The sequence below is a fragment of the Vigna umbellata genome, chromosome 2 (genome assembly GCF_029865625.1).
Source record: "Vigna umbellata cultivar VRB3 chromosome 2, Vumbellata_1.0, whole genome shotgun sequence".
Lineage (NCBI taxonomy): Eukaryota > Viridiplantae > Streptophyta > Magnoliopsida > Fabales > Fabaceae > Vigna > Vigna umbellata.
The window spans coordinates 20,049,467-20,121,555 of record NC_142166.1 but is presented as its reverse complement, the minus strand read 5'-3'; the positions used below and the strand labels follow the sequence as shown (position 1 = coordinate 20,121,555).

General features: G+C 36.6%; 4 protein-coding genes across 9 annotated transcripts; 3 read left to right on the top strand and 1 right to left on the bottom strand.

Annotated features, from left to right (window-relative positions):
- Positions 1–13,637: 13,637 nt before the first annotated feature.
- On the top strand, positions 13,638–33,629 carry LOC124848038 (protein PSK SIMULATOR 1-like). Of its 2 annotated transcripts, XM_088106389.1 has the most exons (12): positions 13,640–14,291; positions 14,775–15,112; positions 15,199–15,291; positions 15,400–15,490; positions 16,281–16,359; positions 21,684–21,781; positions 22,049–22,118; positions 22,284–22,387; positions 28,152–28,265; positions 32,369–32,445; positions 32,580–32,624; positions 32,723–33,629. In XM_088106389.1, the coding sequence occupies exons 1-12, from the start codon at positions 13,992–13,994 to the stop codon at positions 33,213–33,215; spliced, it is 1,902 nt and encodes a 633-aa protein (XP_087962515.1). In that variant the 5' UTR covers positions 13,640–13,991; the 3' UTR covers positions 33,216–33,629. The 2 variants fall into 2 exon arrangements, with proteins under 2 accessions (XP_087962516.1, XP_087962515.1); XM_088106390.1 differs by lacking the exon at positions 28,152–28,265 and having other exon boundaries at positions 13,638–14,291.
- On the top strand, positions 28,275–32,019 carry LOC124832597 (kinetochore protein NDC80 homolog). Its single transcript, XM_088106391.1, has one exon. The coding sequence runs from the start codon at positions 29,243–29,245 to the stop codon at positions 29,972–29,974; it is 732 nt and encodes a 243-aa protein (XP_087962517.1). The 5' UTR covers positions 28,275–29,242; the 3' UTR covers positions 29,975–32,019.
- Positions 33,630–34,975: 1,346 nt separating the features above from the next.
- Positions 34,976–36,176, bottom strand: LOC148203573 (uncharacterized). Its single transcript, XM_088107660.1, has 3 exons — positions 35,941–36,176; positions 35,787–35,860; positions 34,976–35,700 (listed from the first exon to the last, which is right to left on the bottom strand). The coding sequence occupies exons 1-3, from the start codon at positions 36,174–36,176 to the stop codon at positions 34,976–34,978; spliced, it is 1,035 nt and encodes a 344-aa protein (XP_087963786.1).
- Positions 36,177–47,066: 10,890 nt separating this feature from the next.
- On the top strand, positions 47,067–59,872 carry LOC124834211 (protein PSK SIMULATOR 1-like). Of its 5 annotated transcripts, none has more exons than XM_088106384.1 (13): positions 47,067–47,218; positions 47,321–47,524; positions 47,809–48,125; positions 48,508–48,600; positions 48,704–48,794; positions 49,247–49,304; positions 49,586–49,689; positions 49,914–49,983; positions 56,977–57,080; positions 58,181–58,297; positions 59,199–59,275; positions 59,423–59,467; positions 59,583–59,872. In XM_088106384.1, the coding sequence occupies exons 2-13, from the start codon at positions 47,321–47,323 to the stop codon at positions 59,701–59,703; spliced, it is 1,401 nt and encodes a 466-aa protein (XP_087962510.1). In that variant the 5' UTR covers positions 47,067–47,218; the 3' UTR covers positions 59,704–59,872. The 5 variants fall into 5 exon arrangements, with proteins under 5 accessions (XP_087962510.1, XP_087962511.1, XP_087962512.1 ...); XM_088106385.1 differs by having other exon boundaries at positions 47,081–47,218; positions 47,318–47,524; XM_088106386.1 differs by having other exon boundaries at positions 47,101–47,218; positions 47,306–47,524.
- Positions 59,873–72,089: the final 12,217 nt, after the last annotated feature.

The following is a 72,089-nucleotide window of genomic DNA, read 5'->3' as shown; positions in this document are numbered from 1 at the left end:
ACTATTTGACTTTTGAGCACTTCTTTTTCTCGAACTTCGTTTTTCATTCATCTCATTTATCACCACTTTGTGATTTTTCCTTTTGTTTTTTTTTTTACCATTTTGAAGGATTCCCCTCATTTGATCATTGAGAGCTCATCATCTGCATCCCGAGTTGACTCTTACTGATGATAACCCTTGCTTGGGAGTAATTATAAAAAAGAATTTATTTTTGGCTCAAACGGGGTGACAATGGATATTTTTTTTGTTTTTTTGGATAAAAAAAAGGAGGCCACACATCATTTCGAAATTTGATTGCCTTATTTTCAAAAGAATAACTATATGACTAGATGACCTCAACATAAGTCATTTTTTTTTTTTGCTTTTTCCTTGCTAGCCTGCCCTTTCAGGTTTTCAATCGAGTGGACTTATTCTTCTCTCTTTTTTTTGTTTTGTCTTTCTTTTTCTTGGTCCCAATGGATTTAGGGATCACCCTACTAGCGCAAGCGAGAAAACTTTTGGCCAGACCAATCTGCCCCAGTTTAAAGGTTTACTTTGTTACTGAGGGTAGTGATAGTGTTTGTTGGGAAAGATCCTTTATTTTAGAAAAGTGAAGGGTGAAGGTTTTCAAGCAAAAGGCGCACAAACGTCTCGGGAGAAAGTGTCAAGTTGTTACTTTTGGTTAAACATTTGACCTTAGAAAAGTCTGACATCACAATTTCCCTTTTGATTATTCATCATTTTTTTTCTTTTCTTTTTTTTTATTTTCGAAAAACAAGAGTTTGACGATTCACAAGAAAGACAAGAGACTCAAGATTTCCTTCATTTTTTGTTTTTCAATTTCGTTTCCCTTTTTTCCGCAATACCCTTTCAAGACTCGATTTCCAGCACTACTTGGAGAAACCCTATAGCGAATGTTCGCATTGCAAGTCATGGATGAAAGTGCGATATCAATGCGCATACTTCCCCGGTAGCAAGACACTTCACAACATCAAATTCACTTGTATAATGACTTATGCTTTCTTCATGGTGTCTGCGAAGACATTCTCAAGCCTTGTCTTAGTGTTTGGTTGAGTTTCTTCAAACTTTAACCATCCTGAATCAATCAAATTTTGCCTTTGTTTGAACACCCATTACTTTTTGGTGGAATGACCAATAACCCCTTCATGATAATCACCTTTTGTATATGATGCATCATGAGTCTTGAGGTATTGAGGCTTTAAAGGCTTTATGTAACAAGTAGAGAACAAGCTTTTTATGCAGGAGACTTGGAAGAAACGTTGCATAACTTAGAAGGTTAGGAGTGAAACTCATAAGCCCTTTGTCTTGATCAGCATGTTTGCCTAACAGTTTGGTGGGGAGTTGAGTTTAGGTCGGATCTCTAATTTCTTCTTAGAACTATTTCAGATGAAGGGTAGGCCAATGGCATTTGAGCGGTGGGAAATGGTTAAACTCTTGCTTCTATTCCCTCCCTAGGCTTAAACCCGAACTCGTTAACATTTACCGTCATGGTAGGATCGTGCAGGATTTTTCCTCACATTAATTTCAATTCTTTCTCCAAGTATCCTCAAGTCTGCAAAGTTTGAGGAAACACTACTCACCATATGCTCATAGAAGGGTGATTGTAGAGTTTTTAAGAACATGACAACCATCTCCTTGTCACTCATAGGATACCCTACTTGAGCAGCAATCTCTTTCCACCTTTGGGCATACTCTTTGAACGATTTGAACTCTCTAACCACGCTCTGCAATTGCAATCTATCCGGTGCTACATCCAGGTTGTACTTGTACTACCTCAAGAAAGCATCCACCAAATCCTCCCAAGACCGGATGCACGAAGATTCAAGATGAGTGCCCCAGTTTGGTGCCATGCCAACCAAACTATCTTGGAGAAAATGAATTAGCAACTTTTCATCACATGCATGAACAAACATTTTCTTCCCATATGACATAAGATGAGTCTTAAGACAAGTGGTCTCTCCTTGTTATCTATACTTTGGGAGGTATCACCACATTTGGGACTAAGCATAGCCCTACGACATTTTCAAAGTTAAGGCTTCCTCCAACTTCTATGACTCTTGCCCTTTTTCAGCATTTCCAATTTACGTCTGTCAGCCTCAACATCCATTGGCATAATGACATGAGGAGAAGATTTCAACTCGGGTTGCTTTGTCATTGTCTTGCTCACTACACTGGGCTGAATCATTTTTGTAGGGACCATGAAAGTGGTTGCCCTAAGCTTGTTTCCTCCTTCACTGTATTATTTTTGGCCTTTTGAATGCAAAGTTGTCCCGAGTCCACTCCCAAGGGTGTAATGTAATTCTAGGGGAGACCATAAGGAGGCAAAGTTTGTGCTCCTGGAACTCTTTGTTGCGCTCGTGATGCGCGCGAATCTACAAGGCTTTGTAAGACATTCAGAAGCTCTAGGATTCAGCTCATTTGTTCTTTCAATTGTTGGATATCAACTTTCATCCCTTCTTGAACTTCTCCTTGGTTCTCCAAGATTCTGTAACTGGTTCAAGTCCTTTAGGGTATCTTGGATGTTTAGCCGTATTTTGAAGTTTTTTTTTATTAGATGAAACAAATTAAGAAAAAGAAAATGAAAATGAAAAGAAAAAGAAGAGACAATCTAGTTCAAATACTCTTGTCGGAAATTATAAAGTTGTGAAAACATTGCCCCGGTATAGTTTGGAAATTAACACGAAACAGAGTCAATAGGGTGGCTCATCATTCAGAAGTTCCGAAAAAGTGAGTAATAGGAAGTCTTGGTCAATTGACTCGGGCCTTATCCATCAGATTCTTCATTTCTCCGATCTGTTTCTTGCAACAATTGAGGAAAGTTTCAATCCCCTTAGGTGGGTTAAAGATCGGCATTGCAGACTCAACATCAACTAATAACTTTAGAACACCTTGAATGGCTTCATTGGCGAGGGAAGCTAGTTATGAGAGACTTCTCTTTCAATTCCCCCTTGCTCAACAATATGCTTCTTCATCTGAATTATCAATTCTTTATGTCTCCTTTTTAGCTTGATGTCAACATTCTTTATTCAGTTTTGTCACTGCTGCTTTTATCCACTGCTCGTCATTTTGAAATTATTTTTCACAATTTGGGTAGGCGAAATTAATGTGAATTACAACTTGATTATTTTAACCCTTTCTATGTTTCATTTCCTAAGGGAAACTTTCATTAATAATCCATAATCTTGAGCCTCCCTCCGAACATTGCCCCAAGCGTCTCTAACTTGATGAAGCAATTCAGCAAAGGTTCCTTCCTCTTAAGATCTGCGATATGGCAAGAGATGTAGGTGTGGGCGTTACCCAGATTGCTTTTGTGCTAACACAGTATTGTTATTAGTACAACATCGAATACCCATGAGGGGTACATTAGGGTACTTCCCGCAATGATATATGATATGCGGTCTTCGCTGCCAAGAAAACACATCACTTAAACCTTTCCTCCTCCGAGGCTGCACAGAGTTGCGCTCATTCATTTGCCTCTTTCATCTTCGGTTTACGTCGCAACAACTCCTCCACGGGACATGTGGCATTCAAAATGGCCTTACTCATGCGAGAGATCTTCTTTCTACATGGCTCATAACCTTGACTTAGGGTCTTGGAAACTTCAGTTAGGATAATACTGACTGGATTCTTTAGAGCGAACTTTGTATCCCACAAATACATTCATGACGACGTAGCCGAAAAAATCCATGATATTAGAAAAGAGCATGACATCATAGAGGATAAGAGCTAGTACATTCGTAATTGTTTTCCACCTTTCCTCCTTAGTCGAACGATACAGGTACCACTCTAGGTAACCCTGAGGAAGGCTCCTCGCTTTACCCTTAAGCATGAACTCTCTCTCTCTCCAACTTCACATGGTGTACTTTTATAATTCTCGTTAGCTGCAAGACATGGGTAAACTACCCAAGGTAATTGTATGGAGCTTTGCCCTCGAGAAGTAATTCTAAGATTTGCTAAAATTCTTCCATCGTAAGCACCAATTGGAAATCCCGAAAAGTGAAACATCTCAATGGTCGATCATAAGACTGGGCTAAAACAGTAATGGCCGATGTTTGAACTTCCACCTCTAACAGGCTCAACAAATTCCCCTACTCCTTCCTGAATGCATCCTTTTAGGTTGTCTTCATTTTCTTCAGTCGTTCTCTCAGGCCATCCATATTACCCTCCTTTACTTCAATGGCTAAAATTTCCTTTAAAATGTCTGAACTTGAACCCCCCTTGACTTCAGATCTCATGTTAATTTCCATTTTATCTCAAAGGCTTAGTCACAAATTTATAATTTCCTGACTAGAACCAGTGACAAGACCATAAAAATGCATGAGAAAAAGAAAGAAAAGAAAGAAAAAAAAATGTATCAAAAGATATAGTGATATGTACAAGGTGTTGGATTTTATTAAGCAAAAATGAGGGTTATAAGACTACACACATCTCCCTTTGTGCCCTAATGAAGGTTGAACACTTAAGACCCAAGGTAAAGTATATGGAATCTCACAAGGATGATTACCTGAACCTAAAGATCAACGGCCACTAGAGCTATGGCCACCTTCATAGCATCTGCAGAACAATCGAGTAATCAACTAGGTGTGAAGACACATATGAAGAGAACAAACTCTAGTTGGGGTTCTCACGATAGCCAAACAGGAAGTATGTCCCAAGTGGAACCGTTACACAACCCCTCTAATTATAAGTTACACTCATACCCGAGTATAGGGTCTCACTCATGATATCCATAATGTGCGTGTGTGAAGGGAGAATGCAATGCATACCCAAACCCTCACCTGCAAAACAACCAGAAAAATTCCCAAGCAGATATAAACATGTTTTCTACCCTAGGATAGAAGATATTAAGTACTAGGTTGATGCGGACAATCGCACGAGTACTTATACCATTATTTAATTTTTTTAAGATTGAAATATTAAGTACTAGGCTGATGTGGATGATCGTACGAGTACTTATACCATTATTTAATTTTTAGATCAAGAGTATTAAGTACTAGGCTGATGCGGACGATCGCACGAGTACTCATACCATTATTTAATTTCTTATTTTTTCATCATTTTTTACTTATTGTCTTTCATTTTTTTCGTAAATTTTATAAGATTAAAATAATGTTTTCATGCATATTTAAAATAAAGTCTAAAAATACGTAACACAAAATGATATTTACTTAGCTATTTAAAATAAGTCTAAAAATAATAATCACTTAGCTATATACGTAACACAAAATGGTATTTACTTAACTATTTAAAATAAAAAAAACAGTAAAATTATTTACACAAGTGTTTTGGAGAAAGGAGGCAGCCTCCCTTTCCTCCAAACCGGCAAGCTACAACTGGTCGGCGCTTCCATCATTTCCTCTGACCATATTTGCAATCAGTTCAAAACCTTTAATAGGATCTTCTGCAAAATACCACTCACTCCAAGAACAATCATCATCCTACTGCATCCTATCGGACATTTCAACATTAACATTTTCTTCAAATTTTCTAACTTTGACAGCTTTCATATTGTCGTCATCGTAGGAAATGTTGTGAATGTCAATGTCATTGCAAATCGGACTGAATACCGACTCAATCTGTTTCGAATCTTCTTCTCTCGTGCTTGAATGACAATGGCTTCTGGACATGGACAATCAAAGGCGGCGCCTGAAGATGCTTCACCAAAGCAGGAATCGTGCCTCCTTTAATAAAAGTCAGGATCTGCCTAGTGTTGTTCCTCGTCGTGCTTCTGCTTGGGGGTGTAGTCGTTGTTGTTGACAGCGTCGACGGCGAGGGGCGCGAGAAGCGTGGCGTACTGGCTCACGACTTTGCCGTTGAGAGAGGTGCTGACGGACTTCACAAGCGAGTCGCGGTCTGAGAGCTCCACAGGGACAGCCATGGCAGAGACCCTGGCGTTGCGACTTCTTCTGGTGAGAACGACACCATTGGATTGACGGCGAGAACTAGGGAAAGGGAAGGAGGAGAACTTGTGTGAGTTTTTTAGGGGGTCTCTAAGGGTGAGAGTGAGTTGAGGTGGTGGTTGGTCGGGAAGTGGTGGTTGTCGTCGGAGTAAGTAAAATCCAGAGAAGAGCTCGGTTGAGAGAAGAAAACCTAAACAGCGACGCGGCGCGGTGGTGTAATCGGAGAGAGTGAGACGTGAGAGGAGGAGAGAAATGGATTGGTTGGGGTTGTTTAGTAGGTGTTGGTGAGAGAATGGACGAGTGATCTTTTTTGGCTTAAGGGACAAAGAAAAATAAGTGAATGTGTGATGTTTGTTAGGGCGGTTACGAGTGAGTGAGTGAGTGAGTGATGGTGGTGCGTTCACAGCGACGGAGGGAGTGAGGCGGCTGGAGAGCCAAAATGGAGTGTATGTCCGTGTACCTGAATCATGATGGTGCTCCCCAAAACCAATTCCCTCTAACGGTTTTTTCTCGCACTGCTACCCTTCCAAAACGTGTCCTCCTCAATGAACAAACTTCTTTTTCTTTCATTTTCCTTTCTTTTTTTTCAAAAAGACTAATATAGGAAGTCAAATTAAATAAAATAATAAAAACAAAGTAAAATAATAGTAAAAAAAATTGGAATTAAAATGAAAAAAAAAGACATCAAATAAAATAAAGTAAAACAAAAATAGAAATAAGACCTACTATTTAATTAATCCGGACGAAATTGGGTGTTGACACTTTTTTATCTTTTTATCTTTTTATCTTTTTATCTTTTTTTCTTTTTATTTTTTTATCTTTTTATCTTTTTATCTTTTTATCTTTTTAATCTTTAATTTTTATGTTTTTTTATTTTTTTAATCTTTTCCATCTGTTAGTGCTAATTAGGTGCTCTAGTGTTTTGTTCTCTAGTGTATGCAGGGTAAAATCCGGACTAAAAGCACAAAATGAATCCCTTTTTGCAGGGCTTGATAATAGTAGTAGAAAAAGAAGAAACAGGACGTCCAAAGAACTTTTCCCTTCTCCTGAGACTCTTTTACAACCTTCACCTCAAAGATCTGACCAGGAAACATAAAATATGGCTGAAGAGCAAAATGGTAGACGTACCCTAACAGATTATGCAACAATCACTGGCCCTCATCATTTTAATAGCATTGCAAGGCCGAGGGTTAATGCCGCAAATATGGAGATGAAGCATGCTTTGATTCAATTGGTGAAGAACAACCAATTTAATGGATTTTCACATGAAAATCCATATGAGCATCTGACCACATTCATTGAAATATGCAATACTATGAAGATCAATGGTGTGCCAGATGAAGCTATTAGACTTTGCTTGTTTCCTTTCTCTTTAGGAGGCAATGCTAAGATGTGGTTGAACTCTTTTCCAGAAAACGATTTTACTGAGTGGGAAGATGTGGTTGGAAAGTTTCTGAACAAATACTTCCCACAGTCAAAGGTGAACAAAGGTAAGCAGGAAATTTCTTCTTTCAAGCAGGGCATGGATGAAACATTAGGTCTAGCATGGGACCGATTTAAAGGCTTGTTGAGAAAGATGCCTACTCGTGGTTTTGATGAACCTACAGTAGTCATTCTATTCCTTGGAAGTCTAAGCTCACAAACTAAATTGATGTTATAGATGTCTCAGATGGAGGTAATATCAAGTGCAAGACTGCAGAGGAAGCCTATTATTTGATTGAAAATATGGCTACAAATGATAATGAGATGCATAGTGAAAGAACTCAACTTCAACAAAAAAGAGTTCTACAACTACTATCTCAAGATGCTCTACTGGCATAGAATAAGATTATGACTCAACAACTTGAGACTCTAATGAAGAAAATCTCTCAATTTCCAAAGGAATTGCAGAATGTTTCTCAAGCTCAACATCAACTTTGTGAGTTGTGTTGTGGAGATCATATCAATGGACAATGCGCCATGCAAGCTATTACCCAAGAAGAAGTCAATTTTATGGGTAATCAAGGCCGCCAAGGTAACTACAACCAAGGGTGGAAACCTCACCCAAGCATGGGTCAAGGGCAAGTTGGACAATTCAATAGACCACCACAACAACAATGACAACCACAACCCTCCTTATTTGACAAGACTACAAAGCTAGAGGAGACACTTCAACAATTCATGCAAGTGTCAATCTCCAATCACAAAAGCACTGAAGCTGCCATTAGAAATTTGGAGATACGGGTTGGTCAATTAGTTAAGAAGTTGGAGGAGATGCCTAACAGGGGTTTTGGGGCTAATACTAAAGTTAACTCTAAGGAGGAGTGCAATGCCATTATGACTAAAAGTGGCACAATGTTAGATGAGAGAAAAGTTGAGAGAAAAGAAAAAGCTAAGTTCAGTGAAAAAGAAGAGATGAATAAAGAGAGAAAAGAAGAGGTTGAGAGGAAAGAAGTTGAGAAAGATGAGAGGAAAAATAAAGGAGAAGAGGATGAGAGAAAAAAAGAGAAAATAATTGAGAAGCCCCTTCCTTATCCAAAAAGCTTTTCAAAGACTGAAAAAGAGAAATAATTTGGGCGTTTCATGGAGATCTTCAAGCAATTGGAGATTACTATGCCTTTGACTGAAGCACTACAGAAAATTCCTGCTTATTCTAAGCAAATGAAGCAATTCCTCAATAAGAAGAAGAAATATCTAGAAGAGGAAACAATTGAAGTGCAGGGCAATTGCAGTGCTATTATGTAGAAGACATTCCCTCCAAAATTTAAAGATTCAGGGAGTTTTCACCATTCCTTGTACCATTGGAAACCATGATATAGGAAAGGCTCTTATTGATTTAGGGGCTAGCATCAACCTGATGCCCCTATCTATGCTTAAAAATATTGGTGGTCTTGAAATCAAGCCAACAAGAATGATGCTTCAGTTGGCAGATAGGTCCGTCAAATACCCTTATGGTGTGGTAGAAGATGTGGTGGTGAAGATTGATAAACTCCAATTCCCAGTGGACTTTGTAGTGATGGAGATGAAGGAAAATGCAGAGGTACCACTCATCCTTGGACGACCATTCATGAAGACAGCTAAGGTTGTCATTCATGTGGATGATGGAGTCTTAACAATGAAGGACCAAGAAAGAGAGGTAACTTTTAATGTTTTTGAAGCTGGGCAGCCAATTCAAGAAAAGCATACTAGTCTTAAAACAACAGATGAAGTTCTATCAGCAACTAGTCCACCTGATAAAGTTGCCAAGTTGGTCAAAATGGGCTTTAGCCGTTTCTCTATAAAAGTGGAAGGAGAGGACGAAGAGAAGGAAGAAAGACTGGTTCACCAACACCGTGATGTGAAAAGTGGTGAACCCAAACCTGACACACTAGTGAAATTCAAGAACAGGTTATGGGTTATCAAGGATATTAAAGTAAAGAGATTTTTTGGAGATTGAGGATCCTTACTCTAGGAGAGTCAAGTTGGTGACTAGGAATTTGCTGAGATTTTGTTGGTGTCATGAAAGAAAGAAGAATGCCAACATCAAAGATCCAGATTGAGCTTAATGGTGTTAGGCTCGTGACGTTAAACAAGCGCTTATTGGGAGGCAACCCAATTTCTTACTTTTTCTTTTTAATTTGTGTGGTTTGGATTTGATTATGCATTGTAGGAATGACAACATCTACTGATGGATGCTGGACAACAACTATTGAGGGATGCTACGAGGACTCAAATGATAGCATCTACTGATAAATGTTAGGATGAGTCAGATGAGAGCATCTACTGATGGATGCTACTGACGACATCTATTGAGGGACGTTGATAAAGATGAGAAAGATCAGCATCTACTGATGGATACTGATGAGAAGGATTCACATCTACTGATGGATGCTGAAAGATTCAGATGAAAGCATCTCCTGATGGATGCTGCTCGATCAGGATTTTTTTTATTTAAATTGAGTTTATTTTGTTGTTATGTACTTGGTTTAATGAATTATGTTGCAATGGTTTAGTAGATGTGATAAACTGTTGTTTGTGATGAGTAATATTCTTGTGTTTGCTATATTGTTCTATGATGCATGTTGAGTTAATGATTGGTGAGGCTTTTAAGCATAGACAGGTGGTTGCTTATGATTTTAGAAACTGATGCATGATGTCAATTGTGATTAATTTGCTGGGTAGGATGTTATTAAATTATGGAACTTGATTTAGCCTGTGAGAGATTGGGCTCTAGAGTTCTTGATTGGTTGAATGTTATTGCTTTGGAAGCATGATTGATTTTGCCTAATTTTCTATGATTGAATCACTTGTTTGCTTGTTACATATTATCAAGGCCATGTTTTCTTTTCCCTAAGAGCCAATGCCAATAGGTGAACCCAACAAAGAACAATGTTTCTCTTTAACCTTTGAACCTTGAGCCTAAATTTGAATTTTGAATGAAACCCTTTTGAAATCCTTACCTTGAGTTGAGTAGAGTATGTTTATATGGTAATGGAGAATGGTTCAAGTTTAGGGTTGTGAGAAACCGGAAAGAACTTTGTGAAAGTCATTAAAAAGCATTGAGTTAAAACAAAAAGCAAAAGAAAAGAAAAGAAAGAAAAGAAAAGGTTAAGCTCAATGCAAGTAAAGTTGGGAATAAGTTCAAAAATTGGTTTCTCACATAAAAGAAGAAAGAGAGTTGATTGTTAATGAGAATAAATGAATTATGAACTCTCTTAACTCAAGGATTTTGTTGTCTAGAAAAACTAATTTGGTTCTTAGCCCAACCTCAATACAAGCCTTGAAAAGCCCTTGTGATGATAACTAGCTTGTAAGTGTGTTTGATATGTGGTTAAATGAAAGGCAAAATTGATTCATGTAACATTGTGATGGTAAAGTGTGAGAGTGTCACCTCACTATACACCTTTGAGTTTGAGTGAAACACTTTTGAGTCCTTGAGTGAAACATTTTTGATGGCTTGAGTGAAACACTGTCTTTGGTGAGGAATTTTTCCATGCACTGTATGATAACAATCTTGCTTGGTTGTTGATTATTCATGAGGTTTGCATCTGTTGTGTATGTCTTGATTATGTGAGCACCATAATTGAAGCTTGATTGGCTAAAGCATCATTACATCATGACTAATCTTTCTATGATGAGCATTCATGAGTGATTTACTTGTCTAAAAAGAAAATGCTTTTTGGTGTGCTAGACCATTGTAGTATGATTATTTTGTTTAAGCCAGGTTTTGTTTTGCTTGAGGACAAGCAAAGTTTCAAGTTTGGGGTTGTGATAACGGTTGAATATACCGTTATCTGTGATGCAATTTTGATACTAAATCAACCTTTTTGACTTAGAAGCTTGCTTGAACTCATGTTTTTAGTTTAGTTTTGTGAATAAGTGAGTAGAGGATATACTTACTGATTTTATCACTAAATTCCCTTTATTTTGTAGCTAATAATGTGCCTGGAAGAATGTCCAACAATGTATAGAGCTGAATCAACCATAAAAGCAAGCAAAACAACAAAAAAAGTGAGTTTTGGAATGCTACCGCCAGGGTTGAGCGCCAGTTTTTTTCCCGCACCATGCCTGGGCGCCCTTCCAGGGGCGCTGAGCGCCAAGTTTCTCGTAGTTTCGCCCGGGCACCCCACTTAGGGCGCTGAGCGCCAATGTGGTGGACTTGGACCTATTTTCTGTTATTTTTCTGTTCTATTTAAGGACTTAGACGTCCTAGGGATTGTATCTTTTGATGGCTTGAGCACAAAAACACATTTTTCACCTCTTGGAGGCAGATTTGGGGATAAGGAAGCTCTCCTCTTCAGTTTCTAGGGTTTTTCTATCTCTTCCATTCCATTGTTCATCTAGTTTCTTCTTGATAATGGAGAACTAAACCTTATTTGTTGTTGGGGAAGATGTAACCCTAAACTCTCATGTATTTGAATTGATTCCAATTTATTTATGCTTCTTTCATTAATTGTTAAGGTTATTCTTCTTTGCTCTATGCTTGTTATGTTTAACTCATTCATGACATGATTATTGGTTTTCGTGATATGGACACATACAAGGAAACCTAGATCTGTAGACTTTTCTCCCAAAAGCAGTATTTCCTAGACATAAGGATATGAGTTTTGGTCATCTTAAGCTTCTAATCGTAATGCAAAATTAATTACTAGTGATACAAGACATTGTGATCTAGTAATTAAGGATAAACTTTCTTTGCCAAGACATCGGGTTTTAAGTAATTTAGAAAGTGATGTTAACAATTGAATGAAGAAGACGAATTCATATATGCATAAGAGTAAACTAGGTGAAATCTAAACCCCAACAACATACTCATCTCATATTTTCAACTTTATCCATTCAATCTAGTGTTTAGCCTCAATTGACCAATTTGCATTTATATTTACTTTTTTGTTTTGCATTCAAAAACCCTAAAATTGTTCTTCAAAGTCTTAATTAGTTAAGTAATTACATGACTGTCTAGTGCCGTAAGTCTCTTGGGATATGATATTTGGTCTTACCATTTATTTTTACTTGATACGATTCCGTACACTTGCCGATATCTTAACATCTATAATAATTCAATTATAGAAAGAGTGAATTTATAAGAATCTGACCAATTAATTTATCTCTTAATGATCATTAATTCAAACTTTAACCACTCATCAGTAGTTGTTGTAACATTCTCGATCCTTTCCATCCAGTTTGCAGCGTATCCGATCGATCAACTCATAAGCTCATAGTAACATTTTGAATTTTGTAAAGACTTGTGACGCTGTGGATTGGGGGTGTTACAAATGTTTATCTTTTTCGAGTGATAGGAATTGCTTGAAGGTTGAAGTGTGCTCTATGCTGTGGTGGTGAGAGATGTGGTGTAGGAGATGTAGAGGAAGAACACTTCTTTGAAGGTGGGTGGGTGGTGCGCCGATAGATTAGGAGAAAGGAGAAAGTGTGAAAATAAAAATGGGTGGGTGAAATAAATATAAGGAGAGAGAATTTTTTTTTATCTTAATCGGAAAGACAGATGAAACATTTATAAAAGTTTTGAAATACAAGAAGAAGAAGAAGAGAACTTGGAACAGAAAGAAAGTCTTTGAATCTAAGTTGTAACTTTTGGTGTTAGATCTTAGTTGGGCTAGGGTTCTTGGCATAAGAGTTTAAACTAGGTGGAATGCTTAGAAAACCAGTTACTAGATCTTTCAGATGGTCTATTATCAAACGGCGTATTAATTTGGTTATGGAAAAATCCACACGACAAGTAGGTAATGCCAATAACTTTAGGGTGAATGAATTGTTGTAAAAAACATTAAATTAATCCCATAATATTTCTGTTCGCATTTTTTTTTATAAGAAGAAATTTAAATGACTAACCACATATTTTTCTAATAATTTAACTTTCTAAAATTTAAATTATTGAACAATGTTCTTAAATGTAATGAAAAGAAAAAAAAGCCTATTTACTTACACCTTTTATTTATAATTACTATATTTTATTATTAAAAATAAAAATTTAAACTCCGTCCATAGGAAGGTATAAGCCCCTATATTGAAAAATTAATTTAACATTTGAAGAATGAGTTTTAAATTTGAGAGACTAAAATAAATTTATCTATCTGATACTCGTTGTAATGATTAGATTATTTCCACACTGAATCTGCAACTCTATAATAAATTAAATTTACTTGAGTTTAGCGTGAAGGTAAGAGCGAAAGCGATTGGTTGAGCAAGACGAGAGTTGAAGTTTCGAACGGAAAAAGGGGAACCATAAACGAAAATTAAGGGTATATGTCTGTAACGTTTTTTAAAGCCTAGCCTAAACGGTAGGGTGCGTGGTGAGTGACAGTGAGTCACAGCGGTTGGACCGAATGGGTGATAGTCAACTGGACTAGTTTTGAATTTCACATCGTTGGCACCCAATGGGAGGGGTGGACTTTTAGGGCACTACCCCACACGTGATAACTGATCACCCAGTCTCTTCTCTTTCTGTCTTCTTCTTACCTTTTGGATTTCCTTTATTAGTTTACTCACACACCTTGTGCTACATTTTGTTTTTCTTTCTCTTTAATTTTTTTTCTCCGTTACTATTCATTACTGCTACCAACTAATGCAATGACCAAAAATCAATGAGCCTTGCGATCTTAGGGGAACAACTACATGGCAGGGGCTTCGAATTCCAAGATCGAATTCTTGGTGTGGTTGTCGCAAGTCATGGGAGGACTCTGTTCGCGCTCCGCGGCCGACGACCGAGTTTTTGTCAACGCCGATTCTGCTGCTCAGAGTAAACCTGCCGCTGATGACGCCGTAGTTTTCTCAGCCGCGCCTCAGAGGATGGAGAGGAATCTTCCTGAACCTTCTAGAACTAACGGCGGAGCTTCTTCCGCTGTCGATGAAGAGTTCTACGATGGAATCCCGCGCTTCCCTAAGGACTCCTTGCCTCAGAAGCCTAGGTCAAAGGTTAAACAAAACAAACCGTTTCTCTGTTGTGAATAAATTTGTGCTGAACTGGAGTGATGTATAGCGTGTTTGAGTCGTTGTTGATGGTTTAGTCGCATGTAGGGCTGGTAGTTCACAGACGCAAGGAAATAAATTAATGAGTTTAATGAGGACGCGATTGGAATTAGAGAATACTAGTGACTATTTTGGTGACTTGTATAATTCGGAAGTAAGGTTTGTGGTTGGGATTAGGGTTTGTTTTTTGTTAGTAATTATGAGTTTTAGGATTGTATCGTTTATATTGTTTATGGTTGTATTTAAGTACTTGAGGCTTGACAATATGTTTTATGTGCTGGAAAGGGAAATTATTCAAGGGCTTTTGATATCAGTAGGCATTATTTCTGATATAGGCAAGGGAGCATGTATAAAATCCTTATTTTGCTCCTGCTTAAATTGAATAATACTGAAAAAAAAAAAATATCTACTGAGCTCTTTCTGTTTCAGGTCTCAGAGGTGAGTTCACGCTTGGGCAAAGCTGGTACTACTGGAATTGCAATTGGAATTGAGAAAGCAGTAGAGGTTTTGGATACTCTTGGGAGCAGCATGACAAATTTAAATGCTAGCAGTGGGTTTGTTTCCGGAGCTGCAATTAAGGGGAATGAAATTGCTATCTTGGCTTTTGAGGTTGCAAACACAATCGTCAAAGGTTTTAATCTTCTGGAATCTCTTTCACCTAAAAGTATTAGGCATTTAAAAGAAGAGGTGCTTCTTTCACATCCCGTGCAAGATTTAGTGTCAAAGGATATGGATGAACTTCTTGGGATTGTTGCAGCAGACAAGAGGTAAATATGGATTTTATTTTATTTTTCATTACCTTGACTGTAAAATTAAAATATCAACTGTATATGATTTTGGATTATGTTGTCAGGCAGGAGCTGAAGGTTTTTTCTGATGAGGTGATTCGTTTTGGAAATCGTTCGAAGAATCCTCAATGGCACAACTTAGATCGTTACTTTGAGAAGTAATATAAATTGTACTCACTCAATTCTATTAGCCTTTCATTCATTTTCAAATAAACATTTGCCTTTCTTGTATTTATTCTAAGCTGTGATTTCATCCTAAATTTTAGGGTTAGCGGAGAATTGAATGCTCAAAGACCCTCAAGAGACGAGGCAGGATCAATAATGAAAGAATTGATGACTTTGGTTCAGTTAACAGCCGTGAGTGTATTCTTTGTGTCGCTAAAGAAGACGCTTAATGTTGCTCGAGGACTTATAGTAACTCCTGAAGCTGAAAAGATAAGAAAATAAATAAAAAAGTTCTTGCTAAAAGTATTTATAATTTAAGAACAATTAACTCAAGGGTTAATCAAGTTTATAATTGATTACTCATTAAACCACTCTTTCAATGTCGTTAAGCAGTTTAGTTAGTGATTGTCCCTAAATAGTAAATACTTTATCCTATAATTCTGTTTTGCAATTTCCTGGAAATGTATTATGGGGGTTTTTTTTTAAGGATTTTGATCGACTATATCTTCTATGTATTACATTTGTTCAGAGATTTCTTTCTTTCCATCCCTTACTCTGTTTCTTACCCAATACCTTCAATCATGATTTTTACTCAAAGATTTAGAGGAGAATTTGAGTTCATCTGCAATAGCTCTGTAGTACTAGTAACCTGCAGGTACATTTAAAAATTCATTCCGATTCTGATTTCTATTATCACAAATGTAAAGTGGACATTATCTGCCATATTTAGAAAAGACATGTATGTTTTTCTGGATGTATTTTTTTTTAAAGACATTATCTTCCTGAAGTATGCATCTTATTTATTGCACCTTTTGTTGCATTTGCTCATTTTCTCCCATTTTGCAGTCACTTTATCTCCAAGATTTTCTATTATCTTGCCATTGCTGAAACTTTTGCTCCATGCATTTGCTTTTTATTCATTGTAGTCATTCATTTATATGAGTTTTTAAGAAATTGGAAAATCAATTTTCTTTGGCTGCAGGAATTGTACCATGAATTACATGCTTTGGATAGATTTGAACAAGATATTCAGCGCAAGTGTGAGGATGATGATGAAAGAGGTAACTATGGCATGTTACCCTTGAGCTATGAGTACTATGCATTGTTTGGTAGGGGTCATTTACAGTTGAAAATAGGACTGATTTTATTATTCAGAATCATAAAAATACATTCTCATATCCTCTATCTGTAACAATCTAATTCTCCTAAAAAGGGAAATAGAGAAATTAGGTAAACAAAATAAAATATAATATTATATATCTATTTTCTCTAGTTAGGAAGATTCTAAAGATATCTTCTCTAATTACACCACTCCCCTTCAAGTTGGTAAATGAATGTCAATCATTCCCAACTTGCCTACAAGAGCTTGAAATCTACCGGAGGAAGCCCTTTTGTAAAAATTTCTACTATTTGAAGTTCTGTAGGAACATGAGTTGTAATCACAAAGCCTCTGTCAAGATTATCTTTGATGAAATGTCTGTCAATCTCAATGTGTTTGGTTCTGTCATGCTGTATTGGATTATGGGCTATGATCATGGCAGACTTATTGTCACAGTGTAGTTGCTCCGGGTTCTCCACTTTGACTTTAAGATCATCCAAAATGATTTTCATCCAGAGTCTTCACACATTCCTTGAGCAAGAGCTCGAAATTCAGCTTCTGCACTAGAACGAGATACTCTATCTTGCATCTCCATGTTACTAGACTATCCCCAAGAAACACACAATACCCAGAAGTAGATTTTCTGTCAGTAATAGAACCTGCATAGTCAGCATCAATATATATCTTCATAGTCAATATGTCTTTCCTTTTGAATAATAGCCCCTTTTCTGGACTTGACTTCAAGTATTGGAGAATTTTGTCAACTTCTCTCTCTTGGATCATGCATAAATTGGCTTACAACACTAACTGCATAAGCAATGTCTGGTCTTGTGTGTGATAGATAAATCAATTTTCCTACCAATCTATGATATTGGGTCTTCCCTTGCAGGAGCACTTTCTTCACTTCCAATTCTAAGATTCTGTTCTATAGGAATTGTTGAGGTTCTACATCCCAGTTTTCCTGTTTCTTTGAGGAGATCAAGTACATATTTCCTTTGAGAGATGGAAATTTTGATCTTGGAGTAGGCAACCTCTATTCCAAGAAAATATTTGAGTTTTCTTAGGTCTTTCATTTCAAATTGAGCTGCCAATTTATCTTTTAATGCCAATTTTTCTGTTTCATCATCTCCTGCAATACTCATATCATCCACATAGACAAGCAATATAGTGAGTTTACTTGTAGAAGAGTGCTTTATGAATAGAGTGTGATCTCTTTGGCTTTTTTTGTATTCCAAGGAAACCATTGCTTTTGTAAATCTTCCAAACCATGCTCTAGGGGATTGCTTAAGCCCATACAATGCTTTCTTCAGGAGGCATACCTTGTTTCTTTCATTTTTCACTTCAAAGCCTGAGGGAATCTCCATATATACTTCCTCTTCTAGATTTCCGTGAAGAAAGACAATCTTCACATCCAGCTGGTGTAAGTCCCATCCAAAATGAGCAGCCAAAGCGAGAATAATTCGAACTGTATTCATCTTTGCCACTGGGACAAATGTCTCCTCATAGTCAATCCCATATCTTTGGGTATATCCTTTTGCCACCAATCTAGCTTTATATCTTTCTATTGTCCCATCTGCCTTATGTTTAATTGTGAATATCCATCTACACCCTACTGCTGCCTTCTTGTCTCTTGGCTTATCAACAATCTTCTAAGTTGAATTTTTTTCTAGTGCATTCATCTCTTCTTTCATGGCTCGATTCCAATGTTCAAGTTTCATGGCCTCCTAGATTGAGGTAGGAATTTCTGTGGCATCAATGGCAGCAATAAAACTTTTATGCTTATCACAGAGATTGTTAGTGCAAACATACCGAGAAATAAGATATTTAGGACATGATCTTCTTTTCTTTCTCAATGCAATGGGTAAATCCTCAGTAATACTTACCTCCTTCTCATTGATATCTTCAAGGATCCTCACCTCCAGATTAGACAATTCTTCTTGCTCAAGAGTCGAAGTGGGTTGTTTTCTTCTTTCATACTTTTTTCCAAAAAAATTGTCTTCTTCCTCTTCTTCCTCACTATGGACTATGGTAGCTTCATTGCTCAGGTCTTAGGCATCTTGCAAAGACAAACATGGTAATGACAAGAAGGAGAGTTCATCTACTTCAAATGCTTTCTCCCCCTGAAGTGGTGGACTGACATAAAAGGACTGTGTTTCATGAAAGGTGACATCCATGGTGATAAAGACGTAACGACTCGGAGGATGATAACATTTGTACCCTTTTTTATTAGAAGGATACCCAATAAAGACACATTTAAGAGCTCTGGGATCTAATTTACCACAGTTAGGATGATGAGAGTGAACAAAAACAAAACATCCAAAGACTCCACTAGGTAGACTCGTTAGTAGGGAAGAAGGAACAAAAGACAATAGAGACTTTATAGGACTAATGCCATTTAAGATACGAGTGGGTAACCTGTTGATGAGATATGTGACAGTTAACACAACTTCTCCCTAGTAATTTTTTGGAACAAACATTTGAAAAAGAAGAGCTCTAGTTACTTCAAGAAGATGACGATTCTTTCTTTCTGCAACCCCATTTTGTTGACGGGTGTTAACACAGGTTAGTTCATGAACAATACCATTATGAGACAAAAAATTGAGAAATTCATGATTCACATATTCAGTACCATTATCAGACCTAATTCTTTTGATACTTTTTCCAAATTGATTTTGGACAAGATGGAAACAATTAGGAAAAATTTGAAAAACTTCAGATTTATTTTTCATAAGGTATGTGCACGTGACATGGGTACAATCGTCAATAAAGGTAACAAACCATTTGGCTCCATAAATATAATCTATGACAAGACCCCAAACATCAGAGTGAATTAAATCAAATGGAGAAATACTCTTTTTATGACTAATAAGATAATATGCACGATGATGTTTTGAAAATTGACAAATATCACAATTAAAAGACTCAACAGACTCTTTGGTAAACAAGTGGGGAAATAAGGACTTGATAAGACTAAATGAAGGATGCCCAAGCCTTTGATGATGTAACCATATTTGGGATTTTGCCCACGTCTCAGATGTTGCTTGTTGACTCAAGATTTTCGTGTTGCTTTGGTCATCAAACTTTAAAAAATACAACCCACTTTGCTCCTTAGCAGTTAAAATTGTCTTCCCCGTGGCAAGGTCTTGAAAAACACAATAAGTTGGAAAATATGTTACTAAACAATTTAAATCTTTTGTGAGCTTTTGCATAGAGATAAAACTATTAGCTAATTGAGGAACATGCTAAACATCCTTCAATACAATAGATGAGTCCAAAATTATATTCCCAGAGCCGCATATAGGTATACCCTGACCATTTGCCACTGTAATAAGTTGTTCTTTATTTCTTTTACCATATGAGTCGAAGGACACACTAAAAGGTATCATATGATCAGTTGCACCCGAATCAAGGATCCAAATACCTTTAGACATATGACCAATAGTATTGAGACAAATCTTACCTTTTATGGATAGAGTACATGATCTAGAGGGCTTACTCATTGATTCAACCATTGATTTCAAGTGCTCAAGATCCTTTTTTAATGAAGGCACAAAGGAATATATTTTGCTTCAGACATCCTGTAGATCGCAACTAGGAGTATCCGGTGACCTTTTTCGAGACGACGACTCTGTGTGGGTCACACCAAGAAAAGAGGAGCAGAACTTAAAAGCTCAGATCTACTCAAATATAGGCCAAATGAGTCGTCACCAACCCTAGGAACAGACTCAGGAGGCTCCGACGACTCTATCTGTGGCGGCGACGGCGAGTGGGTCACATCGAGAAAAAGGAGGAGAACTTAAAACTCAGATCTACTCAAATATAGGCCAAATGGGTCGTCACCGACCCAGGAACAAACTCAGGAGGCTCCGACAACTCTGTCTGTGGCTACGGCGGCGAGTAGGTCTTGTTGGAGGTGGGTGCGTGGGCTACATGCGCCAGCGACAATGGCGGCTTCTCTCATGGAGCGACATCCGGCGTTGTGGTCGCCGGTGTTGGGCGCACCTTTCTGCCCTATCAACGACCCCAACCGGGGACGGCGACAACGACAATGGTCAGATAGCGGCGGCGGCGGCGGCGCGATTATGCATCGGAACAGAGCCCCAAGATCGGAGCTCTGACACCAAGTTGAAAATAGGATTGATTTTATTATTTAGAATCATAAAAAATACATTCTCATATCTTGTATTTGTAACAATCTAATTCTCCTAAAAAGGGAAATAGGGAAACTAGGTAAACAAAATAAAATAGAAGATTATATATCTATTTTCTCTAATTAGGAAGATTCTAAAGATATCTTCTCTAATTACAACATTTACTATTTGTGGGGATTGATTTGTGAGGGATAGTGTGTATTTAGGTGATTTGTGGGGAAAGTTTTGAAAGAAAAAATGCAGTGAGATGAGGAGAAAATGATGGATTTGTGTAGATTGTTTGTTGAATTACTAATTTACTCTTATGTCCATCATTTTTCAAAATAATTCTATTTATTGGATTTTTCTATAATATTTTTATAATTATTATTGGAATTTAATAAATAATATTTTTTAAGAAATAATTTATTTTCATTTTCTCAACTAATATTTATTTAGCATAAAATGTTTGTATTTTAAAAGTACACCTAAGGGCGTTTTTAACATTAGACTAAAAAATAACCTACCAATCAAATCAATCATATATATCAAGAAACTGTCTACTCAATTCTACTGTCTTTCTATTAAACCAAACCACCTCACTTTTCATTTAATTTCTCTTCAAAGCACTCCAAATTTGTCCTCCACTTTCCACACCTCCAACCAAATGAAGTGTATATCTGAATCTATTGAAGAGTTTTAGTTTAACATTGGGATGATTTTGGTATGATTATTAGTATTTTCTTCAACATTCAGATGGTGATAAATATGTGGAGTTAACAATGATCATGTAGTTGGTTTTGAGATGTTTAAAAAGATATACGCCAGCATCAACAACAGTTTGATCAATGACTCTGAAATGAATCTAAGTTGAATTCTAGCTATTTATATTGCTTTAGCTGTATACTTCTTTTTCTATGGTTTTGCTATTCTGTTATGAATGTCTTCACCTGCCATTTCGTCTCATTGAAAATCATCCTGTTAAATTGTAGCAGTTTCAATACCTTTACTTTTTTTTTTCCACAATCATCCCTTCATATTGTTGTCGACGATGTAATTCTGATTCTGAAGTTTGACCTTTCAGTATATAGAGCAGTATTTGTTTATGTAGTCTCTTATAGATATACTTTTGAACTTTAGTATATCTCTTGTGTAGGTGATGGCATTGCATTCTTGAGGGCGGAAATTAAAAATCAAAAGAAGCAAGTTAGACAATTAAAGAAAAAATCACTCTGGGCTAGAAGTCTGGAGGAGGTAACATCAGATTGCTTCTCTTCACAATATGTTTTCTTGTCCCTTGGTATCCTCGTCTTGGTTTGTTTTATCCTCATTTAGATTGTCATTGTATCGGATCCATGTGTAATGCCAAATATAACACTTGAACTATGTAAAGAAATAAAGAAGGAAACACCAATAGCGTAGAGATATCATTTTTATTTATAGACGTGGTTTTATCTTGTGCATATCACAAATGCAGAACTGATGAAGGTTGAATATAATCCATAATCTAATGGATTGCAGGTTATGGAGAAGCTTGTAGATATTGTCCATTTTTTGCTTTTGGAGATAAGTAATGTCTTTCGTAATATAGGTTTGTACCCACTAAATGCCATTATATTATGTTTGTTTCATTTGATTTGTAAATGTTGTTCTGAGCCACTTAATGTACAAGTATTAAATATCAGTCTGTCTTCTTATCAAATTGCTGTTGAAATCAGTCATATTTGTAATGTTGTTTATCGACGGGCACCTGCAGATAGCCACAAACCATTAACTGGACACAGAAGCAATCACCAAAGACTGGGCCCTGCAGGCCTTGCTTTGCATTATGCTAATATAGTGCTTCAAATTGATACTATTGTGAGTTAAACTTCATTGTATTTACTTCATCATTCCATGTCTGTTTATTTTATTCCTTAACTTGGATCAGGTCAAAATTAATTGAGTTCTGGAGTTTCTCCTTTTGTTGCGTATTGAATTTCACTTGACTCTTAAAACATTTATCTTTCTGTGTGTATTAATACACACACTAATCTCCCTTTGGCTAAGAATGACTTACCCTATTATATGTAGGATATTTACTATGATTTCTACTGTTCTACTTCTTTGCTACGTCCTTCTATTAACTTAAGATATATGTAATTGGATGCTTGTATCAGAATGCAACTTTTTATCATTAATATTAGGAGGGAAACTCAACCACGGACTAGTAGTATACTAAGCATTTACTATAAATTTGGCCGTCATTGACATAAGACAATTTAGATAGATAATTCCATGGGATGAAGTTTCTATTACTAATTGCCTCAGATTGTTACACAATCTTTGTCCAGGCATTGAAAGTTAATGATCCTAATTGTTAGAATGAAAATTGGATGACCCTCTTAAATTTAAATCTTTGTAACAATTTCTAATGGCGTAATAATTCTATGATATGTGGGTTCTAAGTTGTGATAGTGAACTCAATACCAAGAGGTCAATGTCTTAGGTTGATCATGTTTGTGATTTATGTTGAATATAGTAAAACTAGGTATACGATTAATCTCCTTTATGTAGAAAATACATATAGGGTAATGTATTTATAATAATGAGAATCTGGGCTAAGCCCAAATACAAATAAATATGTAAAAATAACATAATTAATATAGGAATTATGTTTTCCTAATTAACAGAAAAACGTAATATATCTAACACTCTCCTTAAAGCCAGTGTTATATAGTTTGTATGTACTAAGTTTGTTATAAATATAATCAATTAAGACTTAATGAAAATATCTGCTAACTAATCATTTGAATTGACGAACTCAGTTTTGATGTCTCTAGACACAATCTTCTCTCGAATTAAATGATAATCAATCTCAATGTGTTTGGTCCTTTCATGAAAGAGAAGATTAAAAAACTATATGAAGAGCAACATGATTGCCACATATAAGTGTCATTTGAGTGATATCTCCTATAAGGAAATATTAGGACGAGTAACTATAAGGTAATTTAATTTCCCAACCAATCTTCTATATTGCTCAGGATTTGAAATATGCCTCCCTTGATTTTGTAGGAGTTTGGTATTAGGATTCATGGGCGTGTCAACAAATTTTGAATTCACCAACCTAGTTTCCTCTAAAATATCCAATGCATCCTTTCTTTGAGATATAACAATATCATCGTTGGATTGTGCTACCTTAATACCTAAGAAATATCTGAGACTGCCAAGATTGTTGGTCTAAAAATGGTGGCAAATGTGTTGTTTCATCTAGGAGATACCATAATGGTCACTACCTATAACAACAATGTCATCAAAATAGTCACATCCAATACTTGAATGATGGTAAAAGACTGAATGATTTGTCTCACTTCAAGTCATACTAAATTGTTGAACAATGCTACTAAATATTCTTAGATATGTAAAAGGGAACCCAGGACAGGGATTGTTGTGTGCGGACAAGGGAAACACTCGAGTTGAAGGATATTGTGATGCAGATTGGGTTGATTGTCCAATTTACAGAAGATCTACCACAGGATATTGTGTTTTACTTGGAGGGAACCTTGTATCTTGGAAAAGTAAGAAACAAAGTATTGTTGCTCGATCTAGTGTTGAAGCTGAGTATCGATTTATGGCTCTAACTACATATGAGCTTGTGTGGATTAGACAACTCCTTCAAGAGTTGAAATTTTGTGAAAATGAGCAGATGAAGTTGTACTGTGACAATCAAGCCGCCCTTCACATTGCCTCCAACCCAGTGTTTCATGAAAGAACAAACACATAGAGATTGATTGTCATTTTATTGAAGAGAAGTTGTTGTCAAAGGATCTTGTTACTGAGTTTGTCAACTCTATTGAACAACTCAAAGACATTTTGACCAAATCTCTAAGGGGGCCTATAATTCAATTTATACGTTCCAAACATGGTGCATATGATCTATATGCTCCAGCTTGAGGGGAGTGTTGAAATATAATGTCTTTATTATTATTAATATTTATGTTAGGTTTTGTTAGGGGCTTCCCACCTTTTTACTCTTTAGAACTATTGTCTCCAATAAATACAATAGTAAGTTGTATCAGATTTATTAAGTGAAAAAATAAGACTTTTTAGCTTCTCTAACTCTTCAAGTAGAACATGGTAAATAGGGTAACCCTAGACATAATATAATTATGTTAAATAGGGTAACCCTTTACACAATATAATATGATAAATATGGTAGATATCCTAACAAATTCTTTATAAACCTCCTATAGTAGCTGGTGAGGCTCAGGAAGCCCTTTTGAGCTTTTATTGATCTAGGAATTGGCCATTCCAGAACTACATCGATTTATTCTAGAACAATATCCTAACAAGTATTTGATTTGTCTTTGCCCAAACTCACACTTCTTTCTGTTGGCAAAAAATTGTTGTTGCCATAATGTGTGCATCACTTGCTAGAGGTGTTCTCGATGTTGCAGATACATTTGCTAGGCCAAAAGGCATGACCAAGAACTCATAGTGTCCTTGGTGAGTGCAAAATGCTGTTTTGTGGATGTCTTCTTCCTTCATCCCTATTTGATGGTATTCTGCCCGTAGATCCACCTTTGAAAAAAAACTGGCCTCTTGAAATTCATCCAACAATTCTTCAATAACCGGAATAGGGAACTTCTCTGGGATGGTGGCCTTGTTCAAAGTTCTGTAGTCTATGTAGAACCTCCAGCTGTTATCTTTTTTTTTACGAAGATCACTGGGATAGAGTAGGAGCTGTTGTTGGGTCTAATTATACTCGTACCTAGCATCTCATCTATCTGTTATTCTAATTTCAATTTCAAGAGGTGAGGATATCCATAAGGCCTCACGTTGATAGTGTCCACTCCGGCTTTAATAGGGATCCTATGATCCTGGTCTCTTCTGGGTGGTAGCTCTGCATGTTCCCTGAAAATCTCCTCGTACTTCCCTAAAATCTTCTCCAGTTCTGGGGACTGTGTTGGTGTTAATTGATCCACCCTTCCCTCTTTTTCTTCCAACTCTATTTTTTCTAGACTCCAAACTAAGGTCACAGCCTCAACTTCTGTTTCCTTTAATAAAGCCTCCGGAGTCACCATTTTCCTGGCCAAAGTAGGATCCCCTCTACTCATCACCCCCCTTTCTCCTTGGGCAAAACTCATAGTTAATTTTCTCCAACTGATCTTGACTTCCCCTAATGAGGCCAGCCATGATACTCCCAATATCAGATCCACTTCTCCAAGTTCAAACAGATAAAATTTCTCCTTCACCTATACTCCTTCCAGGGCCACCAAAATGTCATGGCAACATCCACTAGTAGTCTTCTTGTGGCCATCCCCCGAGCATACTTTGTAGGATGGGGTTTCTTCCACCTCCAGGCCTAATTCAACCACCAATTTTGCTGAAATAAAATTGTGGCTGGTGCCTCTATCAATTAACACCAACACCCTTATTTCTTTCACCCATCACTGTAATTTCATAGTGTTTGTCTGAGTCAGTCCTCCTACCGAGAAGGCTGACAGCTCTATACACTCCTGCCCCATTTCCCCCTCCTTCTCACCTTCACCTTCTTCCTCATCTCCGGCCATAATCAAAATCCTGATACTCCTTTCAGGGCACCTATGGCCTGGACTATAGGGACCTCCATAGTGAAAACACCTTTCCTCTTCCCTTCTTTTGATGTATTCTGGATAAGGCAGGTTCCGTATCCCTCTGCTACAGTTATCCCTTGTCATATCCCTGCCACTCTTGGATATTCCCGCAGTACTGGCCCCCTCTTTCCTTGCTGTACTCATCTCACTGGTGTTACCCTGTCCACTCTTGGTCCTTTTGTATGTCTCAGTTCTGGAAACACTCCCAAAAATCCCCTGATATCTCTCTGTAGATTGATTTCCCCTTGTGACCACCCCCTTGTCCAGTCTAGGATCTGCTGTAACCTCCTCTACATCCCTGGCTATCTCCATAGCCCTTAGTAGTCCTCTGTGGTTGTGGGGTCTAATTTGGCTCCTGATATTCCCCTGCAGTCCTACAAAGAAGTACCCCAGCAGCTGCTCCTCTGCCAATTCAGTGGCTTGTGCCACTAGCCTCTCAAATTCTTGAATATAATCTTCCACAGACCCATTCTGCCTTATCGCAGCCAGTTTCTCAAACACTGTGCACCTATCTTTACCACCAAACCTCCAGATTAATGCCTCTTTCAGCTCCTCCCAAGAAGGGTTCTTGGTTTTCTTTTTCCAGAATTGGAACCTGTGGCTGGCCCCTCCCTCCATGCTGAAGAAGGCCAGTCTTAGTCTTTCCTTTGCTGAAACATTCTGGATCTCAAAAAACTTCTCTGCTCTAGACAACCATCCCACCGGATCCAGCCCTTCAAATGTAGACAAATCCACTCTCTTCATCCAGCCTTTCTGCGTTTCTCCCCTTTCTTCAAATTTCTCATCCTTCTCCCCATTCACAGACCCTTGGCTGTCCTCCGAACTTCTGTCAGGTTTCTTGGAGTTTTTCCTTAGAACTCCCATCATTTCTGAGTTCTTGCTGCCTGTCTCTTAACCCCTCGATAGCCCTCCCATGTTCGCTGACCAACCTTTCAATTGTGCTGTTTCTTCCCTCCATCACTACCCCTTTCTGACATCTGGCAGGTCAGACCATTGTTAGGTTTCTTGAGAGCAAGAAACCTTGGATACTATTCTGGTTTAACTCCAGAAAAGCGAAACACAACAAAGAACAATGGTTTCTTTATTTTAGAAAAACACAACAATGTTCAACTCTTTCAAGGAAGCCTGTCTTCCTCCCTCACAGGATGCACAGATCCTGACGCAAGTACAAAACAATACAAATGTGTCCCCTGGCAGACACTTATTCCCCCTTATATAGCTAACTCCTAAAACAACCTCCTAAAGCAACTGTCTAACCAACTGTCTAACCCTATCAGAATCTGTTTGGTGCAGAGAGTATGCTCACAACTAACAGATTAGAGAGTTGGGCATCTTTATATATTATTTCATGACTCTTATGCTTTGATTTATTTGTGCTTTTATGCTTGACTATATGATAATTGGTATATGATTTCTTCTCTATGGAATAAGTTTAATCATAATGGGTTGGTTCCACTTGACCATATTGAGGTAAAAACACTGGATTGGGTTGGGTTGGTTTCAAAATTGGATTAATTGGAAGTAATTGTGTTTCGTTTGGAAACTTCACACCTGAGCTGACCTAATCATAGCAAAATATACAATATTTATTATGTAATTACCCTTGATCTTCAACCCTATTTGTTTATTGTTTTTCTATATTTACTTGGAATAGATATCTATATCCTTTTTATTTTTTGTTTTCCCCCTTTTGTGCTTTTTCCTTCCATTTTCTTTACAATATCTAACCCAATAGTCCAACTCTGTTACAACCTGGTTGTGTTTGGGTTGGGTTGAGCCACTCACCACTTAACCAAACCATTTTCATTTGGTTTGGCATCAAGATTCTCCCCCAAACCTAACTCAACCCAACCTATGTTTGCTCTTAACTCCTGATTGCCGTTGTCCTTTCCTGGATTGATAAGGTGTACATACATATATTTATTCACGGATGATCAAATTTATGTCTAACGAAGTTAATACATTGATTAATATTGTGTTTGGTCTGGTGCTGCTGTTGGCACTTTCAGGTGGCTAGATCCTCTGTGCCTGCAAATACAAAGGATTCATTATATCAAAGCTTGCCTCCTAATATAAAATTAGCTCTGCGCTCCAAATTACCATCTCTTCGCGTTGTAGAAGAGGTATGATTGCCTGTTGCTACTTTCTATTTTTACCACTTTGTTAAAAGAATCATATAAAGAAATAAGTTGATAGTTTAGAAGAAACAAAAAAAATTCAGGTTGAAACATACTCTGCCTCAAGCCCACAACATATAATATCATTGTAAATCAATTACTCAGTTAGTCTTCTATTTGACTTTCATTAGTCATCCGTCTTACCTTCACACTCAATCCTCATTTAATGCCCTTAATTTTGTTAGCCAATTCTTGCTTTAACTGTAAGATGTGCCTTATGCTCTCCTAGACTGCTAATTCACTGAATAACATCTTGAATTTAGTTGTTGTCACCCCTAAGCGGCTGTCTCAGAAAAGGGCAACTTGTGTGGGGTGCAACTAGAAAGACTTGGTTAAGCACTATTGGGTGGAGCCATTGAGAGGTGATTGAAATCCTATATCAATTAGAGATAAGTCTTGAGTAGTACATGGAGGATACTGGACAATATTCACCTTACAAGTTGATTTTTGTGAAATTGAGTTAAGTATTGGTTCTACAATGTGTTCAATTACAAGAAATATAGATATAGGGAATTGAAACTAGGTGTTTCTAAGCAAACATGAGTGCTTTTCTTTTATAGAGAAAACAAAATCAATACAATATATAGAGGAGATGAATAATAAATGTATGATGTGAGAATGAATAAAAATGGTTCTAATAATGTATAGGTTTAATACCCAATTTTGTCCCCACTTTGGTTCGGAAATCTCAAGTTAGTCCCTTTATAGAAATGTGAGTGCAATGGATCCTTACTTGTAATTATTTGAGTCTAATGAGTCCCTTCCGTTAAATAGAAGGAAACGGAGTTAGTGGGCTGATGATGTGGCAGTTGTCTTTGGTGAGGTGTCAAGACGCAATTGTTTGCGTGCTTACGTGGTGTTAGGGTTCCCCATTTTCAAATTGGGTTTTATTAAAAATTGGGGATAAAAGGATTTGGGGGAGGATGAGACCTACCGCGCGACGCCAACCCAAGGACTCTTTCCTTCCTCCACCGCCACCCACTCCAGTCGACTTCCACCGCCGCCAGTACCCCTCCCGCGACTCCGACGTCAGCAGCCGCCCCTCATCCGTTGGTGTCGGCGGACGCCCCACTCTCGATTTCTACAAAGACCGCCAGTTCCAGCAAACGGTAGTTTCCACCATCAACTCCTTCCTCTCCTCGCACAATTTCCCAATCACCTTCAAAACAACCTTCCCCTCTGCCAAAGACATCCTCGAAACCCTAAAATTCCTCCTCTCCCTCCTCGATTTCCCCTCCTCCAAACTAGAAGAGGATCTTCCTTTCCTCCTCAAACGCCTCAATTACCCTTTCAAAATCAACAAATCAATTCTCCGTTCCCCAGCCGCGCCTCACCAATGGCCAGGCTTCCTCGCTCTCATTCACTGGCTAGTACAGATCGCCAAATTTCACTTCCACGTCTCTTCTTCTCCCAAACAGCACAACGCCATCAACCAATACACTGTCAACAGTTACATGCACTACATCCGCGGCGACGACGATGCCGTCGAGGAAGTTGACCGCAACATCCAGGAGAAGATCCAACACCAGGGTTTAGGAGAAGATCCAACTGAAAATACATGGCAGCTGAAAATACACACGGACACCCCGAAATCCTTTTATCCCCAATTTTTAATAAAATCCAATTTGAAAATGGGGAACCCTAACACCACGTAAGCACGCAAACAATTGCGTCTTGACACCTCACCAAAGACAACTGCCACATCATCAGTCCACTAACTTCGTTTCCTTCTATTTAACGGAAGGGACTCATTAGACTCAAATAATTACAAGTAAGGATCCATTGCACTCACATTTCTATAAAGGGACTAACTTGAGATTTCCGAACCAAAGTGGGGACAAAATTGGGTATTAAACCTAATGTATATATAATGTAGTTATTCCTGATTGTAAAGGATTTGCACCTTATTTATATACTTGTGACATTCCCCCTTAAACTGGACCATATAAGTTGTATGTGCTTGGTTTGGGGAATGTCAGCCAACTATTCGCTGGAGTTGACAAATTTAGTGATGCCTCCAGAGTCCAACTTTTCTCTTATGAAATGACAATTTATCTCAATGTGTTTGCTCTTTTAGAGACAATGCTACCTAATTGTCAAATGTAAGTTGTATTTGAGAATTTTCTTCAAATTTAAGCTTTTCGAGCAGTTGCACTGTGCGCTGCCAAGGTTTTGTTACTAGTAGATTGGCAAGTTTCACCATTTGATAAAGCTTTCTTATGTTGTTGGAGTCATGCAAGATTAGTTATCTGGTAATATAGGAGTGTTAAGGCTCAACAATAGATGTATGGGAAATATTGAATGAACTAAGGGGTTTCCCATGCAGCCTCCAACCGATACAAATGATATCTCTAATGCGGTTTCAGGGTTTGCATTTTGGATAATTTTTAGAATTACCTACTGTGATGCAAATGCAATATTTTCCTGTGTAGACATAGTATTTGTCTCCATGTTTATTTTTGGAGGGGTACAGAGGAACCAGAGATGACAAGAAAATTTATACTCATTGATATCCATGAGTAAAATCTGTATTAAATACTAAATGGATATCCGAGGATATTTGAATATTTTAATTATTTTTTTTGTTGATGAGATTGGTACGGGTATCATGGTATTTAACTTGAGGATACTAGTTCCTTGCTAATCATTGATAGTGAATTTTATTATGTATTTTTTGTTAAATTAATTGATCAAAATAAAATTATTAACCATTGAAGAATTGTTTAGATTTTTATTTGATATATTTATATTTTTTTATTTAGATCCATGAAATTGATTTTTTTTTAAAAAACAATTTTCTTAAAACTTGTACTTAGTCGTGCAACTCTTTCAAATTTGTCTTTATAGAAAGACTAAATTTATTTGTATTATTTGTTATTGTGCAATTTATTCAAATTGTATTTTAAAACGATTTTTTTTGAGTTTATATTTTAAAGAATTGTTTTTAAATAATTTTATTTAAAATAAATAGATATTTGTGGGTATATATTCGTTGACACCTGGGGAGTAAAACAGTTTCACATGCAATCTTTCCAATACTTTACCATTCCATATTTTCTGATGTAGACAAGTATGTGTCTCCATGTTTATTTTTGGTGGGGTAACTCCTGTATTGGATAAGAAATGGATATTATATACAAATGAGTTCAAATATTTTGATCCGTTTCGGAAAGGTATGGATATCATGGCCGCTCTTTGCTAATTATTAATGCATTTTCTAAAACATCAAGTAATCAAAATAAAGTTATTAACTATTGAAGAATTGTTTATATTTTTATTTTATATATTTATATTTTTTATTTTAGACGTATCAAATTGAAGTTGTTAAAAAAAATTAATTTTTTAAAACTTACTCATTTAAATTTGTTCTTTTGAAAAGACTAAATTTATTTACATTAATTTTTTATTGTGCAATTTTATTTAAATTGTACTTTAGAATTATTATTTTTATCTGAGTTTATTATATTTTAAATTTTTTGCACCCGGACACCCGGGGAGTAACACAAATTCACAGGTAATCTTTCGCCAATACCTGATGAGTAGCATGCAATATTTTCCCGTGTAGTATGAGTCTCCATGTTTATTTTTGGAGGGGTATGGAGGAACTAGGGATGACAAGAAAATTTTGTACCCTCGATATATGTGAGTAAACCTGTATTGGATTCTAAATGGATATGTTGGAGTAATGAGTTCGGATATTTTAAAGGGTAGGGAGGTTATGAAAAAGTTTGGATGCTAAATGGAGTGTCGTAGCGTGGAGACAATGAGACGTCAACACATACGAAGATAAATCCCACCTCAATTAGAGATTAGGTCTGAATGGTACGTTTAAAGTTTGGACAATCGTCTCATCCTTATTGGTTGATTTTCTTGAGTTTAGTTACACCAGAAGTCAATACTATCAAACATATAGAATGGCAAGGAAAATGATCTACAACTTTTGTGAATAAATTTTCTTTTGCTTTCAGCTTTCCACTTTCAACCAAAGATTGATGTCAACTTAACTTTTTCTTTATTTGCTAGCTCCTCATAATGTCTGATTCTTGCAGTTAACTGTAGCCGATATCACTGATGAGATGGAGAAAACATTACAATGGTTGGCCCCCATGGCCACTAACACATCTAAGTAAGATATCTAGCATTTTGTCCCCTGGCTCCTTATTATCCATGCGTTTTTTATCCTCAGTTTATTTACCTCATACACAAGCTAACTCAAGTCCTTTTTGGCCTTTTCTTTTGGTTGTTTTAAAATTGGTTCAGAGCCCATCATGGCTTTGGTTGGGTAGGGGAGTGGGCAAATACAGGGTAAGTTTTTTGAATTAGAAATTTGTCCGTTTTTCCTTTTTTTGTATTGTCTGTGTTTTTAATCCTTTCCTATTTTCATACTTGCTTTGTTATTGAAGCTCTGATGAGATAAACAGGAAGTCTGGTGCAATGCGGGTTGAGACATTCCACCATGCAGATAAAGACAAAGTGGAACATTATATTCTTGAACTTCTTGTATGGCTTCATCGCTTGGTCATCAGGAGTAAGGCAGGAAGTGATACTGGCAAAGTAAGGCCTGCCACCAAGTACCCTGTTGGCGTTGCTTTGCAAAAGACAAATGAACAGTCTACAAATGCAGTATTATCATTGTTGACACTGGACGAGCAAAACATGCTGCAGGATGTAAATATGAAGAAACCTGTTAGACGAATCAGTAAAAGCTTGGATTTTGGCAGTGTGAGTATTAGATTCAGGGAGAACTACAGATTGACCAAGAGTAGAAGTCATTCATCAAGTAAAAGCAAGGAGATATGTTTCAATAGGATTTTGTCTAAGCTTCCAGTGATTGATTTTGATATTGACAAAGAAAGAGCACTGAACGTGATTGACAGACTGGATGTGATAAGGTAATTGCAAGCTTTCTTGACTGCCTTTAAAATCAATTGAAAGGAGCAATAGTCTTATAGACATGCAACATTCTTGCTGTTGAATGCCATATTTTTGCGGAACCTTTGGTACTTTGGATTCGTTTGGGGGAAGTTACATGTGATGTAGATATCTTTATATGGCACCAAGAAGGTAACTGTTGAGACGGTAGGCATTCATGCTTGAATGAATATGACTGTAAAGCCCACTTAGTGTAGGAGCGGAGTGGACTAGTTCATTCTTGAGTGTATATATTATGGTGTAGCCTGGATACACTGTCCATCCTTCATCCTTTTTCACGTTTGTCTTTTTCTTCTTTTGGTTTGGCTATCCAATGTAGAAAATTTTATTAGCTGAGTTTCATCATCTCAGTTTTTATATTTATTTTATTAATTTTAATTAATTTCCACACACAATATATATATATATATATATATATATATATATATATATTACATTTATCATTTTTATTGTCATTTAATGCATACATCATTAGGTAGATTAAATAGAACATGACAAATTTCTTATGAAATTGCATCTAGCTTTTGTACTAATAAGTGAGTTTAATTAAATTATATCTAAGTTGATAGTTAACATCGTGCTTTGAAGATGATTTTTTACATTTCTAATAGCAAAAGCAAATTTTTAAAAATCGCATCCATAAAAACAAAATTACTTTTGTAAAAGAGATAGAACATTTGTTGTCCGTTTTCGGCTGGGAGAGCATATGTTAATTGGAATTGATGGATGATCATCACCATATTTGGTGATGAGGCGGTTTTGACCTTATAATTTGTTCTGGTTGTTGAGCATAGTGGAAGTTATGATACCATAGGAAGAAAATAATGTATTTTTAGTTATTTACTGTGTTAGGATATTTATCTTATTTTATCATCATTATATTGTGTCAAGGGTTACTCTATTATTATGATTATATTGTGTCAAGGGTTACCTTATTTATCATGATTATATTGTGTCAAGGGTTATTCTATTTATTATGATTATATTGTGTTTAGGGTTACCTATTTATCATGTACTATTGTATCAATTTATTCTTATAAATAGAAGATTATGAGAAGATCAATCAAGCTTTTTAGAATTATTTTACAGTTTAATTCTCAAATTGTTATCAGGGTGGGTTAATCCTGCTCTGGTTTCTGTCCAGCGTCAAAGTCTGTTGTCGCTCGCCACTGTTCGTCGCTGTCCTCCGACAACCACCATCGTCGACCGTCGTCTGACACCGTCGGCCACCGTCCGTAGCCAGCTGCTGCAAGCCACTGTCATAGTTTCGTCCGTCTAAACCCTTAGGGTTTTCTTGTTACGATTCGTCTTCTTCAGAGATGACGTCTAGCAGTACTCTTTCCTTCTCCGGAAGTCCATCAATCACTTTCGAGAAGCTAAATGGAAAAAATTATCTATCATGGTCTGCTGCTGTTGAAATGTGGTTCCTTGGCCAAGGACATTATGACCACCTTGAGCGAGATGGAAGCCATGTTTTGAGAGTATGACATACACACTAAGATGACGTTATATCGGTTAGCAATTGCATAACCAATGTCTGGTAATGTCATCCACTTGCTCTTGTTAGCCTGTTATGAATAAAACAATTTGTTAGGAAAAACAAATGTAATAAATAAAATACATAAAACAGAAACACTTACCGTCGACTATGACTGCACCAACAAAGAGTTTCTCAGTTCTTTTAATCTATTATAGTCTCCTACTAGGCTTGCGTATTCATCACGTCATTCACTAAGTTCTTTGTACAAATCATTTCTGATAACGAGCCATGAATCTTCTCCGAGTCCCAACAACGCAGCAATACATCTATATCCATAATGACCATCAACCACAACATCAACAACGTCCACAATGAAGGGGTGAGTAGTAGAATGAAACTCGTCTATCATTGGAACTCTCCTTTTCTTCAGTGCATTTGGCTTTGGTTGTAATTTACTTCTCACAGATGAAGATTCTATGGTTGAATGAAAGACGTCCTCATGCTCAAAATATGATGGATCTCGCGTAGACCTTTCTCTTCGTTGAACTTTACTTTTTTGTGCACCCTTTGTCTTGACTTTATGTAATGGAGGGACCATTGATATCAATGTAGGACAAACAATGTCAACTAACTTCTGCTTGATGGTGACTTTACCGCCAATGTCAACCTCATTGAATCGTTCTTCTACTTGTTTCAACTCATCTTTAATGGCTAACTGGGGCTCAGTTTCATTTAATTCAACATTTGAGAAATGCAATCTTCGCCACATGATATGAAATTCACCCACAGGGATCATCCTAGGATCATACCATGCTAATTCACATGCACAGGGGACACCAAATGTACGTTTCAATACACATCCACACTTTGATGAGTCCAATCCTATCTGCTGCACTCTTTCCAATTCATCAACAATGAGATCCAATGCATAGCGAGAGACACGCCTAATAAGTTTTCTATATATGTATCCTTTAAAATGGCCATTGTGAGCAACAAACTTCTTTCAAATGACGCCTTAATCTTGTTGTGTTGTAGGATAATGACGTTATGAATACTATCCCAACAAGAACACAAATCATCCATATTATTGCCTAGAACTTTCTTCAGGCTCCAATGAGCAGATTCAACTCTGAAATAAAAAAAACCATCAACAAGTGCAAATAAATATTTATCTACAAAACAAATAAATAAAATAACATTACAACATACCTATTTGTGGTTGTGTTCCATAAATGCATTACTCTGTTCGTCCAGAACTTTACAAAGTAAGTACTGTACGGAATAATCCAAGTCTGATTCACATATTCAAACCACAAAGGCCATGAATTGCTCACGTATTGAAGATCATTCACATACTCAGCAAACAAGCTCTCATCAGCACAATCCATCACATTTTCCCATGTATCTATCAACACATCCCAAGCCTTAGTAGATTGAACTAACATTTTGCATTTAGCTTTAACATTTTTAAGGATGTGGAATCGACATAACATATGACTTAGGGAATACATTTGCAATGACATTCATCGAAATGTCAAATGTCTATGGTTGTGACTGTATTGTGATTTCATGAAGACATGAAATAATTCAAGTTTGGGGGAGTTAATAAGTATGAAAAATACATGTTTTCGAACTTATTAATTAACTCAAAGTTTGTATTTATTTATGAAATAATGTGTGTTCCTCGTTGAAAAGTTGTAATTAGAAGTAGGAAAGTGTGTAGTAAATTGTAAAGGAATTTATACATCAAAGTGGAGTGCTATCATATGTTTCACACTAAGCCAACATTAAATCGCTCAATTAAATAGAGTTTTATTCGCTTAGCGCACCAGCTTAACTCGCTGAGCGAATAAAGGACAATTAAAGATATGCTGCAGTTGAATATTCGCTTAGCGCATAAAGAATTGTGCGCTTAGCGAATTAGTTATTTTTTCAATTGGCTTTTAAAGTGAGAAATAGACAGAAAGAGCGTCAGACAAAAGTTCTGAACAAAGGAAAGAAACGAAAACATCTCAAGAACTTCCGAAGACTACTTCAAGGCATCAAGACACCATTGTTGCAAGGGATTGCTTCAAATGTGTATGTTCTAGATGTCTAGGAGTAGTTAAATTTTTCTTTCGTTGGAATTGGATGTAATGAACTCACTCTGATGTAATTTTCTTGTTCAATATATCGTTGTTCGTTCATATACTCTTTCTTTAATTTAATAACATTGTATGAAAATATAATGTTATTTGAATGTCTTTGATTACTGGAAAATAACTTTGAACATGAACATAGATAAAGCACCTTAGTGATTTGGGATCTACGGATAGACTCAATAACTTGGTCATTCTTAACATCAGACTTAATGCAAATTGTATGTTAAATTGACTAAGGGATTAATATTTTGATATATTAATTTAGAGCTAGTTCCTAAGGGATCAACTGTATGATAAAATACCAAAAAGAGTTTCTTGTGTTGTTTTGTGCATTTTGATGTCTAATTGAGTTATAAAAGGAAGAATTGTCATGTGTTGCATAAGTCCTTTGGGAGAACAATACTCTGAACTTACTCTATATTACTTGGAACGATATGATATACTTGCCAAAAAGTTAACAAGTTTTTGGCATCATTGTCGGGGACTTGTGTTCCAACACAAGGTAATTTGGGCATTTATGACTCTTTTAGACTTTGTTGTGAATTTTGTATTTTAATGTTGTTATGTATGCAGTTGCCTTTAATTTTTTTAAGACTTTCCATTGATTTAGTTTGAACTTTATGCCATTCTCGGGGTACGCCTTTGAGCTTGATGTAGCTATTGAAATTTCTAAGGGATGAGATTTCAGTAGCGGAACTAAAAAAAAATCAAACCAGATATGCAAATCACCAGGGATGGGGTTGTGTGTTTGGATTTACTGTTTTGGAACTTAAGGCAAGTTTGATGGACGTCTTACACCAAGGGATTGGGTGAGGGTTTATCGTACTTAGGTAGGCATAACAAGAGGGATCTGAGTATTCTAACTTTAGAAAATAGGTAAAGTGGAATTCTTTGCCAATTGTATGTCTCTTTTGTTTGAATTTCTTTTATGCAGTTTGCCTACAGATGTTTCTAGTTGTTGGAAGATCCTAGGGATGGAATTTCAACAGCTGAAAGGGGAGTACTAAGTGATCTTGCAACAAGAGGGATCTGAGTGAGGTTATTTAGAAAATTCATTTCAATCATTTTGCATATTGGAATTGTTGTTTGGTTGGTGTGCTCACATTTTGCAATTTTGTTTCTTCTTTTCCTTATTTCTTTGTTTGTGTTTTTTTTTTCTATTTCACTTCTTTATATGTTACTTTTAATTTTATCTTTATGTTTTAGTTTTTGTAAGAAATTGTTGAAGTTTCTGTGTTGGTAAGTTCTGTGTTTTGTTGTTAACTGTAATGTATGTTCAATATTGCAATATTCGTTAAGCATATATATATATATATATATATATAGTGCGTTAAGTGAATATATTTGTGAGTATCTGCAATGAGGTGAGTGAATTAATGAGGAAGAGAATTTATTCGCTTAACGAATTTGTGAATTGAGCAAATGTAAAAAAAAAAATCTGTAATTTTATTTGCTCAGCGCACTAGTGCGCTCAGTGAATAAACACAAATTTAAAACAAAAAAATTGTAATTTTATTCGCTCAGCGAACAACTTTGGTGCGCTCAGTCAATAAACACAAATATATAAAAAAAAAAGAAAAAAACTTTAATTTTATTCGCTTAGTGCATAGCTTCGGTGCGCTCAGCGAATAAACACACATATGAAAAAAAAAATATTCGCTCAACGAGCAGTTCGCTCTGTGAATTTCTTATTGCAACTTTGGTTCTGTTTGTCACCTTATTTGCTCAACGAGTAGTTCGCTGCAGTTTTTTGATTTTATGCATTTCTCACCATATGTTCAATGTTCTTTTGTGCTTAGCTAATTTTATGCAGATAACTTCTCCTAAGACCACCAGAGGGTTTTCTTCAAGAGTACAGCGTGTTGAGGCACAGGAAGAAAACCTTGTTTTAAACTATGATTAACATAGGTTCTCCTTTGAGTTTGCGCATCTGTCATGGCTTAAGGGCAGGCCAGACTTCAGGTGAGGGAGTGCAAGTGCCTTATATGCAGATGATGATTATGCAGGTATAGATGGAGTTATCTTCAATGTTTTGTTATGTTATTTATGTTTTGTAATATGTTTTGAACTATGTGTTAGTTGTAAAGACATGTGACTTTTTGATTTAATGGTTATGCATTGTCTTGATTAAGTTGATGTGATTCTTGAAAATGATAACACATATGACTGTGGTTGCATTGTGTTTCATATATATTTATCAGTGTGTGAGTATGAACTATGACCAGATTTGTTAAGTGTTAAGAGCATGTGTTGAAGGTGAGAAACATGATGAGTTGTCTAGATATGGAGTTGACTTTTGCATGATTGTGATTCTACATACATACACACTTGTGTGGTTAAGGATTAGAAAGGCATTGTTTGATATTGATTATACAGCTACTTGGCCAAACAGTCAACCTTAACACATCATGATACATTTGTGAACCCTTTTGAGCCTTGACATTGTTTGATATTGATTATACAACTACTTGGCCAAACAGCCAACCTTAACACATCATGATACATTTGTGAACCCTTTAGAGCCTTGAAAATTTTTTCTTTCCACCTTGAGCCTATTAGATGATATCCTACTTTACACCCTAGAAGAGAACATGTATTATGCTTTAAAAGAGGGTAAGGTTGAATTCAAGTTTGGGGAAAGAAAAATTGTTCAATAAAAAAAAATTGATCAAAAGGGTGCTTGAATTGAAAAAGAAGGTTGAATTGTGAAAGAATATAGTATGGAATGAGTGATATATATTGGGATTTGATGACTGAATTGAGAATTGAAGCATGTACTTGTGTTCTCTTCAAAAGAGGTGACTTTGAATCCAGGAAAAACCATGACAAATCTACTGTCATGTGAGGACAAACACTTAACTGGTGAGGATGTTAAATTTTGATCTGGATGTTCATATTCTATGCACAGGTGAACTTTTGGGTGATGAATGCACCATGTCATATTTGCTTGAAATCTTTAGAAATACATGTGACTTTTTCTGATGTGCAAGGTCATTTTATCAATATGTCAGATGTCTATGGTTGTGTCTGTATTGTGATTTCATGAAGACATGAAATAATTCAAGTTTGGGGAAGTTAATAAGTATGAAAAATACATGTTTTCAGACTTATTAATTAACTCAAAATTTGTATTTATTCATGAAATAATGTGTTCCTCATTGAAAAGTGGTAATTAGAAGTAGGAAAGTTTGTAGTAAGTTGTGCAGGAATTTATACATCAAAGTGGAGTGCTATCAGATGTTTCTCGCTAAGCCAACATTAAATCGCTCAGCTAAATAGAGTTTTATTCACTTAGTGCACCAACACAACTCGTTGAGCGAATAAATGACTATTAAAGATATGGTGCAGTTGAATATTCGCTTAGCGCATAAAGAGTTGTGCGCTTAGTGAATTAGTTATTTTTTCAATTGGCTTTTAAAGTGGGAAATAGACAGAAAGAACGTCAGACAAAAGTTCCGGACAAAGGAAAGAAACGAAAACATGTCAGGAACTTCCGGAGACTACTTCAAGTAATATAAAAGCATCATTGTTGCAAGAGATTGCTTCAAATGTGTACATTCTAGATGTCTAGGAGTAGTTAAATTTTTCTTTTGTTGGAATTGGATGTAATGAACTCACTCTAATGTAATTTTCCTTTTCAATATATCGTTGTTCGTTCATATGCTCTTTCTTGAATTTAATAACATTATATGAAAACATAATGTCATGTGAATGTCATTACTAGAAAGTAAATTTGAACATGAACATAGATAAAGCACCTAAGTGATTTGGGATCTAGGGATAGACTTAATAACTTGGTCATTCTTAACATCAGACTTAATGCAAATTGTATGTTAAATTGACTAAGGGATTAACATTTTGATATATTAATTTAGAACTAGTTGCTAAGGGATTAGGACTAGTATGCCTTGATGTGAATGTTTGAATGAAATAATGAAATATTGAACAGAGTTTTATATTCATATGATTCATGAAACCCAATTCCAACGAAGTTTCTTTTAAATATAAATTCCTTGCACACCAACTGTATGATAAAATACCAAAAAGAGTTTCTTGTGTTGTTTTGTGCATTTTGATGTCTAATTGAGTTATAAAAGGAAGAATTGTCATGTGTTGCACAAGTCCTTTGGGAGAATGATACTCTGAACTTACTCTATATTACTTGGAATGATTTGGTATACTTGCCAAAAAGTTAACATTTTGTTTGAGGGTTAATAAAAGTAACTTTACTCTTTGTCATATCAACCAGTAATGACTGCTCACTCATATTTAACCTGTCCGCATAAGGGTGACCAATTAAAGTTTCAGCCAACTAATTGTTGTGATGTCCACACATCACCTTCAACATCCATCCGTCCCAATCTGAACATGGTTTACCCTTAAATCTAAACGGACACTCACATTTACGAGTGTCGTATACACTAGCCACCGCATTGACTTTGTATTTTTGATATTTCCCCCTCTTTCACATCCAAGTGTGACGAACATTTTTCATCCCTGTGCACTAGTAGCTATGTCAGATCTTACTATTATCACAACAAATTCTAAATCATAAGTCATCCCTCTTACTCATTCAATTAAGTGCTCCCGTGAACAAAATATTTCATTTGTGGTAAATTTATTTGTCAAATCTCCCTCTACAGCTTCACTAATGAATGAAGAGAAATCGAATATCAAACTACAACCAATTTGAGAATCCATATGAAGATATTCATCCATTTTAAACAATAATCACCTATAAAATTATAATCAGTCTTATTAACATAATTAATAATTAATCAAACAAATATAAAAATATTAATATAAATAAATTATATATTTCGTATAATAAAACTAATAAGTAATTTTTTATATAATTATAAAATTGTTAAACAATTAAAGAATACAAAAATCATATATAAAAAATATATATTATACAAAAACATTAAATTTAAAAACTAATTATATATAACGTGCAAAATACAAAAATATAAATATAAACTAATTCTTCAAAAATACATTATTAAAATATATCAAAAACATATTAAAAAGTAATACATTAAAACATATAAATTACATTATTAAAATATCTCCAAAATTAATATAAAATAATAAACTAATAAAAACAAACCCTTAAAAAATTGTAAACTATAAACGGATTAAACATTCGTCAATGGATGTCAACATCCGTTTAAGGTAAAATAGATGTTAACATCCTTTTCACCTTAAACGGATGTTCACATTCGCTGACGGATGCTCACATTCGTTTAGAGTTTACTTACTTTTAGGGTTTGTTTTAGGGTTTTTTACGCACCTGGACAAAGTTCTCCACTACACCTTCAAGCACTACCACACCACCAAGACCGACTTCTGGCATCGTTCGATCAATTTCTTCCATTACCACCACCCTTTGCAACCTCTTCCATGCATACCATTTAATGAAATTTCATCACACTTTTCGATGTACAATGAAACAATGAGAGAAAGATAAACTTTAAAGAGAAAAAAGAGTTTGTGTTTGTCTCTGCATGAATTCATGTAGAAAGAAGACCTTTATGTGCTTGCCGCAAGAGTGGGTAGAAATTTAAAAATTTTAACTCTAAAAATAAAACTTTAAACATGAATGAGAAGGTACAAGGAGTAGATGATGGTGGTGTATAGGGAGCAAACACCCTGGTTCATCGCGAGTAACAATGTGAAATATGAGACTTAATCAGTTATTACAGTATGTAACTGTCAACTCGTAACTCTTGTGGGGCCATAGCATTTAACATAGCCGACACAAAATAAAAGTGGGAAAGACAGCACAAGGATATTTCTCTCGCACTAAAAATATATATTCACAAAGCCTGTCTTAATCTTTAGTCATTAATTAGAAGTTGAAATGTCAAAGTTAGCTTCCATTCACCTTCATTCATTTGCTGACTTCAATAATGATGAATTCTCATTTTTCCATGAAATTTCTCATGTCATATCATATAATTGGGCAACGTACAACTCGCCTTTGACTTATGACTTGTGGCAATTCCATTAATCTCATTTTTTTGATTGAGGTAATCTTCCATAACAAAATATTTTAAACCCTTCAATTATAAAAATAAAAAGAAAAATTTTGTTTTGGAAATATTGATAAACTCATATAATAATTCTTAATACAAATTAATTAATAGGAAAAAAAGTCAGCGTTAAAATTTTACCTATTTTCCTAAAATAGTTAGATCTCATACAAGTATTAAGGTTGTGTTATTTTATAAGGAATGATGGGAGACGGATGAAGTTGATGGATTTTGATTAATTTAAAGTTAGAAGTTTGAGATATTTTTTTAAAAAATTTGAAGGTGACAGTGAAACATGGATTTAGAAATAAGGTTTATAGAAGTTTGTGATAGATTTAACTACAAATTGATTTTTTTTAATAGATTGAAACTAAGATTATTAAATTGTCTTTAATGTTAAAAGTAATAAAATTATATTTGGATGAGTTAGAATTATTTTAGAATTTTTTTAATGAATAAAATTTTAAAAAAATTATTAATTGAAATAAAAAAGATATAAAACAAAATTCATTTTCACATTCTTAGAATTGGTTCCAACCATCATAGAACAGGTTCCAAGCACAACAGAACCATAATAAAACAGATTCCAAGCACAATAGACTTGATTCCCACACCTCTAGAATCGATTTCAACCACCACAAAATAGGTTCTAATTCTTTTCTCAAGCACAACGAAATAGGTTCTAACTTTGACATATGTGGTTCTCGCCATTCTTCATGATGTCATTCAAATTGTGACAGGTGTAAGACTCATGAAAAATATTTATAATAGTAAATTTTAGCATTTTATTAGTAATAATAATTTTAATGGATAGAAAAATGTAAATTTTGGATATAAAATTATAGTAATTATAGAAGGAGAGGTTCAAATTTTTGATAACTTATTTAGGATTTTTTTAAGAAAATTGAATAGAATAGTGAATAGTAAAAAGTGAATAGTGAATAGTGAATAGTAAAAAAAAAGGATAAGAATTCCTTAGCATGAAAGGAATTATAATAAGAATTCCTTAGCATGGAAGAAATTAGGATCATATTTAATCAAGTGAATGATTAAAATATTATTTTTAAATAATATTAAAATAATAAATAATATTAAAAAATTAATGAATAGTAAATTTTTTTACCTATAAATAGTCATGGGAGGGAAGGGTATTCTGCACCAAGAGAAGAGGAATCAAGTGAGAGCTTGAGAAATAGAGAAGAAAGAGTTAGAGAGAAATTTTTAGTTGCAAGAAGAGTAGAGGTTCTGAAGAGTTTTCGGGGAAACAAATTCGGAGCAGGAGATTAAGTCTGGAATAGAGGTAGGGGAGCTAACCTTTCTATGTTTTTATATTATGATTTAGTATTGTTTTATTACTATTCATATCTTGAAATTCTGTGTGAATACTGTTAATGCTTACTGTATATCTATCTATGTTGAAATTCGGTGTAAATATTATATGCTGTTGTTTTGAATCTGTAAATAAGAAATTTGTTAAAAACTAGTTGAGGAACACTTTGGCTAAGGAAAGACTTGGTACTTAAGTTGTCCATTGTGATGCACCTCTCTTTCCTGGAAGTCTACTCGATAAGTTTTTAACTTAAATCCTATTGAACAGATTTTGTACTATTAAATTATTATGTAATATATCTTGTTGGAATATATTTAGTTTGTATGATTTATGAAATGATTGGATTTTATTAGATTTGAATTTATGTATCTGAACATGATTGTGAATTATAATGATGTGATTTATGTGAAAAGTATGTGAATGTATGAGATATGTTAGATTCATTGTGATAATATGATGGTATATGGTTATTCGTGTCTTGGGTTAAGTTTCAAAGTGACAGTATGATTCATGAACGTAATTCCATGATCCTCAAGGAGAGGATACATGGTGGTGATGTGGGGGTGTATAGAATGATTACATGGTAGCTCAGTTTTGGGGGTCATCCTGAAACTCCAGTGGTCTTTCTTCTCATGTAGAGAGGATTGAACCATATGGTGAGGAGTAGCAGGAGGTCCTAGTCTTGGGTGCTTCCATATGATCCAAGGTGAGTGATGACGGATTAACCTTGTGACTGTGGTAGGGCGGTAGTGCCCAAGTTTCATAAGGCGGTAGTGCCGGGCGGTAGTGCCCAAGTTTCATAAAGCCACCACGAGTGCAAGACCCGTCATAGCTCGGTAATCATTCTAGTCCGGACGAGTCGGGTTATAAAGTAACAAGTCTTGTGATGTCAATTTACCATGTGTATCAAAGTAATGGATGAATATGTATGATGTGATTGTTGTATGATGGTATGAGTATGTATGACATAATTATTATATGAGGTTTGCATGCATGTTTCATAAATGATTGGTTGCATATTAGCTCACCCTACTTGTTTGTGTTTGTGTTTGGGTATGTGCGATGATCGTATAATTCGTTATACGGGAGCAGATGGCAAGGAGGATACGTTGGAAACAACACTTGATGGGGAAGACAATGTTGCAGATTAGATTCGCTAGCTTTTATTAGTTAGCTTTGATGAACTTTTGTACGTTTAAAGCTTTAAATTCTATGTAATTTCTAGGGAGAAACCCTAATACTCTAAGTTTTCAATTACATGTTATTCTAAGGATGATTGTAATCCTTAAATTACTCTTGACTGCTTTCTTATATTAATAAATGATGATGTCTTTATTATATATGCTTTATATATAATTGGGATGTCACAACAGGAAAAAAGTACTAAATTAACTCTTAAATAAATATCTTCATTGAAGAAAGATGACAAATTAACATCAATCTCGCAATTCTCCTCTTTCCGTTACCTCCTAATCTCTACAAAAGATCATAAACCCCTCACATCACTGCTTCCTATTTTCTTTACATAGTAATTCTATGAAAAAAAACACAACGTAACATTCCTAAAGATATATTTATTTTTGTAATAAAATTTACAATATTAAAAATACTTTTAATACATTACATTATAATTATAATTCCTAATTTTTCTAATTTTTATAAGATTATCACATCGTAATTTATGTTATTCTTTACTTGTTTGAGCACCCCCAATATAACGAGCAACCCAAAACCGCCAATAAAGTCATCTTGGTGGAATTAAAAAAAGGATTGGACTCGACCAAGGAAAGATAGTCACAAGACGTGTTAGAAGTATTATGGGCATATAGGTTTACTCCCCAGTCCCAAAGAAACACCGTCCAGCTTGGTATATGACATTGATCCATGATTCTTGTAGAGAATGGAGAACCATCTTTGCAGTGACAAAAGAATGACGAAGAGCGCAATCAAAATTGTCTTGGTAGTAACTCGGACATGCTAGTCAAAAAATGAGAAAAGACCCAAATTATGAAACAACTACAAAGCAAATGACGATCAAAAGATACAACTCTAAGTTATAACCCAGAAGGTTTAGAATGAGTGACCTAGTATGACGAATGGGTGACTAATTATAATCCTAAATGTACTATTTCGTTAATAGTCTTTTTTTTCTAAGGAGGTTTTTAGTCTAAAAGGTTTTAATAAGGCACTTAATCAATAAAATAAAAGGTTTCTACTTTACATTCTTTTAGGATATTTTGTAAGCAATCAACGAAGTTCTTTTTCACCTATCTAGGCGGTCTTAATTGAACCTTTTACATAGTTCTCTACTCTGTACTTAGACAATCTTGGTTAAACCTTTTATGCAGTTTCCTGTCACCTATCTAGACAATCTTAGTTGAACCTTTCATAGAGTTTTCTATTGCCTATTTAACCAATCTTGATTGAATCACTTATATAGTTCTTAGTCACATAGGTAGTCGTAATCCCAAATTTAAAAACTTTCATTTTTACAAGAAAACTTTGTGGCAATAAGAAATTTATTGCTAGATAGATTGATTATTGGTTACTTCTATTATTTTCGAGAAATTAAAGACCACATGAATAAAAAGGGGGAAAGATTGTTTATTTTTTCACTTCTACTATTTTTATGTATAATAATCATTACAATTTATACATAAAAAATTTACAATTCCCTATAATCTTATTATGAATAAATTATATTCGCCTAAAACCTCAACCGAAATGACCGAGACTGCTTTTTCATAAATTTTTTAGTATAATGGAATATAGTTTTACGTGAATAATTATTAAAAGCTAATAATCTATTAGAGTTTAATACCAAATTTTAAGGTTGTCATATTAAAAGAGTTACTATCCTTGATAAATTGTTTCTAGAAAACAAGGCAAAATTTCTTCTTGGTACAAACGTGAGTGCGTTTGTGTGATCTTGAAACGCAGTTACCGAGCAATTTCCATTTTAATGAGAAATTGCGCAGAAGGTATTATTTGTAGCTAAGCAATTCATGGTTGAAGGTGCTATAATCTAGAAGGTGATGTTCCATTTTGTTGAGGTTGAACTCTCTTAGTCTTTGGTGTAGCAGATGGCAGGGGGTTCAAATTCAAAGAGGCATCCTGTCAATAGGGGCACTGATTCCATAAACACACAGGGTATAATTGAAGGGAATAATCTGCAACCACATACGCAAGTGCAAGAACGTGTTACTGTTTTCGACCAACATTTCTATGATGGAATCCCATGCTTTGCCGATGTTTGCTTTCTCCATAAGTCAAGCTCAATCTCAAAGGTTGATTGCTTGGTTTTTAATTTTGATTTCAAATCATTCATTGATGTCTGTTATGCTAAATATAACTGGGTTTAAGGTATATTTGTAAGTAACAATTATTATTTTTGAAACTGTCTCTTATCTTGGACATGACATGTTTGGATAAACTTTGAAGACAGTGAATTAAAATGTTTCCACAAGTTGTGCACTTCAGCTTTTAGAGTGTGTTTGTTTTATTTTGATTTTCTTTTTCTCTCCTGTGACTGTTTATTTGGAAGTTTATCCAAACTAGTGCTGATTTTCAGGTCTCAGAGATGAGTTTACTCTTGAGCAGAGCTGGCACTATTGGATGTGGAAAGGTTTTGGATACCATTGGGAGCAGCATCACAAATTTAAATGCTGGTAGTGGGTTTGCTTCTGGAGCTGCAATTAAGGGGAATGGAATTTCTATTTTGGCATTCGAGGTTGCAAACACAATTGTCAAAGGTTTTAATCTTCTGGGATCTCTATCCGCAGAAAGTGTTAGGAATTTAAAAGAAAAGGTGCTTCTTTCAGATGGTGTGCAAAATTTAATATCAGAAGATATGAATGAACTTCTTAGGATTGTTGCAGCAGACAAGAGGTAAAATATTGGTTAAATTAAATTACTAAGAATGACTTCTGTACCATCTATAAACCAAGAGTTTTGGGTTTGCATCAATTTCTCTATAACTACTTGGGGAAGAAAATAAGAGGAAAAAAATGGAATAAACTTCTCAAAAAGATAAAATTAACTTATGGAAAAGCTAACAAAATAACATGAGAGAGAACTTTTACAAATTAGCAATGCATAACATCATTTTAGTTTTGGAGAAATTTATTTAATCTTTTCTTCATATTTTCTCTTCCAATGTGCTTCTGAAGATATTTATGCAAATAGACCTTAACTACTTTATTGTTTTGCATTCCCATGGCTCTGTAAAACAGAAATATGAACTGTATGTCATTTTGGATTATGTTGTCAGGAAGGAGTTGAAAGTTTTTTCTAATGAGGTGATTCGTTTTGGAAATCGTTCGAAGGATCCTCAGTGGCACAATTTAGATCGTTACTTAGAAAAGTAATACAAATTGTTCTCCTTCAATTTGTCTAGCCTTTCATTCATCATCAAAGAAATATTTAGCCTCCTTTATTCTTTGATGTATTTTCTTTGTAAATTTTAGAACTAGCGGACAATTAAAGACCGAAAGACTATCAAGAGACGAGGCAGAATCAATAATGCAACGATTGATGACTTTGGTTGATTTTACATTTGTGAGTGTATTCTTTGTATCACTAACTGGTAATAGTAACTTTTGAAGCTGATAGTGTAAGAAAACTTGAAAAGGAAAGAGGTCCATGGTATCACAATGACACATGTATTCTACAAGTGAAACCAATATGATGGTTATGATACCTTCTTGATTAATCTAATCTTTACCCATTTAATTTGATTGTACAAATTACGTGTTATAGAAGGAATACACTGTTACAAGTAATCGTGGAAATGTGTTATATACTGCTTGTATAAATTGGTAGTTTAATAAATTACCTGAGGTGTCATATTTACTGCACCTTTTGTTATCTCTGCTCATTTTCTACCATTTTGCAGTTACTTGATCTTCTAGATTTTCTATTACTTTCCTTTGCCGAAACCAAGTTCTCTATGCATATTCTTTCTTTAGGTGGGTTTAGTTCTAAAATTGGAAAAAATTGTCTGGCTGCAGAAATTGTACCATGAGTTAGATGCTTGGGATAAACTTCAACAACATTTTCAGCGTAAGTGTGAGTTGGAGAATCAAAGATGGAGTTTTTCAATGTTACCAATGGGCCATAGAATAATATTCATCTTGTCTTTGTGTGTAACAATTTTTAATCTTAAATCAGAAGCTCTTAAAGACTTAATTTAAAGTGAAGAACAATTGGAATTAATGTTATTGTTGTTGTTGAAAATAGAGCCATCATTTTAGTCGGTGGTGAATGTGTAGAACCTTTCAGTATATTGAGCAGTATTTATGTAGTACCTTAGATATACTTTTGACCTTCAGTATGTCTCTATCATATAGGTGATGATGATCTTGCAGTCTTGAGCGCGGAAACTAAAAGCCGAAAAAAGAAGCAAATTAATCACTTAAAGAAAAAATCACTCTGGTCTAGAAATTTGGAGGAGGTAACATCAGATTTCTTCTCTGCAAAATTATGTTTAATTTGTCGCTCAATGTTGTCCTCCTTGTTTGTTTTATCCTCAATTAGATTTTCATCGTTTCCGATTCACGTATAATCAAATATACTGTATAGAAATTATTTTTATTTATAAATGTGGGTTCATCTTGTGGATATTATAAATAGAGAACCTGTAAAAGTTGAATATGATTCAAATCTGATGTATTACAGGTTGTGGAGAAGCTTGTAGATATTGTCCTTTTTTTGCATTTGGAGATAATCACTGTGTTTGGCAATACAGGTATGCCCTTAGATTATGTTTGCTTCCCTTGATCTGTAATGCTGTTCTGTGCCAGTTAATATTAATTATTAAATAGCAGTTCTTTCTTATCCATGTCAGGACTTATTTAACACAAGATTTGCTACAAATCTCATTTATGTTAGCCTTATTTTGTAGTGATTCTGATAGGAGACTAAGAGTCTATGAGAGGAGAAGGAAGAGTTAGTAGAGTTAGTTACTCTAACTGTCTTAACAGTTAGAAAGGGCGCGGGTTAGACTTGTATATATAGGAAGTAGTTATCTGCTGAAAGACACTTTGGACTACTTGTATTCTTTGTACAGGATTCGTTATTCCTGTGGGGGGAGGTTAGGCTCCCATAGCTGCCCTGTATCTGACTCTCTTGCTGTTAATAATACGTGTGGAGGTTATTCAGTGTTCAGTCGTGTGTTAGTGAGATTTTCTTTAGGTTTCTTGATTGGAAACCTAACAATTTGGTCTAACCTGCCGGATCCAAATTTGGGGAGATGACGTGAGAAATGGAGAGTGCGACGGAGGCGAGATTTGAAGCGATTGAGATAACGATGGAAGGGATGAAGGCGGAATCGGCGGCGGTACGGCGGGACTTACAACAAATCATGAAGATTTTGGGTAAGCAAGCCGATCAGGCAGAAGGGAGTTCCGATGATACGTCCTTAAATGACAATCGACAAAGAGTGGGGAGAGAGATGGGAGGCGGAGGAACCGGCGTTGGGAGTGACGAACAGAAACCGTGGAGGAAAAGGGTGGAGTTACCCACTTTTGACGGTGCGGAACCCCTGAGTTGGCTCAATAGAGCCGAGAGATTTTTCAATATACAGAAGGTGTCGAGCGACGATGAGAAAGTTGAAATTGCGTACGTCAGTATGGAGGGGAGTGCGGCATATTGGTTCACCTTTTGGAAGGAAAAAGCGAGAAATCGATCATGGGAGGGACTGAAGGCAGCCATGATCAACCGTTTTGGAGGAGGTTTTAGGGGAACGGTGTTCGAGAGGTTGGCGACCTTACACCAGACGGGTACGGTGGAGGAGTTCGTTCGTGATTTTGAGGTGTTGATGGGTCAGACGAGGGGCATACCTAATGAGCAGGTACTGGGTTACTTCCTTGCGGGATTGCGTGACAATGTGAAGGGCCAGGTGCGAATTCAAAACCCATCAGAGTTGATGGAGGCGATGCGGATTGCTCGGGATGTCGAGGGGGCTATCATGCAAGCACAAGGAGGATACGGGAATGGGTTCAAATTTAACCTACTGGGAACACGATCAACGGGGAGTGTGCTGCGATCGGAACCTAGTCGAAACACTACGCCGCAAACGGGGAGAGCGGAGAGTACAGGTGATAGGTTGTCGTTGAAGCTATCAAATTAATACTACTTTTCAAGGCAACTTCAGTATTGCCAAGTAGTATTTAAGAAAGTAGATAGGGTTAACGTAACCCTGAGTCGTCTCCCAACGAACACGAAATTGCTTTCGAATATCTGACTCTTATGAATGTTATGCAATGCTTATGAATAAAAGTAATGGTTTAAGAATGTTTAAAGAATAAATAAGAAACTTAAAAAAAATTATAATGAAATAGGCTAATTTCACTGCTTTTCCAAGATAGACTCATCATCGGTTATTCACAGATAATTGTTCAATTGATTATTATTCAAGTTTCAATTTAATTAAAGTATATTCTTAATTAATTTGAGGGCGATCATGCATTTAACCAAAGTAAATTCTCAATCAAATGCAAAACCTTTCTAGATTATTCACAATAAATTCAACCAAAGTACATTCTCAATCAAATTTTATTGTGTTTAATCATGTCTATTCTTAAATCTCCTAACCAAATTAAAAGCTAATCAATCAAAGTAAATTCTCAATTGATTATAGTTGAAATTATTACTAATCAACGAAAGTACATTCTCAATTGATAGTAAAAACCATTTAATCATATGAAAGTTCCTAAATTAAATTAAAGTAAATTCTCAATTAAACCTAGAAACCCTAGAACTCATATAATCAATATGCATGTAGATTCAAACATATTATGATGCAAAAATCTTTACTTTTAACAAGATAGAGAGATGAAAGACATAAAGAAAGAACAACTTAAATCAATAATCAAAATAAACAATCGTATTACATCAATCTAACCTCAGAATCCATAATGGAATTACAGCAGAATAGCCCTACATGCTTAGCTCTCCATGAATGGAGTTGAATACAAGATGAAAGAAAAATGAGAGGAGTATCAGAGAATGAATGAATTAAGTGAAGTCCCTCTTTCTGCCTCCTTTGGGTCTCTTTATATAGGCTTGATTGGGCTTGGACTTTGAATAGTTTGTTGATAAGATATTTTCTGTTGATATATTATATCTTTCAAATATTCATTAGATTAAATCAGTTTTAAAGAATATTTGATAGATATTAACTTAATTATCTTATATCCTATATCTTCCAAATAACTAAAAGATTTAGATAATGATAAAATTATTTAGAAGATATTTTCTGTTGATATTCCCAAATTAAATTCAACAACTGAATTTTATCTTTTAGATTTTCTGACTTTCAAAAATTGCACAAATATCCTGAAATTTCCTCTCTCTGCACTTTAGCCCCTTTTGAATTTTCCAAATAAAATCTGATTTTGGGCCTTGAATTGCCATTTGGACCAATAAAACTTATATTCTCAGCTGCACAAATAAACATTAGAACATCCAAGAATAATCTATGCACTAAAACTCACTTTTTACGTCTCTTTATTTCTCAAAACCCAACAATTCCAATTATCACAAATTCACTTAAAATCAACCATTTAAGCACAATTATCCCATCAAAAATTTGAATTTTAAAGCATAAATGTGGGCATAAATTTGCACTCATCAACAGGATCGGTGAGAAGGGATGGTGCGACGACGCATGCAAATGCGAGAGTAGGTCAACCATTCGGGAACGAAAACAGAGGACGGATGGTGAGAAATCTACCATATCCAGAATTTCTGAAAAGAAAGGAGGAAGGCCGGTGCTTCCGTTGCGGGGGACCGTTTGCACCCGGCCATAGGTGTATTGAGAAGAGCCTACGCGTGTTGCTGTTAGCGGAGGATGAGGAGGAAGATGCATTCGAAGAAGTGGGTAGCCTAGAGGAGAAACCCATGGAGTTATCCGCCTGCTCCGCTGAAGGGTTAACAACACCCAAGACCCTGAAGCTGAGAGGAAGAATTGGAGAAAGGGAAGTAGTGGTGCTCATAGATAGTGGCGCAAGCCACAATTACATTAGCCGGAAGTTGGCAGAGGAGTTAGAACTGCCTACGATTGATACGCAGCCATATTCGGTTAGTTTAGGGGACGGGCACAAGAGGGTGACGCGTGGCCGCTGTGAGAAAATCAGAGTGGAGTTGGGAGAAGCCACAGTAGAGGAGGAGTTCTTTGTTTTCGAACTAGGGGAAGTGGACGTCATTTTGGGCGTTGCATGGCTGGGAAGATTGGGTGAAGTAAGAGTTAACTGGGGGGAGATGACCATGATCTACAACGTGGAAGGCAGGAAGATTAAGATAAGGGGTGACCCCACGTTGGCGCGACAGCTGGTGGAGCCCAGAACTTTATCCAAGATAGTGGATGCTGAGTCATGGGCATTAGTGTGGAGTCTGAATGTGGTGGAGCAGGAAAGGGGTGACAGGTGGCAAGGTGATTTGACGGGAGAGCAGAAAGCAGAGATGGAGGTGCTGTTGCAGGCGCACTATGGCGTTTTCCAAGAAACAAAAGGGTTACCCCCATCACGTGACAAGGAGCATCGAATTACACTTAAGGAGGGAGTGGATCCTATAAATGTCCGTCCCTATAGGTATCCTCACTTTATGAAAAGCGAAATCGAGAAGCAAGTTGCAGACATGACGAAGGCGGGGCTCATCCGACCCAGTTCGAACCCATTTTCCAGTCCCGTAATATTGGTGAAAAAGAAGGACGGTAGTTGGCGTTTCTGTGTAGACTACCGAGTCGTAAACAGGGCCACCGTCCCTGATAAATTTCCCATTCCAGTCATAGAAGAGCTTTTGGACGAATTGAAGGGGGCAAAGTACTTCTCCAAAATTGATCTAAAAGTCGGTTACCATCAGATCAGAATGAATGAAGACGATGTACCCAAGACTGCTTTTCGCACTCACCAGGGTCATTTTGAATTCTTGGTGATGCCCTTCAGACTCATGAATGCGCCAGCCACGTTTCAAGGAGCGATGAATAAGCTGTTCCAGAATTATCTAAGGAAATTCGTGCTAGTTTTTTTTTATGATATACTGGTGTACAGCCCCACATGGAGAGACCACTTAGAGCAGTTGGAGTTGGTGCTAAGAATACTTGAACAACAACGTTGGGTAGCAAACCGTAAGAAGTGTGAATTCGAGAAGCAACGAATTCGCTATCTTGGCCACCAAATTTCTGCTATGGGGGTCAAAATGGATGGGGATAAGGCGAGAGCAGTGTTAGAGTGGGGCGAACCGAGGAGTTTGAAGGAGTTGCGTGGGTTCCTGGGCCTCACAGGATATTGCAGGCGTTTTGTGTCGGGATATGGAAGGATAGCAAAACCACTGACCGATTTATTGAAGAAGGGTCAGTTTGCGTGGTCAAAACCAACAAGCACCGCCATGGCCAAGTTAAAAGCAGCTTTGACCACAGCTCCCGTTTTGGCATTACCCGATTTCCAGCAAGCTTTCCACATAGAATGTGACGCCTCAGTGGGGGCGTAGGGGCGGTGTTAACTCAGGAGGGCAGACCCATTGCTTTCTACAGCAAAGCATTATCTGAAGGGTCACTGAACAAATCAATTTATGAAAAAGAATTGATGGCTTTAGTCATGGCCATTCAGCATTGGCGTCCCTACTTAGTCGGGAGAAGGTTTATTGTTCATACGGATCAACGAAGTCTGAAATACTTCCTAGAGCAGCGGATAGTCACCCAAAACCAACAGAATTGGTTGGCTAAATTGATGGGGTATGATTTTGAAATCGTCTACAAGAAGGGGAGCACAAACAGAGCGGCGGATGCTCTATCTCAGAGAGAAGAGGGTAATACGGAGGAAGGGGAGTTGCACTTGCTATCCAGGCCATTCTGCCCAGATTTTAATGACGTTTTGAAGGAAGTGGAGTTGGATGAATTATTGAAAAGGCTGATTGATGATATTAAGAAGAACCCTGATAGTCATCTGGCTTATACACTAGAGAATGATAGGCTGCACTACAAGGGTCGAATGGTGATATCTGCGAGTTCAACATGGATCCCTAAGCTGCTAGCTGAATTCCACGTAACTAAAACAGGAGGTCACTCTGGAATTTACCGCACTTATAGAAGAATCGCCCAGTCATTATATTGGGTGGGTATGAAGAAGATGGTTACCGATTACGTTGCTAGGTGTGAGGTGTGTCAGTAGCATAAATACTTGGCTGCTTCCCCTCAAGGGCTGCTACAACCCTTACCTATTCCACAGGTGGTACGGGAAGAGGTGAGCATGGATTTCATAGTTAAACTTCCAAAATCACACGGCCATGACGCGATTCTTGTGGTCGTAGACAGATTGAGCAAATATGGCCATTTCATTGCATTAAAACACCCTTACTCGGCCAAGACAGTAGTAGAAATATTTGCAAGGAAGGTAGTAAGATTGCATGGGATCCCCCTGTCGATTGTGAGTGATCGAGACCCCATATTCTTAAGCATCTTTTGGAAGGAATTGTTTAAGTTGCAAGGAACGCAACTCAAAATGAGCACTGCATACCATCCCGAAACGGATGGGCAGACGGAGGTGGTGAATAGGATTGTTGAGGGATACCTGCGTTGTTTCTATTCGGAACAACCAAAGGGGTGGTATGAAATGTTGTCTTGGGCAGAATACTGGTACAATACCAGTTACCAGATATCAGCACGTTGCACACCGTTTGAAACGGTGTATGGTAGGGCCCCCTATCACTCAGCAGATTTATTCCCGGAGAAACGGCTGTGGAAGCGAAGGCACAAGACTTGATGAGGCACTTAAACAATTAAAATTCCATTTAAGTAGGGCCCAAGACAGAATGGCGCACCAGGCCAACAAGAAAAGAAAGGAGATCAGCTTTAAGGAATGTGATATGGTCTACTTGAAAATTAGACCTCATCGCCAGGCCTCCATGTCGAATAGAATACACCCCAAGATTTCGGCCAGATATTTTGGACCGTATCAAGTGTTGTAGAGGGTGGGAAAAGTGGCCTATAAACTCAAACTACCAGACTCAGCTCGTATACATCCAGTATTTCACGTGTCTCAACTAAAACAAGCGGTGGGTGACAAATTGGCGGAGAAGGAATTACTTGTAGAACTGCAGGCAGAAGGGCCAACCTTTTGGCCAATCAGGATTATAGAAGAAAGGCAGCTACAACAAGGAGAAGATGTAGTACACCAAGTCCTGGTCGAATGGCAAGAAGGTGCGAGAGAAGGCGCTACATGGGAAGATAGATTGGTCATCCAAGACCAATATCCGGAGCTCAATCTTGGGGCCAAGATTGTTGAAGAGGGAGGGGCTAATGATAGGAGACTAAGAGTCTATGAGAGGAGAAGGAAGAGTTAGTAGAGTTAGTTACTCTAACTGTCTTAACAGTTAGAAAGGGCGCGGGTTAGACTTGTATATATAGGAAATAGTTATCTGCTGAAAGACACTTTAGACTACTTGTATTCTTTGTACAGGATTCGTTATTCCTGTGGGGGGAGGTTAGGCTCCCATAGCTGCCCTGTATCTGACTCTCTTGCTGTTAATAATACGTGTGGAGGTTATTCAGTGTTCAGTCGTGTGTTAGTGAGATTTTCTTTAGGTTTCTTGATTGGAAACCTAACATATTCTTATTTTAAATTACAAAGGGAGAATAGGGTGGGTGTTTTGTTTATATTCCAGTCAAATTCCTGGTGAAATCCATCTTTAAATGAAATCTATGTTCCACATACCTGTAATATTTATCCATGGGCACCTGCAGATTACCACGAACAATCAATTGGACACATGAACAATTGCCAAAGATTGGGCCCTGCCGGCCTTGCTTTGCATTATGCAAATATAGTGCTTCAAATTGATACTCTTGTGAGTTAATCTTTATATTTAATACATTCTATCTCTGTTATTTTATTATCTTGAACCAGGTGAGCTTGAATTTCTATTGTGCCACTTCTCTGTAACGTCCTTCCTAATTACTTTTAATATTGGTGTAATTAAATATTTGGATTTGACTGTAAACTTATTTATTTTAATCATTAATATTAAGAGGAAAACTCAGCCAAGAATCAGCAGCAAAGCGAAGCATTTGACTTCTACAAGTTTTTGCTGTCATTCCTATCAAACGGTGATAATTTGGTAGAAAATTTCAGTGTGCTTTCAAGTTTCTGATACAAACTGCTATCAGTTTGTTACACCACCTGTGACCTGGACTTGAAAGTAGATGGTCGATCCCCTTTTATAAAGTGAAAACGGATGTACTTGAAACTAGATGATCCCCTTTCAAGTCTTTTGTCAATCACGTTTGTAATGTAATGTAAATAAGAAAATCTAGTAATTTGAAATATTTGAATGCACACTGCCTATAAGAAAAGAAAATCTAGTATTTTCGTGGTTAATTTATTTTCAACTTGCCTCAGTGCCCTTCTACAGGTACTTTAAAAATGAAAAAGTAGTTGTCGTGCCTTTTTTTTCCATGCTGCATTAGATCCAACACCTATATCATAGCATAGCTGGTGCCAGGAAAATTCTCCGTTTTATTTATTTTTTGTTTTCAACCATGCTTGGCGGTAGTTGAAACTTCCCAATTTGTCAAGGCATCAAACAATATATACCTTCAATTTTCTTTTTAACGGATTGAGTTGCTCAGCATCATGTTCTCATACATGACACATTCTAGTCACAGAACACCTGAGCCTGATCCAGATCATAACGAACCACGGTTCCTATAAAAATAATTTAGGATATTGAAATATATATTCATGAGATTTTGTATGTTTTAATCAGATTTCACATTCAAACCTAGTTATATGATATTGGGATATGATTTGTTCACTAATGATTCCCTCTGCATTTTCTTAGATTGAATTAGGTGTAGTTATATATACTAGTCAAAGTTGTTCAATTTTGTGTCATTCTAAGCAAATACATTTGAGTAACATTCTACTGTGTCCTGTATTGACACTCAGGTAGCCAAATCAACCATGCCTGCTGCAAATACAAAGGATTCACTATATCAAAGCTTGCCTCGTAATATAAAATTAGTTCTACGTTCTAATTTACCATCCTTTCATGTTGCAGAAGAGGTATGATTAACTGCTGATAGTTTCTACTATTACCACTTTGTTAAAAAACCACAAAAAATAGATAAAAGAAAAGTTTAGAACAGACAAAAAGGTTTTAGGTTTAAACAATAACGCCAATCAACCTCGTCATTAACATCAAGTAGTCACTCATCATACTCACTCCTTTCTTCCAAGTGAATAAGTTATTCACCTCTTTGGATGTATCTTCAAGGTCTTCTTGGAATCTTCTTATCATGCTACGAGTGATAGGCCCTTGATTATAGTATGGGCTTGGGTCCAAGTTATAAGCAAGTCTTTGACCAAATTAGGCGATATAGCATGCTATTAAATTCCTCCAAATGTACCTTTAGTGTTAGAGTGGACAAGTTTTTGAGCTTCATGCTAATAGCAATGGGACGAGTAATGTGAAGCTGCCTTCATTATTGGACTGATTAAACCAACGTTAATCAAAAGCCCATCCCTAAACTTATATAAATAGAAGTTTGAGGTAAGAAAGTAGGTTACGTACATCTATGATTACATTGATTATTAACTGTCAAACATTAAGCTAACTTTAGCATTAAGCTAACTTTACCATTAAGCTAACTTTAGCATTGGACGAATGGTTTGATACAATACTTAAACTTCTAAATCAGATTTAGATTTTGGACGATACAGCATAACTCGGATCTCCCCGAAACACCAATTATTCTTTCACGAAAGGACATGCCTTCATACTTGCCTAGATTGGTTACTCACGACATAACATGATAATATTTAAAACACTGCAGAAAACGCTTAATTTTTGAAGAATAACTTTTCTTCTAGTTTCATCTTTCCATTTTCGACCAAAAAAATGTACTTAATTTTTTCCCTTGTTCTATTTTACTCTTTCCTCATGGTTGTTGTTTGAGTCTTGCAGCTAAGTGTAGCTGATGTAAGAAGGGAGATAAAGAAAACCTTACGTTGGTTGGTCCGCATGGCCACTAACACATCCAAGTAAGATATCTGGCTTGTTGTAAACTAGGTCCTAACTACCACCCATATGACAAGCCTTCTTTAATCATCGGTATATTTATTTACCTCATACAAGTTAATTCTAATCCTGTATGGCCGTTTCTTTTGGTTGTTTTAAAATTGGTTCAGAGCACATCATAGATTTGGTTGGCTTGGCCAGTGGGCAAACACAAGGTAAGCAGCAAGTATCCACTGCTATATTTGAGTTACAAATCCTTTACATTTTTCCTTCTTTTTTTTTATATTAATTCTCTTTTTTACTTAAATACTTCTTCCCTCCTTTTTAAAGGTACGAGGTAAACAAAAAGAGTGGTTTAATGTGGATTGAGACATTCCACCATGCAGATAAAGACAAAGTGGAACATTATATTCTTGAAATTCTCTTATGGTTTCATCGCTTGGCCAAATAACCGTTTCTTATGTAGCTATTGGTGGCTGAATAACCGTCCAAATAAATCTTTGATATTAGGAATTGTAACTTATATTTACACATTTTTATGGTCAATTTTTCTGATGAAACAGGACGTGAACACCATATCTTCCTCTTACTTTTCTTTAAGGAAGTGTGCTTTTCTTTAAGGAAGTGTGTGTCATGAGTGTATATTTATGCTCACATTTATGCTTTAAAATTAAAATTTTGATGAAAATCATGTGTTTGAATGATTGATTTAAAGAGGATTTGTGATGATTTGATATATTGCGTTTGGAAATAAAAGGGATTTAAAAAATAATTTTAATTGGATAAATTATTCTTGGAAATTCTTATGTTTATTTGTGCAGCTGAAATTATAAGTTCTATTTGGTTCAAATGGCAATTCAAGGCCCAAAATCAGGTTTCATTTGGAAAATAATGTACAGATGGGCCAAACAGACAGATTTTATCCTTGCACCTCCTAAAATCCCTACATACACTCTTATTTCTAAAACAAGCCAACAACCAAGCCCAAACACTAAGCCTTTTCTACTACACCTCCATAAGTTTCCTATACACATTCCTCCTAAACTAGACTCCACCAGATCATGCCATGTGGCAATCTAAAACCCTAAGTGCTATCCAACCACATGCTGCCACATCACCTCCCTCTGTCATAACATCATCTTATTTAACCCTTCTCCAGAAACCCTAATCCCCTTTTACGCCGCCGCACCACTCTGCCACCACCTTGTCGCAACTGCGTCACTACCGTCATCCACCGATGCACCATCCACAACCGCCGCCGGTCATCATTGCGCCACCACGCCACAGATCCAAACAACCACGCCGCGACGCAGAATGCACCGCCACCGTCAAACCCGCGAGCTCCTCCCTCATTCGCGAAACACCACCATCCTTTCTCGCCGGACCACAACCGCTTCTCGCGCTTCCACCGTGACTACCACTTCTTTCGCTCTGAAACCTCCATCTCCATGCCGTCGTGAAACCGTCGCGACACCACTGTCAACCTTCAAGCCGCCGCAACTATCCTTACCGCCGGCCAACTTCTTCTTTCTCGCAAGTTCCCGCTGCCACACCGCGACCATCTTGCACGGCCACCATCATCCTCATCGACGATCACCATTGCCGCAACCAAATCATGACTCGCACCTCCTCGCATGGCCATCATCTCCTTCACCAACGCTACACCTTCAATTTCGAAACCTGCAAGAACCCTAACCCATATCGAGAAAACTACAACAAAAACCAGAAGAAAATTATGCCACCATGGGAATCGTAAGATCAAGCCATAACATCTTCTCCTCCGTAAGCATTCAAACCTGCAGAGAAGGAGCGAAACCTAACGCGAAGAGAGAATAGGCATGGCGGCAAAGAGAAAGCTCCTTTCCCCCAATCTACAGAACCCTAATTTTGGGTGGGAAAGGGGCTGACACGTGTCAGTTCCTCATTGGACGCGACCTCTTTGGTCAAAGCTGGTCAACAGGGGCTTCTAGTGCAAGTTTGGAGAATTCTGAAGGGGCTAAAGTGCAGATAGAAGAAATTTCAGGGCATTTGTGCAATTTTTGAAATTCAGAAAAGCTAAAAGATAAAATTCAGTTGTTGAATTAATTTAATTTGGGAATATCAACAGAAAATATCTTCCAAATAATGTTATAATTATCTAAATCTTTTAGTTATTTGTAAGATATAAGAAAAGATTCTGTCAATTGAGTATTCAGAGTCCAAGCCCAATCAAGCCCTATATAAAGAGACCTACGGGAGGAAGAAAAGGACTTCACTTGACTTCATTCATTTATTCACCACTTTTCTCTCTCTTATTTCATCTTGTATCCAACTTCATTCATGGAGAGCTAAGCATCTAGGGCTATTCTACTGTAATTCCATCATGGATTCTGAGGTTAGATTGAGTTAATGCAATTGTTTATTTTGATTATTGATTTAAGTTGTTCTCTCTCTATGTCTTTCATCTCTCTAACAAATTAAAAGCAAAGATATTTGCATCATAATGTGTTTGAATCTACATGCATATTGATTATATGAGTTCTAGGGTTTCTAACTTTAATTAAGAATCTACTTTGATTTAATTTAGGAACTTTCATATGATTAAATGGTTTTTACTATCAATTGAGAATGTACTTTGATTGGTAGTAATAATTTCAACTATAATCAATTGAGAATTTACTTTGATTGATTAATTTTTAATTTGGTTAGGCAATTTAAGAATAGACATGATTAAACACAATAGGATTTGATTGAGAATGTACTTTGGTTGAATTCATTGTGAATAATCTAGAAAGGTTTTGCATTTGATTGAGAATTTACTTTGGTTAAGTGCATGATTGCCCTCAAATTAATTAAGAATGTACTTTAATTAATTTGAAACTTAAATAAGAATCAATTGAACAATTATCTGTGAATAACCGATGATGAATCTATCTTGGAAAAATAGTGGAATTAGCCTATTTCATTATAATCGTTTTGAAGTTTCTTATTTGTTCTTTAAACCTTCTCCAAACATCATTTTTATTCTTGAATATTGCATTGCACTCATAAGATTCAAATATTAAAAGGCAATTCCGTATTCTTTGGGAGACGACTCAGGGTTACTTTAACCCTATCTACTTTCTTGAATGCTACTTGGCAATACTGAAGTTGCCTTGAAAAGTAGTATTAATTTGATAGCTTCAACGAGTTCTTATCAAATTTGGCACCGTTGTTGGGAAGTATGGTTAGTATTTTGAATATTTTGATTCTTATTTTTATTTTTTATTTTTTTTAACGCACATACATTTAATTTAATTTGAGTTATTTTGTAGTCTTTAGTCATTATTGTTTTAGGAAAAAAAATCTTTGTTCTTGTTTTAATTAAGAATTTCTCTTGAGAAATACTTGAGGCTAGTTTGAATACACTCTGGCTAGGAAAGACTTGGTACTTAAGTTGTCCATTGTGACGCACCTTTCTTTCCTGGGAGTGGACCCAAACAAAGTCTCTCTTATCTCTTAGTTGAAATCTTTCTCTAAAGCAAGAACTAAAGAAAAAGAGAAGTTAAGAACAGAGAAACAACTTCAAGTAGACTGCCTAGTGCATGACCAGAGCTAACCTGGGAGAATTTTATCAAATTAACCCGGAAGTTGAAAGGAATTTGCGTATGCTGCGAAGAAGTTTGAAATTTGGGTGTTCTACTGAGGGAACACTTCTTACATCTGAGGCCATACCACCTTCATTATCTCCAGTTATAAACATACCATATAATCCTTTACCTTATCCTAACCCAAACAATATGGCACAAAGAACCATCACACAGTTAGTCACCTCCCAGAATACAGTTATCCGAAGTAACATTGAATACCCTAATGAGGAGTGGGAGTTGAGACCTGACCTGTTAAATGCCTTACCAAAGTTCAATGGGTTATCAAGGGAGAATCCACACAAGCACTTGAGACAATTTCACATGTTGTGTGAAAACTTTAGATCTCCCAAGATCACAATAGAGAGCCTTAAAATGAGAGCTTTTCCTTTTACTCTTCAAGGAGCAGCTCAAGATTGGTGGTATTATTTTTCTACACGTATTACAAATTGGGAAACTATTGAAAGACTCTTTCTTGAGAAGTATTTTCCTGCATCTAGATTATCAGCTATACGTAGAGAAATTCAAGATATAAGACAAAGAGATAGAGAGAATCTTAGTGAATATTGGGAAAGATTCAAGAAACTATGTTCTTCATGCCCTCAACTCCAAATTGAAGATTTTATTCTAAGCTTTTATGAAGGCTTAAGTCCTACTGATAGGTCATGGGCAGATGCTGCAAGCGGAGGATCTTTCTTAGACAGGTCACCAGAAGATGGTATAGATCTAATAGAACGGAAGGCAGTAGACAATCAACAATATGGCACAAGAGAAAATCAGTGACTTTGTTGAAGGGAGTGCATGAAATTGAAAATGGTGCAGTATATGGGAAGAAGATAGGTGAAAGATTAAATAAGCTAGAAAGCAAACTCGATCATATTGTAAGCTTGTTTAAAACCTCAACTCCCCAAATTGCTAAGAAATGTGGAATATGCATTTCAACTGACCATTATACTGATGAATGTCTTAGCTTGATGGAAACCACTATGGAAAACCCATCTCAAGCTTTTGCTGCAAACATGATTGGAGGAAATAGACCATACCAGAATTATCATGACTCATCCTCTAATAGGTATCAACAGAATAAACAACCTTATGTTCCACCTCAACAAAGGCAGCAACCTCAACCTGAAATGTCACTACAAGATTTCATGAAAACAATACTTGAGCAAAATTCAGAAATCAAGAAATCAATTGTAGAGTTGACTCAGAGGGTGGAAAAATTAGAGGCTAAGGAGTCAAATAAACTACCTGCACAAACAGTGATCAACCCACAAAATGTAAGTGGTATTACTTTGAGAACGGGTAAGCAAGTAGAAGGCCCTGAAGGAGCCCAAGAGGATGAAGATAAGGAGAAAGAAGGAGCACAAATTGATGACAATGGAGGACCAAGTGAACCATCACCTGAGACTACCACTGATAAATCCAGGTTAGTATCCTCTAACTCTTCTTCTAAAAATTCTTCTTCATCTTATTCTCCACCTCCTCCATATCCAAATTGGTTGAAATCGAAAAACAAAAAAATGGAGGAATTAGACCAGATCTTAAATACTTTCAAAAAGGTGGAGATCAACATTCCCTTGCTAGATGTTGTTAAGCAAATCCCTAAATATGCCAAGTTTTTGAAAGAAATTTGCATAAATAGAAGGCGTTTTAGGGATAATGAGGTTGTGAATTTGGGAAGAAATGTGTCAAGCTTGATTAAGAAGCATATTGAAATATCGCAAAAATTCAAGGATCCAGGTATGTTTTTTGTTCCATGTTGTCGCAACCGGAATCGCGACGGGACGACGATCCAAATAAGAAACGGGTTTAAAAAAAGAGATTTGGAGTCGCCACCATAGTTTATTATGGAAAACTATGGAAAAACCTCAAAATGATAAAGCACGGTCCACGAAAACCATATTCTGGGTTCGGGAGTCGGTTACGTGTAGGGAAGGTGTTAGCACCCTACAACGCCTGCCCTAAGGCAGTACCTTTAACTAAATGCGCGAATATGATGTGGTTTTCAAAATGTTTAACTATCCCCTAAAATAAAATTATAAATAAACAAAATATATTTTTTTAGTTTTTTGGGCCCGACAAGGATTGACCTTGCTCCTACGTATTCTCATTCAAAATGAGAAATCAGGGTTACGTAGTTCTAGGTAAAAGACTGTTTGTTTGTTTGAAAAAGCAGATGTTTTTAATTTTTGGAGATTTTTATGTTTTTAATATTTTCGAGAAAAAGAAAGTAATGAGTACTAGGCCGACGCGAACGGTCGCACGAGTACTCATACCTTTAAAATGATATTTAAATATTTTTAATTATTTTTGAAAAGAGAGATAACGATATTAAGCACTAGGCCGATGCGAACGATCACACGAGCACTCATACCGTTATCTACTTATTTAGGAAAACTTAAGGGTATTGAGTGCTAGGCTGATGCGAACGATCGCACGAGCACACATACCATTATTTACTTATTTAGAAAAACTTGAGAGTATTGAGTGCTAGGCTGATGCGGACGATCGCACGAGCACTCATACCCTCGTTTAATATTACGTAAATAAGAGAGAAAAGTATTGAACACTAGGACGATGCGAACGATCACACGAGTGTTCAACCTTTAAACGTATTTTTGAAATTTTATTTAAGAAAAGAAGAAAAAGGTTTTTAGCACAAGGACGACGCGAGCGGTCACACGTGTACTTAACCTTCAAAACCTATTTTTTATGTAAATTTCTTTAAGGAAGAAGAAAAAAGGTTTTTAGCACAAGGAAGACGCGAGCGGTCACACGTGTGCTTAAACCTTTAAAACGTATTTTTGAAATTTTATTTAAGAAAAGAAGAAAAGGTTTTTAGCACAAGGACGACGCGAGCGGTCACACGTGTGCTTAAACCTTTAAAACATATTTTTGTAAATTTATTTAAGGAAGAAGAAGAGGTTTTTAGCACAAGGACGACGCGAGCGGTCACACGTGTGCTTAAACCTTTAAAACATATTTTTGTAAATTTATTTAAGGAAGAAGAAGAGGTTTTTAGCACAAGGACGACGCGAGCGGTCACACGTGTGCTTAAAACCTTTAAAACTTTTCTTGTAATTTTCTATTTTATATGTGCATATATATATTTTGAAATAAGTGGATATTTAAAAGAAATAAATAAAATAAAGTAATAAAATAAAAAATGAAATGAAATAAGATAAAAAAAAAAAAGCAAATGAATAATTAAATAATAATAAAAATGGGGGTACCAAAATAAAAATAAAATGATGTCTAACGGTCAGCCGAAAAGCTTGGATAACGAACGGTCGTTGAAGAGATGACGAACGGACGTTGAGAAATTGAGGCTGTGACGAACGCTCGTTATTGAAATGACGAACGAACGTTCAACAATGTAAGCTTAAAGACGAACGTTCGTTATTGACATGACGAACGGTCATTAAAAATGGAAGCTTAAGGACGAACGTTCGTTATTGACATGACGAACGGACGTTCAGATATTGAAGCTTAAGGACGAACGCTCGTTGTTTGAAACGACGAACAGACGTTCAAAAATGGAAGCTTAAGGACGAACGTTCGTTATTGAAATGACGAACGGACGTTCCAAAATGGAAACTTAAGGATGAACGTTCGTTGTTGACATGACGAACGGACGTTCAGAAATGGAAGCTTAAGGACGAACGCTCGTTGTTTGAAACGACGAACGGACGTTCAAAAATGGAAGCTTAAGGACGAACGTTCGTTATTGACATGACGAACGGACGTTCAAAAATGGAACCTTAAGGACGACCGTTCGTTATTGACATGACGAACGGACGTTCAAAAATGGAACCTTAAGGACGAACGTTCGTTATTGACATGACGAACGGACGTTCAGATATGGAAGCTTAAGGACGAACGCTCGTTGTTTGAAACGACGAACGGACGTTCAAAAATGGAAGCTTAAGGACGAACGCTCGTTGTTTGAAACGACGAATGGACGTTCATAAATGGAAGCTTAAGGACGAACGTTCGTTATTGACATGACGAACGGTCATTCAAAAATGGAAGCTTAAGGACGAACGTTCGTTATTGACATGACGAACGGTCATTCAAGGCTTAAGGCTAATGAACGCTCATTCGTTTAGCTAACGAGCGCTCATTCGTTTGGAGAACGAACGCTCGTTAGATAGAAGGCTGAGCGAACGGTCAAAAAGGCTTAAGGCTAACGAACGCTCATTCGTTTAGCTAACGAGCACTCATTCGCTTGGAGAACGAACACTCGTTAGGGAGAAGGTTGAGCGAACGGTCAAAAAGGATTCAGTTTTAACGAGCGCTCGTTTGTTTGGATAACGGGCGTTCGTTGTGGGGAGATGGCGAACGGACGCCAAATAACGAACGCTCCAAAAGAGGCCCAATGCACCAGACGTACGCCCATTTCTGGGCTTGGCCCAGTCCAATGCTTTCTAACCTAGAATTTTCTAGGGGTTCAGGAGGTTCATCCTCATTCTCCATTCCCCAGCTTGCGTCTTCTCTGACCCAAGGTCCCAAGCTCTGCACCATGAACTCACCACCACCTCTGCCATATCCGGCCACCGTCACCTCAACCAGAATAAGCCTTGGCCTCGCCGGCGACACCTTGCGCCACCAGAACCACCACCAGTCATGACGCCACTGTCTCCGCCTTTCTCTTTTCGAAAACAGCGATTTTCAGGGAGGGTCTTCTTCCACGTTCATCTCCGATCCCTTCGCGTCATCAACACCCATCATCATCAACTTCACCATTACTAAAACCTCCACGACCACTGCCGCGATAAGGCTCCCCGTGCCTACCTTCGTCTACCTCCTCAGTCACCTCCACGGCCACCAGATTCCTTCTCAACAGCTCTAGGCCGCCGGGACTCAATACCCTCGCGCCACTAACCTCACCGGTGCCACCAACGCCACTCTTCTTCTTCCCCATTCGAGTATTTTCTCAACTGCCAAATGCCCCCCGCAACACCATTTTTCCTCTCTGCCTCCCTTAATTTTATTGTTTTCTGATTGGTTTAATGTTGATTGATTTCCTTTAATTTGGTACTGGAAGAGATGAGTGTGTTGTGTGTATATGAGCGTGAAGGGGATAATTGATTCTGTGATGATGGTATATGGGCTGGCGAGAATGGGGTGAATGGAGTTTAAGCAGTAAGCATACACCATGAATCTGGATGCACAAGTGAACAGAAACTTACCTGCTGCTATGGTTGCTGCTATCACTCTGTATCCGGTGACCTCCCCTAACCTTTCGTTTTCTCTGCCGGTGCCAATGATGAATCTGGATGATGATTCCTCCAAATGATGGTCCCCGTGTGTGTCCTCCTTCTTCCTTTTTCTCCCCCTGATCCAACCAAAATCCTCTCCCCCAAAATCTTGGAAAATATTCTCTTGTAACCACCTTGTCCCCTCCTTCCAGACACGCCTCCCACGTACCCCGTTTTCCACGTTTTTTTTTGTTGTGTTTTTATTTCCCCCTTTTTTAATTTTTATTTTATTTTTTAATATTTTTCAATTTTTTAATTATTTGGATTAATTAACTCTATTAAAACAAATTGAAGATAAGAAAAATAGAAATTGAATTAAAAACAAAAAAAAATCTAAATACATAAAAAATAGAATAAAACAAAAAGGTAAAATAATAAAAAGGAAAATAATAAATAACCAATAAAAATAGAATTTTTTACAACCCGGACAAAATTGAGTGTTGACAGCTGCCCCTCTTTACTTAGATATTACTAAATAATATGAAAATTTAATCTTTTCGTATTATTTAAGTAAAGCTAAGTAAAGATAAAAACACAAATTTTGTCTGGGTTTCAATCATGACAGAAAACGAACAAAATAATTCAAATCACGATACCAAACGACCAATGTCAAGTAAAGTATCAGTAACAAAAACTAAAACTTGGATTTGACCATTGCCTCGCACAGGGCCAAACTCGTAGAACATAAATTTAAATCCGACCATTGCCATGCAGAGGGTCGATAACAGAAAATTAAAACCTGGATTTGACCATTGCCATGCAGAGGGTCGATAACAGAAAATTAAAACCTGGATTTGACCATTGCCTCGCAGAGGGCCAAACTCACAGAACAGAAATTTAAATCCGACCATTGCCATGCAGAGGGTCGATAACAGAAAATTAAAACCTGGATTTGACCATTGCCTCGCAGAGGGCCAAACTCACAGAACGGAAATTTAAATCCGACCATTGCCATGCAGAGGGTCGATAACAGAAAACTAAAACCTGGATTTGACCATTGCCTCGCAGAGGGCCAAACTCACAGAACAGAAATTTAAATCTGACCATTGCCATGCAGAGGGTCGATAACAGAAAACTAAAACCTGGATTTGACCATTGCCTCACAGAGGGCCAAACTCACAGAACGAAAATTTAAATCCGACCATTGCCATGCAGAGGGTCGATAACAGAAAACTAAAACCTGGATTTGACCATTGCCTCGCAGAGGGCCAAACTCACAGAACGGAAATTTAAATCCGACCATTGCCATGCAGAGGGTCGATAACAGAAAACTAAAACCTGGATTTGACCATTGCCTCGCAGAGGGCCAAACTCACAGAACGGAAATTTAAATCCGACCATTGCCATGCAGAGGGCCGATAACAGAGGAGAAAAAATTGAATTCGACCATTGCCACGCAGAGGGTCAACAATACAGAGCAACGAGCTGAAATTGACCATTGCCGAGCAGATGGCCAGTAATACAACAACGAGATGGGATTAGACCATTGCTTAGCAGAGGGCCATAAAGCGAAAACTGGATTCGACCAATGCCTTGCAGAGGGCCAATATCGTAGGAGAAAAACTTGAATTCGACCATTGCGAAGCAGAGAGTCGGTATCGCAGAAGAAAACTTGGATTTGAAACTTTCTGAAACGTTGGTAAACACTTAGCTAAACATCGAATAAACTTAAAAGCAAATGTTGTATTAACCTTTTCACAACTTCTCTTGTGCCTAAAGGATTTTTCAAACAAAATACCTTGCTTATTATGAAATGTATGATGTAATGTCATGAGGGTGCATGAATGAATAAACACATGAAACCTTTTTTTTTTTTTTTTTTTTTCTTGCCACTCTCTCTTAATTAGACTGCCCTTGTTTGAAACTCATTGTCAACATTGTCAACAAACCTAATGTACGTTCAAAACGTAATCATAAAATGTCAGGAGACAGTGAGCCCTCTAATGAGAAAGAGAAGGGTGTAACCATGAGTTCAAGTTCTCTTTATCGCTTCCTGCCATCCAATTTGGCCTGAACCCGAGAAGGTGAGGGAAAAATAGGGACGAGAAGTAGATAGCTGAATGATTGTATGTGGAGCTAACATTTGTGTTCTCCTCATCTGGGGAGGTATGGTTAACATAGAAACATGTAGGGCCCACAAGACTGCCCCAATTTTGTTGTGCACAGTAAGTACGATTTGGGGAGGTGAAAAGGTTTGGGTAGGAAGGATTGCCCCAGTTGAGGGTTCCTTCTTGACATGACGATTGACGGGGAGACTTTACATTGTATTTTCACTTTTCATTTTCAATGTCCTTTCTTTTCTTCTAGTGATGATATCAGTCACCACATCATTCCTTCCCAAAGTTAAGTTCGTAAGAAAGACCAGGACGAACAATCTTCAGTCAGCGTGGACTTTAATCGGCTTGTAACGTGGCTAAAAGGCAAACGGGTTATGAAAGAAATGGATAATGAAAGCTCGAATAAGTGTTTAACGGCTAAACCATTTTACAAGAATCATCTGCAAAGTGCTGAGTCAACCAGTTTCTAAGAGTTTAAAACTCTGGACATTCTATTATTATTTTTCCATTCATTCCTTTACTTTCTTTCTTTCCCTTTTGGTCAATTGTTTTATTGCCTCTGTTGTAGCCTTCCTTTTTTTTTGCTTCTTTTTTTTTTTTTTTCTTTTTTTACAACAATTTTCTCATTGATTTTGGATGTCCTTGATGTATCTTTTAGGTTGACGTTGATATGCGAATGACCCTTGTCTAGGGTGATGAAAAATGATTACGACTTACGGCTCAAAGTGGGTGCAATTGATTAAACCTCTTTTATCATTTGGATAAAGAAAAACGGCCACACGTCATCCTGAAGCTTGCTTGACTTGCTTTCCACAACCTTAACCATGAGACGAAATTCTGTAGCGGTTGACACATCGACTTCATTTTTTTTTTCGGTTTTTTTTTTTTTTTTTTTTTTTTGTTTGTGTTGCTCCCCGATCACGAATCATTGAGCATGGGCACAATGATGACAACTGCCCCAGTGTTATATCCACAACAATCTTTTGTTTTGAAGGGAAATGAAAAGGTTAGGGGTTCACGCAATAAGAAAGCGGATGCTTTAACGAGAAATGAACACAGGTTACCCCCGAAACTCTGAATTAGGAGAAGACTCTGCATCTTTGCCATTTCCAGTTATTGTGTTTTTTTTTTTTTTTTTTTTTTTTTTTTTTTTTTTGAACGTACTATGCCCTAGACAACCTAATTGACAATGAATTCAACATGTGCATTTTTATTCTCTCCTTTTTTAGTCTTTCACGACATCCCTCAGGAACGAGCTGGTGCCAACCGAATATACCCGTGATGCTTTTACTCATGTGTGCTTAATTATCATTACCTTTATTTTCCTTTATTTACCTAAAAGCTCAGCGCGACATGCAATATTTCAAGAAGCGTGCAAACAAAAATTATGAATGAAACCATGCAGTATTTATTGAATGAAATAACACAGAGTACAACAAACTATAAAGATCATGTCAATATCCCTTAATATTGATCCCCTATCACGGAATCATCATGTGTAAAACTTTTTGACTGCACCCGAATTAACCGGTAATGGTAACTCCTCTCCATCCTTCCTTGTGAGAATTAGTGCCCCACCAGAAAATGCCTTCTTCACTACGAATGGCCCTTCATAATTCGGGGTCCATTTGCCCCTATGATCCTTTTGTACAGGCAAGATCATCTTCAACACCAGCTCGCCTTCGTGGAATTCTCTGGGATGCACCCTTTTGTCAAATGCATTTTTCATTCTTCTTAGTTTTTCGCTTGACTGGGAGATATTCCGGTTTAAGTGGGAGCTTGTGTTGCACAATATTGGTATCCAAACTTGGCATGTCATTGTAAGACCAAGCGAACACATCCTTAAACTCCTTCAATAGGGCTTGCAACCCTTTCCTCACTTCCTTTTTCATGCCAGTACCGATTTTTACT

Bases quoted from the DNA above. Each gene is read 5' to 3' on its own strand.
- LOC124848038 (XM_088106389.1), top strand. From the start codon at position 13,992: ATGGCAGGGGCTTCGAATTCCAAGATCGAATTCTTGGTGTGGTTGTCG. The intron at 15,292-15,399 runs GTAATATAAATT...CCTAAATTTTAG, and splicing joins TTAGATCGTTACTTTGAGAA to GGTTAGCGGAGAATTGAATG. The intron at 32,625-32,722 runs GTAAGTTTTTTG...TTGTTATTGAAG, and splicing joins GGGGAGTGGGCAAATACAGG to CTCTGATGAGATAAACAGGA.
- LOC124832597 (XM_088106391.1), top strand. From the start codon at position 29,243: ATGAGACCTACCGCGCGACGCCAACCCAAGGACTCTTTCCTTCCTCCA.
- LOC148203573 (XM_088107660.1), bottom strand. From the start codon at position 36,176: ATGTTAGTTCAATCTACTAAGGCTTGGGATGTGTTGATAGATACATGG. The intron at 35,861-35,940 runs GTATGTTGTAAT...TTTTTATTTCAG, and splicing joins TGGAACACAACCACAAATAG to AGTTGAATCTGCTCATTGGA. The intron at 35,701-35,786 runs GTATTCATAACG...GCCATTTTAAAG, and splicing joins TTTGTGTTCTTGTTGGGATA to GATACATATATAGAAAACTT.
- LOC124834211 (XM_088106384.1), top strand. From the start codon at position 47,321: ATGGCAGGGGGTTCAAATTCAAAGAGGCATCCTGTCAATAGGGGCACT. The intron at 49,305-49,585 runs GTGAGTTGGAGA...TCTATCATATAG, and splicing joins ACAACATTTTCAGCGTAAGT to GTGATGATGATCTTGCAGTC. The intron at 49,690-49,913 runs GTAACATCAGAT...GATGTATTACAG, and splicing joins GGTCTAGAAATTTGGAGGAG to GTTGTGGAGAAGCTTGTAGA.